We start from the raw sequence: 72,089 nt of genomic DNA, 5'->3' as shown, positions 1-72,089 counted from the left end.
CAATTCAGGTCTGGAGGATCGAACACTACACAAAAATGCAGATGTCACGCTACAAAACACTCCGGAAACTAACAAAGACAAAGACTCACCAAATTCAGGGGCAGCAGAAGCACTCCTGGATCGTCTAAAACAACTGGAAAAAGAAACCCAACTACAACGGGAAATTGGAAGAGATCTCCAAAGAGAGGTGCGACGACGTCGGGAGTTGGAAGAAAAATTACAGCAATTGGAAGCCGATCTCAAATCAAAAGCACCCCGGGCTAATCTTGAGGAAAATTCACGCAAAGAGCAAGACCCGTTCACCAGGGAAATCATCAAAACCAAAATTCCAAAAGACTTCAAGCTCCCGGATATGACCCTGTATGATGGCACCACGGATTCCAACCACCACCTCAGCAACTTCAGAAGTAGAATGGTACCTCACTGACGCCCCAGATGTTGTTCGCTGCAAAGCTTTTCCAACAACTCTCATAAAAACAGCGATCCGATGGTTCGACAACCTACCCCCAAAGTCCATCTCAAGCTTTGATGACTTAGCTAAAAAATTCCTAGCCAGATTCTCCATTCAGAAAGATAAAGCCAAGCACGCCCCCAGTTTATTAGGGATCAAACAAGGAGATCGGGAGAGCCTCCGCAACTACATGGAGAGATTCAACAAAACATGCATGGACATACAAAGTTTACCAACGGAGGCCGCCATTATGGGACTCATCAATGGCCTACGAGAGGGACCTTTCAGCCAATCTATCTCAAAAAAGTACCCGACCTCCTTAGACGAAGTACAGGAACGAGCAGAAAAATACATCAACATAGAAGAAAACGCTCGGTTAGGAGAGACCTCAAAATCAGGGGCCTCCTACCGAGACAGGGACAAGGAATCCAAGAGAAAAGAAGATCGACAAGGGGAGAAAGTCAAAAAATACCATAATTTCACTCCTCTCAGGGCATCCCTGGTCGAGATATACAAAGAAGTCTGCCATACAGAAAAAATCCCCCCAGCACGGCCACTCAAAGGCAAAAGGGGAGGAGGAAATCGGAAGGAATATTGTAAATACCATCGATTCCGAGGACACTCCACAAACGAATGCTTCGACTTAAAAAATATCATAGAAAAATTGGTGAGAGAAAGAAAATTAGATCGATTCTTGGCCACCCGAGATGATGATCAAAAAAAGAGACGAAGGGATGAAGATACCGAACGAATAGAATGATCACCTCGGACACCAGAAAGACATGTCCACATGATACATGGCGGATTCACAGCAGGTGGGATCTCCAAATCCTCTGGCAAAAGATATCTCAAAGAAGTATATCATGTCGAAGGAGAGGAGAAAGCACTCAACATTCCGGCAATTACATTCACTAAAGAGGACGCATCTAGCATCATCACAGGACACGATGATCCCATGGTTATCACCTTCATATTGGCAAACGCCAACCTACACCGCACCTTAATAGACCAAGGGAGTTCTGTCGACATCTTATTCAAAACAGCCTTTGATAAACTCAGCTTGGAAGAAAAAGAACTTAAAGCATATCCAAACAGCCTGTTTGGGCTAGGAGATACCCCGGTTTGACCACTCGGATACATACCACTACATACAACCTTCAGAAAAGGGGACCAATCTAGGACCCTCAAAATAGACTACATCGTAGTCGATGTAAGTTCAGCTTACAACGCTCTCATAGGACAGACAACACTCAACCAACTCGGCGCAATAGTCTCGACCCCACACCTATGTATGAAGTTCCCAACCCCAAAAGGGATAGCCACGATAAAAGTAGACCAGAAGACGGCACGTCACTGTTATAACGAAAGCCTAAACCTCAGAGGCAAAGGAGAAGAGTTCCACACAATCGAGCTGGGCAGAGTTCACCAACGAGAAGAACTTCGTCCCCAGCCAGAAGGCGAGATAGAAAAGATTCAGATCGGGGACACCTCAGAAAAAACAACCAATATCGGCACAATCCTAAAAGGAGATTTAAAAGAATTACTAATACAATTTTTGCGAGATAACGTCGATCTCTTCGCGTGGAAAGCCGCAGACATGCCAGGCATAGACCCTAAGCTAATGTGTCATAAGTTGGCAGTTTATCCAGGATCTCGACCGGTGCAGCAGAGACGAAGAAAACTTGGGCCAGAGCGATCCCAAGCTGTGGACGAGCAAGTACAAGCACTACTGGAAGCCGGATTCATAAGAGAAGTCAAATACCCGCTATGGCTAGCCAACGTTGTCTTGGTGAAAAAATCAAATGGGTAGTGGCGAATGTGCACCGATTACACCGATCTCAACAAGGCTTGTCCAAAAGATCCATACCCACTGCCAAGTATTGACGCTCTAGTAGATGCTTCCTCCAGATACAAATATCTCTCGTTTATGGACGCATACTCAGGGTACAATCAAATCCCCATGTATCCACCAGATCAAGAAAATACCTCGTTCCTAACACCGAAAGCAAACTACTGCTACATCGTGATACCTTTCGGTCTCAAGAACGCAGGAGCTACTTATCAAAGGCTAATGAATAAAGTCTTCTCAGAGCACATCGGAAAGATCATGAAAGTTTATGTGGACGACATGTTGATAAAGACACAAAGCGAAGATACATTATTATCCGACCTGACTCAAGTGTTTTACACTATAAGGAAGCACAACATGCGGCTCAATCCCGCAAAATGCACCTTTCCAGTAGAAGCAGGCAAATTCTTAGGCTTCATGCTCACATAAAGGGGAATTGAAGCAAATCCAGACAAATGTCAAGCCATACTCAACATGAAGAGCCCAACCTGTGTCAAAGAAGTACAACAACTCAACGGGAGGTTAGCCGCCCTATCCCGATTCTTAGCAGGAGCTGCGATAAGATCTCTCCCCTTCTATGCTACTTTAAGAAAGGGAAAACAGTTCGAATGGATGACAGAATGTGAGCAAGCCTTCCAAGACTTCAAGAAGTTCTTAGGATGGCCACCTATCCTATCTCGACCACGAGAAGGGGAACCGCTCATATTATATCTCGCAGTAGGGAACCGGGCAATAGCCTCAGCACTAGTCAGAGAAGACGAAAATGGGTAACAACCTGTCTACTTCATTAGCAAAGCGCTACAGGGATCCGAGCTGAACTACCAGAAAATAGAAAAATTTGCCTATACCCTCATTCTAACATCTCGATGACTCCGCCCGTACTTCCAGGCTTACACCATCAAGGTTCGAACTAACCAGCCCATAAAAGAAATATTGCAGAAAACAGATCTGGCAGGCAGAATTCTACAATGAGCAGTCGAGTTGTCAGAGTTTGACCTCCAATATGAAGCTCGGACGGCCATCAAATCACAGTATCTGGCCGACTTTATCGCAGAATTTACAGATGCCCTTGAAGCCCCCACAGAATGGAATCTTTACGTGGACGGTTCTTCAAATAAAACTGAAAGCGGTACAGGCGTGATAATAGAAAGCGACCAAGGAACCCAAGTTGAGCTCTCCCTCAAGTTCGGGTTCCCGGTCTCAAACAACCAGGCAGAATATGAAGCATTATTAGCTGGTTTGAAGCTGGCTAAAGAGGTCGGAGGTCAAAAACTCAACATTTATAGCGATTCACAAGTGGTCACATCACAAATAACAGGGAGCTACCAAGCCAAAGATCCCACCATGAAAAAATATTTGGATAAAACCAAGGAACAGCTCGGATGAATTGGGGAGTATAAAATCTGCCACATACCCCGCGAACAAAATGCCCGAGCTGATGCACTCTCAAAACTAGCCAGCACCAAACCAGGGGGCAACAATAGGAGCCTCATCCAGGAAATATTGCAAAACCCGTCAATCTCGGAAGAAGAAAAAGTCCTGACTATAACAAGTCAGGACCAAGGATGGATGACCCCTAAAATCAACTACCTCAAAATAGGAATGCTCTCCATAGAAGAAAAGGAGGCAAAGAGGTTAAAAAGGGAGGCACAGTACTACACCATCATAAACAACATCCTGTACAAAAGAGGAATCTCAACACCTTTACTAAAATGCGTGCCGACCTCCAACATTAGGGAAGTGCTAGAAGAAATACACGGTGGCATTTGTGGCAATCATCTCGGACCACGAGCTCTCGCCAAAAAAGTACTTCGGGCGGGATTTTATTGGCCAACTCTACAGAAAGAAGCTACAGAATTTGTAAAGACATGTCCACCATGTCAGAAACATGCCAACTTTCACATCGCCCCACCAGAAGAGCTCATTAGCGTGACCTCGCCTTGGCCGTTTGCAAAATGGGGACTCGATCTTCTCGGCCCCTTCCCACAGGGATCAGGACAAGTTAAATTCCTCATAGTAGGGATAGATTACTTTACAAAGTGGATCGAGGTAGAGCCCCTAGCCAATGCCAGCGCTTAGAGAAGCCGGAAATTCTTATATAGAAATATTGTCACAAGGTTCGGGGTTCCATATTCAATAACCACATATAATGGCACTCAATTCACAGATGCAGGCTTCAGAAAACTAGTAGCTGACTTGAATATAAAGCACCAGTACACCTCCGTTGGACATCCACAAGCCAATGGACAGGCTGAAAGCTGCTAACAAGGTCGTATTGGCCGGATTAAAACGGAGATTACAAGACGCAAAGGGAGCCTGGGCGGAGGAGCTTCCACAAGTCCCATGGGCATATCGAACAACCCACATTCCACCACAAAGGAATCCCCCTTCCGATTAGCATACGGAATAGAGGCGATGATTCCAGTAGAGATTGAGGAAGGGTCGCCTAGAGTAGTTCACTATAATGAGGGAGCAAACTCCCAACTTCAGAAAGAAGAGCTCGACTTGTTACCCGAAATCCAAGAAAGAGCTCGGATCAGGGAAGAAGCTCTAAAGCGCCGAATGGTTTCCAGATATAATCAAAAGGTAGTGCCAAGAAGTTTTGCAGAGAATGATCTCATCCTAATCCGAAATGATATTGGAACAACTTGACCAGGAGAAGGAAAGCTGGCAGCAAACTGGAAAGGACCCTACCGAGTTGTAAAAGTACTTGGAAAGGGCTATTACAGACTGTCTGAACTCGATGGACGAGAGCTTCCCAGGTCATGGCACGCCTGCAACCTAAGAAGGTACTACAGTTAGAAAAGACAAAAGATCTCATCATTTGATGCACTCTTTTTCCTGAAAAGGTTTTTTAATGAGGCACCAAGTTGAGATTCAGACAATCCCATATGTATATATTCGCACTTTTTCCTTTAAATAAAATATATTTTAGATATTCTACAAAGATTTCAAGACACATTAATCTGAAGCACTCATCGTCCGATTATAAAGCAACAGATCGGCAGAAAGTGAAAAACAATTTCACTGCACGATCATGATAAAGACAACCGTCCGATAAAGGTGAAAACGCGATTCACCCAAAGGACGATCTAGAGATGACAACCACTTTCTACAAATCGGCAAAGATGAACACAGAATAATGTAAGAAGTTATCGAAAGTGATCTAAAAAGAACCTAACGAGGTCTTACGGATCGCTAAAATAATAACTTAAGGACTGGTCGAACGTTAAGAAGTCGAACCAAGTCAACCCAAGTTATAAGTAAACCCTGGAAAGAGGTCTGGCCAACCCTATTAAAGAGGATTACTTTAACTTAGAAGGGCCTGACATAACAAAGTCAGTCCAAAACAAAAAGTTATACAAGTAGTCTGATGAGCGGATAATTTATACGCTTTTTGGCATTGTTTTTAGTATGTTTTCAGTAGGATTTAGTTAGTTTATAGTATATTTTTATTAGTTTTTAATTAAAATTCACTTTTCTGGACTTTACTATGAGTTTGTGTGTTTTTCTGTGATTTTAGGTATTTTCTGGCTGAAATTGAGGGACCTGAGCAAAAATCTGATTCAGAGACTGAAAAGGACTGCAGATGTTGTTGGAATCTGACCTCCCTGCACTTGAAGTGGATTTTCTGGAGCTACAGAAGCCCAATTGGCGCGCTCTCAACGGCGTTGGAAAGTAGACATCCTGGGCTTTCCAGCAATATATGATAGTCCATACTTTGCCCAAGATTTGATGGCCCAAACCGGCGTTCAAAGTCACCTTCAGAATTCCCAGCGTTAAACGCCGGAACTGGCACCTAAGTGGGAGTTAAACGCCCAAACTGACACTTTACACGTTTCTTTGTGTACTTCTTACAGCATGAGTCTCTAAACCCCATGGTTGGGGGTGAGGAGCTCTGCTGTATCTTGATGGATTAATGCAATTACTACTGTTTCTATTTCAATCATGCTTGCTTCCGTTCTAAGATATCACTTGTTCTTAACCCGGATGAATGTGATGACCCGTGACACTCATCATATTCTCAACTATGAACGCGTGCCTGACAACCACCTCCGTTCTACTTTAGATTGAGTAGATATCTCTTGGATTCCTTAATCAGAATCTTCGTGGTATAAGCTAGAACTGATGGCGGCATTCAAGAGAATCCGGAAGGTCTAAACCTTGTCTATGGTATTCTGAGTAGGATTCAATGATTGAATGACTGTGATGAGCTTCAAACTCCTGAGGGCAGGGCGTTAGTGACAGACGCAAAAGAATCACTGGATTCTATTCCGACCTGATTGAGAATCGACAGATGGATAGCCGTGCCGTGACAGGGTGCGTTGAACATTTCCACTGAGAGGATGGGAGGTAGCCACTGACAACGGTGAAACCCTTGCATACAGCTTGCCATGGAAGGAGTCTTGCGTGTTTGAGGAAGAAGACAGTAGGAAAGCAGAGATTCAGAAGGCTGAGCATCTCCAAAGCCTCAACCTATTCTCCATTACTGCAAAACAAGTACTTATTTCATGTTCTTTTGCTTTTCACAATCAATCCTGATAATTTCTTATATCTTGACTAAGATCTACAAGATAACCATAGCTTGCTTCAAGCCGACAATCTCCGTGGGATCGACCCTTACTCACGTAAGGTATTACTTGGACGACCCAGTGCACTTGCTGGTTAGTTGTGCGGGATTGCAAAAGTGTGATTGCAATTTCGCCCATCAAGTTTTTGGCGCCGTTGCCGGGGATTGTTTCATGTTTGGACAACTGACGGTTCATCTTGTTGCTTAGATTAGGTAATTTTTTTTCAGAATTTCTTTAAAAATGAATTCTAGAGTTTCATGATGATCTGTTGAAATCTGGCTGGCTGAGAAGCCATGTCTAATCTTATTGGACCGAGGGTTCAACTTATCATCACAAGAGCTTGTTGATTTCTATCAAACTTGCTATTGGAGCAATGATCTGCTGAGGCTTGGCTGGCCATTGGCCATGTCTAGTGTTTTGGACCGAAGCTTTCTTTGAAAGCTTGGCTGGCTGTGAAGCCATGTCTAATTCCTGGACCGGAGTCTTAGACTAGCATTGCAATGATTCCTGGAATTCAAATTAAGAATTCTAAAACCTTTATTTTCTTTTTTTCATATAATTTTTGAAAAAGCACAAAAAAAATTTCAAAATCATAAAAACCAAAAATATTTTATGTTTCTTGTTGAGTCCAGTGTCTCATTTTAAGTTTGGTGTCTTGCATGCATTGTTTATTTGATCTTGGTTCTATTTTCAAGTCAATAGTACAGGGAACTGAAGATTCAGAACATGCAGCAGAGGAATTACACAGAAAAAGCTGGGCGTTCAAAACGCCCAGTGAAGAAGGACAGACTGGCGTTTAAACGCCAGCCAGGGTGCCTGGTTGGGCGTTTAACACCCAAAAAGGTAGTGCATTGGGCGTTAAACGCCAGAATGTGCACCATTCTGGGCGTTTAACGCCAAGATGGCACAAGTGGGAGGATTTTGTTTTCGAATCAATTTTTTTTCAAGTTTTCAAAGTTTTTCAAAATCAAATCTTTTTCAAATCAAATCTTTTCAATCAAATCTTTTTCAAAATCAATTTCTTTCCTTTTTCAAAGATACTTGCTAACAATTAATGATTTGATTGAACAATTCAAGTATGTTGCCTTTTCTGTTGAGAAAGGTTTAATGTTTAAATCATATCTTTTCTTGTTAGGCAAGTCATTAATTTTTAAAATCAAATCTTTTTTTTTAAAAACTATTTTCAAATCATATCTTTTTAAAAAAAAACCATAACTTTTCAATCAAATCTTTTTAATAACATTTTTTTCAAAATAGTTTTCAATCATATCTTTTTAAATTCTAATTTCAAAATCTTTTTCAAAAATTACTTGATTTCTTTCCCACTCTTGGTTTTCGAAAATCAATTAAAGTTTTCCAAAATATTTTTAAAATCTTTCACTTAATTTTCGAAAATTTCTTCCTCTCTACACATCCTTCTATTTATGGAGTACCACTCCTCCTCAATGCACAATTCACACTCTATCTCACTAAGTTCGAATTCTCTACTTCTTCCTTCTATTTTTCTTTTCCTCTGACACCTCAAGGAATCTCTATACTGTGACATAGAGGATTCTATATTTTCTTGTTCTCTTCTCTTTCATATGAGCAGGAACAAAGACAAAGGCATTCTTGTTGAAGCTGACCCTGAACCTGAAAGGACCTTGAAGCGAAAGCTAAGAGAAGCTAAGGCACAACTCTCTGTAGAGGACCTAACAGAAATCTTCAGGGAAGAAGAACCCATGGAAGCCAAAAACAACAACAATGCAAGGAAGGTGCTGGGTGACTTTACTGCACCTACTCCCGACTTCTATGGGAGAAGCATCTCTATCCCTGCCATTGGAGCAAACAACTTTGAGCTTAAGCCTCAATTAGTTTCTCTAATGTAACAGAATTGCAAGTTCCATGTACTTCCATTGGAAGATCCTCATCAGTTCTTAGCTGAGTTCTTGCAAATCTGTGACACTGTCAAGACTAATGGGGTTGACCCTGAGGTCTACAGACTTATACTATTCCCTTTTGCTGTAAGAGACAGAGCTAGAATATGGTTGGACTTACAACCTAAAGACAGCCTGAACTCTTGGGAAAAGCTAGTCAATGCCTTCTTGGCAAAGTTCTTTCCACCTCAAAAATAGAGTAAGCTTAGAGTGGAAGTCCAAACCTTCAGACAGAAGGAAGGTGAATCCCTCTATGAAGCTTGGGAAAGATATAAACAATTAATCAGAAAATGTCCTTCTGACATGCTTTCTGAATGGAGCATCATAGGTATTTTCTATGATGGTCTCTCTGAACTATCCAAGATGTCTTTGGATAGCTCTGCTGGAGGATCTCTTCATCTGAAGAAGACGCCTACAGAAGCTCAAGAACTAATTGAAATGGTTGCAAATAACCAATTCATGTACACTTCTGAAAGGAATCCTGTGAACAATGGGACTAATCAGAAGAAAGGAGTTCTTGAGATTGATACTCTGAATGCCATATTAGCTCAGAACAAAATATTGACTCAGCAAGTCAATTTGATTTCTCAAAGTCTGTCTGGAATGCAAAATGCACCAAGCAGTACTAAGGATGCTTCATCTGAAGAAGAAGCTTATGATCCTGAGAACCCTTCAATGGAAGAGGTGAATTACATGGGAGAACCCTATGGAAACACCTATAATTCTTCATGGAGAAATCACCCAAATCTCTCATGGAAAGATCAACAGAGACCTCAACAAGGTTTCAACAACAATAATGGTGGAAGAAACAGGTTTAGCAATGGCAAGCCTTTTCCATCATCTTCTCAGCAACAGACAGAGAATTCTAAGCAGAACCACTCTGACTTAGCAACCATGGTCTCTGATCTAATCAAAACCACTCAAAGTTTCATGACTGAAACAAGGTCCTCCATTAGGAATTTGGAGGCACAAGTGGGTCAGCTGAGCAAGAAAGTTACTGAACCCCCTCCTAGTACTCTTCCAAGCAATACAGAAGAAAATCCAAAAGGAGAGTGCAAGGCCATCAACATGGCCGAACTTGAAGAGGACGAAGAGGCAGTGAACGCCACTGAGGAAGACCTCAATGGGCGTGCATTGGCCTCCACTGAGTTCCCCAATGAGGAACCATGGGAATCTGAGGCTCAAAATGAGACCATAGAGATTCCATTAGACTTACTTCTGCCTTTCATGAGCTCTGATGAGTATTCTTCCTCTGAAGAGGATGAATATGTCACTGAAGAGCAAATTGCTAAATACCTTAGAGCAATCATGAAGCTAAATGACAAGTTATTTGGTAATGAGACTTGGGAGAATGAACCTCCTTTGCTCACCAAAGAACTGGATGACTTGTCTAGGCAGAAATTACCTCAAAAGAGACAAGATCCTGGGAAGTTTTCAATACCTTGTACCATAGGCACCATGACCTTCAAGAAGGCTCTGTGTGACTTAGGGTCAAGTGTAAACCTCATGCCTCTCTCTGTAATGGAGAAGCTAGGGATCTTTGAGGTACAAGCTGCAAGAATCTCACTAGAGATGGCAGACAATTCAAGAAAACAAGTTTATGGACTTGTAAAGGATGTTTTGGTGAAGATTGAAGACCATTACATCCCTGCTGATTTCATAGTCCTAGAGACTGGGAAGTGCATGGATGAATCCATCATCCTTGGCAGACCCTTCCTAGCCACAGCAAAGGCTGTGATTGATGTTGACAGAGGAGAATTGATCATTCAAGTGAATGAAGAATCCTTTGTGGTTAAGGCTCAAGGATATCCCTCTGTCACCATGGAGAGGAAGCATGAAGAGCTTCTCTCAAAACAGAGTCAAACAGAGCCCCCACAGTCAAACTCTAAGTTTGGTGTTGGGAGGCCACAACCAAACTCTAAGTTGGTGTTGAACCCCCACATTCAAACTCTAAGTTTGGTGTTGGGAGGTTCCAACATTGCTCTGAGTATCTGTGAGGCTCCATGAGAGCCCTCTGTCAAGCTACTGACATTAAAGAAGCGCTTGTTGGGAGGCAACCCAATGTTATATTTTATCTATTTTCTTTTGTTATTTTATGTTTTCTGTAGGTTGATGATCATGAGAAGTCACAAAATCAATTGAAAAAGCAAAAACAGAATGAAAAACAGGAAGAAAAATAGCACACCCTGGAGGAAGAACCTACTGGTGTTTAAACGCCAGTAAGGCTAGCAGATGGGCGTTTAACGCCCAGTCTGGCACCATTCTGGGCGTTTAACGCCAGAAAGGGGCACCAGACTGGCGTTAAACGCCAGAAAAGGGCAAGCACTTGGCGTTAAACGCCAGAATTGGCTCAAAATGCATTTTTGCATGCCATTTGGTGCAGGGATGACTTTTCCTTGACACCTCAGGATCTATGGACCCCACAGGATCCCCACCAACCCCCACCACCCTCTTTCTCTTCACTACTCACATCCTTCATAAAACCCCACCTACCTCACCATTCAAATTCAAACCACTCCCCCTCCCAAACACACCCTAACTACTACTTCTTCCCCCTTTGGCCGAACCACATAGCCTCCTCCATCTCCTCTATTTCTTCTTCTTCTACTCTCTTCTTTCTTCTTTTGCTCGAGGACGAGCAAACCTTTTAAGTTTGGTGTGGTAAAAGCATTGCTTTTTGTTTTTCCATAACCATTTATGGCATCCAAGGCCGGAAAAACCTCTAGAAAGAGGAAAGGGAAGGCAAAAGCTTTCACCTCTGAGTCATGGGAGATGGAGAGATTCATCTCAAGGGTGCATCAAGACCACTTCTATGAAGTTGTGGCCATGAAGAAGGGTCAACTTTGATTAAAGGTTGGACCAAGTCCTCATAAACATTTGTGAAGAGGGCGCTCAATAGAAGAGAAATTCAAGAGGGAAGCTGGTTCAACTGAGAAGGCATGACCTCAAGCCCATCACTAAGAAAAGGATGGAGCAAGCATGAGGAAATTCCTCATCATGAAATCTCTGAGATGCCTCAAGGGATGCACCTTCCTCCACAAAACTACTAGGAGCAAATCAACACCTCCCTAGGAGAATTGAGTTCCAACATGGGACAACTAAGGGTGGAGCACCAAGAACATTCCATCCTCCTCCATGAAATTAGAGAAGATCAAAGAATCATGAGAGAGGAGCAACAAAGGCAAGGAAGAGACATTGAGGAGCTCAAGCACTCCATAAGACCTTCAAGAGGAAGAACAAGCCGCCATCACTAAGGTGGACCCGTTCTTTAATCTCCTTGTTCTTTATTTTTCTGTTTTTCGAAAATTTATGCTTATGTTTGTCCATGTTTGTGTCTTATGATCATTAGTGTCTTAGTGTCTATGCCTTAAAGTTATGAATGTCCTATGAATCCATCACCTTTCTTAAATGAAAACTGTTTTTATCACAAAAGAACAAGAAGTACAGGATTTCGAATTCATCTTTAAAACTAGCTTAATTAGTTTGATGTGGTGACAATACTTTTTGTTTTCTGAATGTATGCTTGAACAGTGCATATGTCTTTTGAATTTGTTGTTCATGAATGTTAAAGTTGTTGGCTCTTGAAAGAATGATGAAAAAGGAGACATGTTACTGAGGATCTGAAAAATCACAAAAATGATTCTTGAAGCAAGAAAAAGCAGTGAATACAAAAAAAAAAGAAGGAGAAAAAAAATAGAAGAGAAAAAGAAGTAAGCAGAAAAAGCCAATAGCCCTTTAAACCAAAAGGCAAGGGTAATAAAAAGGATCCAAGGCTTTGAGCATCAGTGGATAGGAGGGCCTACAGGAATAACATCCTGGCCTAAGCGGCTAAACCAAGCTGTCCCTAACCATGTGCTTGTGGCGTGAAGGTGTCAAGTGAAAACTTGAGACTGAGCGGTTAAAGTCGTGATCCAAGGTAAAAAGAGTGTGCTTAAGAACCCTGGACACCTCTAATTGGGGACTCTAGCAAAGCTGAGTCACAATCTGAAAAGGTTCACCCAATTATGTGTCTGTGGCATGTATGTATCCGGTGGTAATACTGGAAGACAGAGTGCTTTGGGCCACGGCCAAGACTCATAAAGTAGCTGTGTTCAAGAATCATCATACTTAACTAGGAGAATCAATAACACTATCTGGATTCTGAGTTCCTAAAGAAGCCAATCATTCTGAATTTCAAAGAATAAAGTGAGATGCCAAAACTGTTCGGAGACAAAAAGCTACTAGTCCCGCTCATCTAATTTGGAGCTAAGTTTCATTGATAATTTGGAGTCTATAGTATATTCTCTTCTTTTTATCTTGTTTGATTTTCAGTTGCTTGGGGACAAGCAACAATTTAAGTTTGGTGTTGTGATGAGCGGATAACTTATACGCTTTTTGGCATTGTTTTTAGTATGTTTTTAGTAGGATTTAGTTAGTTTATAGTATATTTTTATTAGTTTTTAATTAAAATTTACTTTTCTGGACTTTACTATGAGTTTGTGTGTTTTTCTGTGATTTCAGGTATTTTCTGGCTGAAATTGAGGGACCTGAGCAAAAATCTGATTCAGAGACTGAAAAGGACTGCAGATGCTGTTGGAATCTGACCTCCCTGCACTCGAAGTGGCTTTTCTGGAGCTACAGAAGCCCAATTGGCGCGCTCTCAACGGCGTTGGAAAGTAGACATCTTGGGCTTTCCAGCAATATATAATAGTCCATACTTTGCCCAAGATTTGATGGCCCAAACCGGCGTTCAAAGTCACCTTCAGAATTCCCAGCGTTAAACGCCGGAACTGGCACCTAAGTGGGAGTTAAACGCCCAAACTGACACTTTACATGTTTCTTTGTGTACTTCTTACAGCATGAGTCTCTAAACCCCATGGTTGGGGGTGAGGAGCTCTGCTGTATCTTGATGGATTAATGCAATTACTACTGTTTCTATTTCAATCATGCTTGCTTCCGTTCTAAGATATCACTTGTTCTTAACCCGGATGAATGTGATGACCCGTGACACTCATCATATTCTCAACTATGAATGCGTGCCTGACAACCACCTCCGTTCTACTTTAGATTGAGTAGATATCTCTTGGATTCCTTAATCAGAATCTTCGTGGTATAAGCTAGAACTGATGGCGGCATTCAAGAGAATCCGGAAGGTCTAAACCTTGTCTGTGGTATTCTGAGTAGGATTCAATGATTGAATGACTGTGACGAGCTTCAAACTCCTGAGGGCAGGGCGTTAGTGACAGACACAAAAGAATCACTGGATTCTATTCCGGCCTGATTGAGAACCGACAGATGGATAGTCGTGCCGTGACAGGGTGCGTTGAACATTTCCACTGAGAAGATGGGAGGTAGCCACTGACAACGGTGAAACCCTTGCATACAGCTTGCCATGGAAGGAGTCTTGCGTGTTTGAGGAAGAAGACAGTAGGAAAGCAGAGATTCAGAAGGCCGAGCATCTCCAAAGCCTCAACCTATTCTCCATTACTGCAAAACAAGTACTTATTTCATGTTCTTTTGCTTTTCACAATCAATCCTGATAATTTCTGATATCCTGACTAAGATCTACAAGATAACCATAGCTTGCTTCAAGCCGACAATCTCCGTGGGATCGACCCTTACTCACGTAAGGTATTACTTGGACGACCCAGTGCACTTGCTGGTTAGTTGTGCGGGATTGCAAAAGTGTGATTGCAATTTCGCCCATCATAGTCCCTGAAAGAGATCTAACAAAGATCCAAGAAAGAGGACTACAAAAAATAACTTAAAGGAGACCGACATAACCAGGTCGGACTCCTACCACTAAAAAGTTATACAAGTAGTCCCTGAAAGAGATCTGACAAAGATCCAAGAAAGAGGACTACAAAAAAAATAACTTAAAGGAGACCGACATAACCAAGTCGGACTCCTACCACTAAAAGGTTCAAAGTAATCCCTGAAAAGAGATCTGACAAAGATCCAAGAAAGAGGATTACAAAAATAACTTAAAGAGATCGACCTAACGAAATCAATCTCCTACAGAATGAAAAGATTATAAAAGTAATCCCTGAAAGAGACCTGACAAAGGTCCAAAAAAGAGGATTACAGAAATAACATAAAGGGGGACCAGCGCAAAAGAACCACCAAGAAACAAGTTGGACCCATAAGTCACAACCTCAAAGGATCCAAGCTACAAACAATAAAATAAAGCAATCCGAGGAGGTCGAAGATACAAGATTTCAAACATCAGTAGAAAACTGAAAAGATGCCAAGTCAAAAAACTACCTCTGTTACTCTACAAAAGTTATAAGGCCCGGAAGGCCACCAAAACCTACCGTGAAGGGATAGCGAGCTACCTTTTGTTTTTCAAAATAAAAAGTTGCTAAACACGCAACTAGGAATGTCAGCAATTAAATAAAAGTTTTAAAAAGCCCACAAGCCGGGCCAACTACATATCCAGAAAGAGATCAGCAAACATCAGGAGCCTTCTTGGCAGCATCAGGGCAAGGAGAAGGAGGACGAGTCTGAATTGGCACAGCGTCCACAGTCCCATCCTCCCGGTTCAGAATCTGGCAATTCGAGTCAGGCGCAACCGGAGGAGCAGAAGAAGTCGACACTTTGGCAGAGGACGCAGGGGGAGGAGCAACCTCATCATCATCATCCTCATCATCAGGGACAATCTTGCCATCCCCACAATTTATCCAGGTTAAAGGAGTGAATCGGCCTCGGGAGCAATGACTCGAACTTGCTCCTTCAAGTTCTCGTAAGCAGCAGTCACGCTGCCAACAAGATGACTTTGGAGCTCAGAATAATCTTCCCGGACATTGTTGAGCTCCCCCCTCAGGCGCATCACCTCCCGATAAGATGTAACATAACTCTCCTTATGTATCATGGCTATATCCTCAGCCAACCTCAAAGAAGCTGCCAGAGATTGAGAACTCGCCTTCTCGTTCTCTAAATCCTTGTCCAGCTTGGCTACCTTTATTTCAAGTTCCCCCTTTAAATCCCTCATCCGATCAAACTCCTGCTTCGCCTCCTCCATGAACGCTTTAGTAGCGTGGAGAGGGAGATTCTGAGCAGTCTGATATATGGTAGCCGCCATATACGCCATCTTTACGTGATTTCGGGCCATAAATTTCAAGTGACGGAGGATGGACACGTCGTCCATGGAAAGGGCACCATAGGGACCGATATGCTGATCCACAAATTCAATGGCATTAAAATCAGGAGCATCGAGGTTGAAGGGCTCAGCTGTTTTTTGTTTTTTATTGGGAGGAGCAACAGATGGAGCGGCAGAAGTAGGATGAGGATCCACCAATCGGACTCGGGGTGTAGGGATCACCTTCTTCACCCCAGGGGAACTCGGCACGGATGGCTTCTCGCGCACTTGGGAGGACCCCTCCCCAGCCGCCTTGGCCGCAATATTTCTGGCAGCAGTCGCCCTCTGCGCCCTCTTAAAAGCTTTCATGGATTCATTGTTCTTCATTGCCTCTACAAATAAAACAGAAATCAAGCTACAAGTCGGGCAAGTCGGAAAGACAGCTACAAGCAACATAAACAGATAATAAAGGAAACACAAGATACCCAGTTCAATTTGAAGAAGAGTAGGATTGGTTAGAAATTTCTTTGTGTCAAGATGGGGAGGTTGACCCAGCGTTCTTCCAAGATAGTCACAAAAGCTCGCTCAGCCTCATCTAACATTTCCCACAAATATCTGGAGACCCTCACATCTTTTTGCCATTCCAAAGGAAAAGCAGGTTCGTCATTTTCATCTAGAAAAAAGGGCCGAGCTCCTTCAACAGCTCAGACCTTGAAAAAGTAGTTTTTAAAATCACGGAATGACTCGTCAAACATGGAAAAGACCTTCTTTCCTTGGGTAGAACGAAAGGAGACCCAAGCCGACTTCTTTTTTACCACACCAGGCTTAGTCAAGACAAACAGATAGAAAAAGAGAGATTGGGAAGCAGGAATACCAAAACTATTGCACAATAATTGAAAATTTTTTATGAAACCCCAGGAATTGGGGTGAAGTTGAGAGGGGGCAACATTACAGGACCATAACAAGTCGGTTTCAAAGTGAGTAAAAGGAAGGGTAATACCAGCGGACCGAAGAAAAAATCATAAACATAAAAGAAAGGGTGATCATCAACAACCCGAGTAGAAAAGTAGACTCTCTCATCAGAAGAGGGAGGAATAAGCTCGTAGTTCTTCTCATCACTGGATTTACTACAAACACTATGAAACTGCCTAAGCTGCACACAAAACTTAGAATCAACCAGAGAGACACACATAAGAACCATCGAGTCCACCCAATCGGCTATACCCTCAGGAACCTGGGAAGGCATCTCTACAACGTTATTTCGGGAAGACATGAGGCCAACTAAATCCTACAAAAGAAAAGAAGAAAGGATTACTCAAAAACATCTCGACGGGCGAATACACAGAAAAGGAAAAACCCCAAGACTCAAACTAAAAGTCCCGGGGCATCCTTTGGAGGCAGTAACAAAGCAAGGAGAAAGACAAAACACAAACAAAATAGAAAGTCATATTCCTACAGTCTGTCAGCAAGAAACAAACATACCAGGCAAAAAGAGTCAAAGATGCAACCTTTTTTCAGAATCAAACAAAATTATCATTCCAAAGCTTCAAAATCAAAAGCATTTCACAACATGCAAAAGCCCTAAAGGTATCAAGCAACGGGAAAAGTGAAAAAGACCATGCAAAAGATGAAGAAATTACGAGACGCACAGTGATCAGGCATAGCAAAAAGCAGAAAAGATCCAAACTTTTCCCAACCAAGATAAAAACTTTCTCAAAACAGACACAAAAATGGCGTAGAGGGAGGAAGAAAGAAGAACCAAACCTGGGAAAACGAGAGAAAGCTGCGAAAAAAAGCAGAGGAGCGGAAGGTAAAATCCAGAATCACCCCTTCTACCACGAAAAAGTGAAGTCACAAAGCAACGTCGCTAGACTGAAATGCGAAAACTATAGGCGGAAGCTTTAGAAAAGTCAAAAGGAAAAAGTTGAAAGTGAGAAAGTAAAGGGAGAAGTTACGAAGAAGAAGTGAAGAAGAGAAACCGTTTCTGATCGAGAAATTCAAAATAAAAACCAAGAGAAAATGAGGGCAATTAATGCCAATTAAATGCGGATATTAAAACCGCTTGCGTTCCCAAAAAAGCGCTGATATAAAGCGCGCACTTTAGAGAAAAACGTTCTACATTCAAAAGCTGCTACAAAAAGGCGACAAAGCTTGATTCGGTTTCACTAGAGAAGACCGAAGTCAAGGACTCGACCTCGACAAAGAAGACCGAGCTCAAGCAGGGGCACTGTTCATACCCTGAGTCGAGCTATCCGACCTGGGATGATCGACGACAAAGCGACCGACCTCTTCAGGTCAAGCGGACCGACTTCTTCATAAAGAACTCGGCCGAGTCAACAAGAGAGCCTAATAAAGGGCCCGGATAGAGGAACACGACTCAAATCCTAAGGCAGCCTGGTGCACGAAATTGCAATAACACTTTTGCAATCCCGCACAACTAACCAGCAAGTGCACTGGGTCGTCCAAGTAATACCTTGCGTGAGCAAGGGTCGATCCCACGGAGATTGTCGGCTTGAAGCAAGCTATGGTTACCTTGTAATCTTAGTCAGAATATCAGAATTATCAGGATTGATTGTAAAAAGCAAAGAACATGAAAAAGGTACTTGTTTTGCAGTAATGGAGAATAGGCTGAGGCTTTGGAGATGCTCCATCTTCCGAATCTCTGCTTTTCCTACTGTCATCTTCATCAAACACGCAAGGCTCCTTCCAGGGCAAGCTGTATGTAGGGTTTCACCGTTGTCAAGGCTACCACCATCCCTCATGAAAATACGTCCCTGATGCTCTGTCACAGCATAGGCTAATCATCTGTCGGTTCTCAATCAGCCGGAAGAGAATCCAGTGATTCTTTTGCGTCTGTCACTACGCCCCGCCTTCAGGAGTTTGAAGCACGTCACAGTCATTCAATCATTGAGTCCTACTCAGAATACCACAGACAAGGTTTAGACCTTCCGAACTCTCTTGAATGCCGCCATCAGTTCTAGCTTATACCACGAATTCCGATTAAAGAATCCAAGAGATATCTACTTAATCTAAGGTAGAACAGAGGTGGTTGTCAGGCACATGTTCATAGTTGAGATGATGATGAGTGTCACAGATCATCACATTCATCCGGGTTAGGAGCAAGTGATATCTTAGAATGGAAGCAAGCATGATTGAATAAGAAACAGTAGTAATTGCATTAATCCATCAAAACACAGCAGAGCTCCTCACCCCCAACCATGGGGTTTAGAGACTCATGCCGTGGAAGGTACACAAGAACCGTGTAAAAAATGTCATGAGGTCATAGGGTACGGATACAATGTCAAAAGATCCTATAAATAGTAAACTAGTATCCTAAGGTTTACAGAAATGAGTAAATGACAGAAAAATCCACTTCCGGGCCCACTTGGTGTGTGCTTGGGCTGAGCAATGAAGTAATTCGTGTAGAGACCTTTTCTGGAGTTAAACGCCAGCTTTCATGCCAGTTTGGGCGTTTAACTCCAAGTTTTATGCCAGTTCCGGCGTTTAACGCTGGAATTTCTGATGCTGATTTGCTACGCCGGTTTGGGCCATCAAATCTTGGGCAAAGTATAGACTATCATATATTGCTGGAAAGCCCAGGATGTCTACTTTCCAATGCCGTTGAGAGCGCGCCAATTGGGCTTCTGTAGCTCCAGAAAATCCACTTCGAGTGCAGGGAGGTCAGAATCCAACAGCATCTGCAGTCCTTTTCAATCTCTGGATCAGATTTTTGCTCAGAACCTTCAATTTCAGCCAGAAAATACCTGAAATCACAGAAAAACACACAAACTCATAGTAAAGTCCAGAAAAGTGAATTTTAACTAAAAACTAATAAAAATATACTAAAAACTAACTAAAAGATACTAAAAACATACCAAAAACTTTTTAGATTGGGTGAACATAGCTAGTGTATGAGACTTGGCTGTGGCCCAAAGCACTCTGTCTTCCAGTATTACCACCGGATACATACATGCCACAGACACATAATTGGGTGAACCTTTTTAGATTGTGACTCAGCTTTGCTAAAGTCCCCAATTAGAGGTGTCCAGGGTTCTTAAGCACACTCTTTTTGCCTTGGTTCACAACTTTATTTCTCTCTTTTTTTTTCTTTTTTTTTTCGAAAAAAAAATTTTTTTTTTCACTGCTTTTTCTTGCTTCAAGAATCAATTTTGATGATTTTTCAGATCCTCAATAACAGTTCTCTTTCTCCTCATTCTTTCAAGAGCCAACAAATTTAACATTCTCAAAACATCAAATTCAAAAGACATATGCACTGTTCAAGCATTCATTCAGAAAACAAAAAAGTATTGTCACCACATCAAACTAATTCAACTAGTTTCAAGGATAAATTTCGAAATCCTGTACTTCTTGTTCTTTTGTGATTAAAGCATTTTTCTTTTAAGAGAGGTGATGGATTCATAAGACATTCATAGCTTTAAGGCATAAACTTTAATTTTATTAATTATGAATTAAGAACAAGACTCAGAAAATAAATATAAGATGAAACTAAAAATAGAAAAACAAAACAAAAAACGAAAAAAAATAGGCTCCTAATAATAGAGGTTTTCACAGAGTTAGGACTCAACAACCTTGATTTTGAGAAGTGGATGCTCCCTCAGCTTGAGAGGAGAGCTTTTGGCGTTTCATCTCTTGGATTTCACGCCCCTGCTTCTCTTGTTCCTTCAGCAATTTGCAGAGCATGCAGTTTTGATTCTGCTGTTCTTCCTTCAGTTGCTCCATAGTTTCTTGCAACTTGGTAATAGATGCTTCTAGGCTGGTCCAGTAGTCAATTCTTGGGAATTCAGGGAGGAATTCCTGCGCCCTCCTTTTGATAGAGTTGTCTTGCTGATGAGCGGATAATTTGTATGCTTTTTGGCATTGTTTTTAGTATGTTTTTAGTATCTTTTAGTTAGTTTTTAGTATATTTTTATTAGTTTTTAATTAAAATTCACTTTTCTGGACTTTACTATGAGTTTGTGTGTTTTTCTGATTTGGTATTTTCTGACTGAAATTGAGGGTCCTGAGCAAAAATCTGATCCAGAGACTGAAAAGGACTGCAGATGCTGTTGGATTCTGACCTCCCTGCACTCAAAGTGGATTTTCTGGAGCTACAGAAGCCCAATTGGCGCGCTCTCAACGGCATTGGAAAGTAGACATCCTGGGCTTTCCAGCAATATATAATAGTCTATACTTTGTCCAAGATTTGATGGCCCAACCCGCGTAGCAATCCGCCTCAGAAATTCCAGCGTTAAACGCCGGAACTGGAATAAAAGTTGGAGTTAAACGCCCAAACTGGCATGAGAACTGGCGTTTAACTCCAGAAAAGGTCTCTACACGAATTTCCTTCATTGCTCAGCCCAAGCACACACCAAGTGGGCCAGGAAGTGGATTTTTCTGTCATTTACTCATTTCTGTAAACCTTAGGATACTAGTTTACTACTTATAGGACCTTTTTACATTGTAATCAGAACCTTATGACCTCATAACATTTTGTACACGTTCTTTCCACAGTATGAGCCTCTAAACCCCATGGTTTGGGGGTGAGGAGCTCTGCTGTGTCTTGATGGATTAATGCAATTACTACTGTTTCTTATTCAATCATGCTTGCTTCCATTCTAAGATAACACTTGTTCTTAATCCGATGAATGTGATGATCCGTGACAATCATCATCATTCTCAACCATGAACACGTGCCTGACAACCACCTCTGTTCTATCTTAGATTGAGTAGTTATCTCTTGGGTTCTTTAATCGGAATCTTCGTGGTATAGGCAGACCTGATGGCAGCATTCAAGAGAACCGGAAGGTCTAAACCTTGTCTGTGGTATTCTGAGTAGGATTCAATGATTGAATGACTGGACGTGCTTCAAACCTGTAACCTACTGGCGTTAGTGACAGACACAAAAGAGTGATTCTATTCCGGTAGGGGAGGGAACCAAACCGGTGATTGGCAGCACTGTGACAGAGTGTGTGCATTAGCTTTCACTACGCGGATGGGAGGTAGCTGCTGACAACAGTGAGACCCTACACGAGCTTGCCATGGAAGGAGACATGCGTGTTTGATGAAGAAGATAGTAGGAAAGCAGAGATTCGGAAGATGGAGCATCTCCAAACCTCAACCCATTCTCCATTACTGCAGTACAAGTAACCATTACATGTTCTTTTGCTTCTTACAATCAATCCTGATAATTTCTGATATCCTGACTAAGATTTACAAGATAACCACAGCTTGCTTCAAGCCGACAATCTCCGTGGGATCGACCCTTGCTCACCAAGGTATTACTGGACGACCCAGTGCACTTGCTGGTTAGTTGTGCGGGATTGCAAAAGTGTTATTGCAATTTCGTGCACCAAGTTTTTGGCGCCGTTGCCGGGGATTGTTCGGGTTTGGACAACTGACGGTTTATTTTGTTGCTTAGATTAGGATTGTTCTATTTTTGTTGGTTTAGAGTCTTTTAGTTGAAGTCTAGTTTCATATTTTAAGTTTGGTGTCTTTTTGCATGCTTTTGTTTTTTTCTCTTCTAGTTTTCGAAATTGCATGTTCTTAGTCCCTTTTGATTCATAAAATTCTAAGTTTGGTGTCCTCTTTGTTTTTCCTTTAAAATTTTCGAAAAATTTAGTGTTTGATTTTCTAAAAATTTTAAGTTTGGTGTCTTTTGTGTTTTCTCTTTCCTCTTTTTAAAAATCAAATCTCTTTCATAAAAATTTTTCAATCATATCTTCTTAATTGCTGTTTTCAAAATCTTTTTTTTACTAATTGATTCAGTTCTCAATTTGCTTTGATCTTATTTTATTTTTAATTTTCGAATTTTTTTTTTTTCCTCTTATTTTATTTATTATATTTTGATTTTTTCGGTTATTTCAAAAAAATAATAAAAAAAATAAAAAAAAAATAAACAAAATTTATCTCTTTGCAATCATTCTCATTCCCTTTTGTCCATTATGGACTTAAGTGGAATTAATCAGTCCAAGAGGACTCTGGGGTCTTATGCTAACCCCATTACAGCTGCATATGGAGTAGCATCTGTATACCTCCCATCAAAGCAAGCAGCTTTGAGCTAAATCCTCAACTCATTATCATAGTGCAGCAAAATTGCCAGTATTCCGGTCTTCCACAGGAAGAACCTACTGAGTTTCTGGCACAGTTTTTACAAATTGCTGACACAGTACATGATAAAGAGGTAGATCAGATGTCTATAGACTATTACTGTTTCCATTTGCTGTAAAAGATCAAGCTAAAGGTGGTTAAATAACCAACCTACACAAGCATAAAGACATTGAAACAGTTATCAGACAAATTCCTGAATCTTTTTACCCTCCAAAAAGGATGACACAGCTAAGGCTGGACATCCAAGGCTTTAAACAAGAGGATAATGAATCCCTTATAATGCCTGGGAGAGGTATAGAGGTATGCTAAGAAAATGTCCCTCTGAAATGTTTTCAGAGTGGGTACAGTTAGACATCTTCTACTATGGGCTCACAGAAAAGCTCAGATGTCTTTAGACCACTCAGCTGGTGGATCTATACACATGAGGAGACAATTGAAGAAGCTCAAGAGCTTATAGACACTGTTGCTAGAAACCAATACTTATATTCTAGCAAGGAATTCGTTCCACAGAAGAGGTCATGCAGTAGTCACTGATCCTGTCCTCAAGAACAGATGAATGAGCTTAATCACAATTGCTCCTGATGACAGAACAGTTAGCAGAATTTAAAGAAATGCTCCATGATACTAAGGTTGCTAACAAGAGCATAGAACTCAGTTGAATCAAGCAAAACAGCAAATATCTAAACAATAACAGAAGAATGTCAGCAGTTCAACTGAGGAGTGGGAAAACACTGAATGCCACTGCTCAAAAGAGCAAGAAGTCAATTAAGGAACAGTTGACGAGGATGACCAAGCCACTGTTCAAATCCCTCTGAGGACAGTAAGAGCCCCAGAGGAATATTATTGGCGTTAAAACGCCAGAAAGGGAAGGAAAGTTGGCGTTAAACCCATTCCTTGCCCAATACTGCGTTCAAACGCCAGAACAGGAGGAAAGCTGGCGTTAAACGCCCATTCCCTGCCCAGTTCTGGCGTTCAAACGCCAAAAAAGGGAGAAGTTGGCGTTTAACGCCCAAACTTCATCCACTCCTGGCGTTCAAACGCCCCAGGAGAATCAGACACCTGAGAGTGCTGACAGTAATCCCTCTAACAAGGCTTCTTCACCACTTCTGTAAGGAATAAACCTGCAGCATCTAAGGTTGAAGAATATCAAGCCAGATGCCTTATCCAGAAACTCCGCAAAGCGAACAGGATAAACAATTTGCCCGCTTTGCAGACTATTTAAGGACTCTTGAAATAAAGATTCCTTTTGCAGAGGCACTTGAGCAAATACCTTCTTATGCTAAGTTCATGAAAGAGATCTTAAGTCATAAGAAGGATTGGAGAGAAACTGAAAAAGTGTTTCTCACTGAAGAATGCAGTGCAGTCATTCTAAAAGCTTACCAGAAAAGCTTCAAGATCCTGGAAGCTTTCTGATACCATGCACATTGGAAGGCACTTACACCAAGGTAGCCTTATGTGATCTTGGAGCAAGTATTAATTTAATACCTGCATCCACTATCAGAAAGCTTGGGTTGATTGGAGAGGGTCAAACCAACCAGGATATGCCTCCAACTTGCTGATGGCTCCATTAAACACCCATCAGGCATAATAGAGGACATGATTGTCAAGGTTGGGCCATTTGCCGTTCCAACTGACTTTGTGGTGCTGGAAATGGAGGAGCACAAAAGTGCAACTCTCATTCTAGGAAGACCTTTCCTAGCAACTGACGAACTCTCATTGTGTACAAAAGGGGAAGTAACCTTGAGAGTCAATGAGGATGAGTTCAGTTGAATGCTGTAAAGCAATGCAGCATCCAGACACACCAGAGGACTGCATGGACGCTGACATTATTGACTCTCTGGTAGAGAGATCAATATGGCTGAAAGCCTAGAATCAGAGCTTAAGGACATCTTCAAAGATGCTCCAACTGATCAGGAGAGCCAGAGGAGGCAAAGGAATTTTCGAAAATTCCTCAGGAGGATAAGCCTCCTAAGCCTGAACTCAAACCATTACCACCATCCCTGAAATATGCATTTCTGGGAGAGGGTGACACTTTTCCAGTGATTATAAGCTCTGCCTTAAATTCACAGGAAGAGGAAGCACTGATTAAAGTGCTAAGGACACAAGACAGCTCTTGGATGGTCCATAAGTGATCTCAAGGGCATTAGTCCAGCCAGATGCATGCACAAGATCCTATTGGAGGATAATGCCAAACCAGTGTTCAACCACAGAGGAGGCTAAATCCTGCCATGAAGGAGGTGGTGCAGAAAGAGGTCACTAAATTACTGGAGGCTGGGATTATTATCCTATTTCTGATAGCCCCTGGGTGAGCCCTGTCCAAGTTGTTCCCAAAAGGGAGGCATGACAGTGGTACATAATGAAAAAATGAACTGGTTCCTACAAGAACAGTCACAGGGTGGCGCATGTGTATTGACTACAGAAGACTCAATACAGCCACCAAAGGATCATTTTCCTTTACCATTCATAGACCAAATGCTAGAAAGACTAGCTGGCCATGACTATTACTGCTTTTTGGATGGCTACTCAGGCTACAACCAAATTGCAGTAGATCCTCAAGACCAAGAGAAAACAGCATTCACATGCCCTTCTGGCGTGTTTGCCTATAGGAGAATGCCTTTTGGTCTGTGCAATGCACCTGCAACCTTTCAGAGGTGCATGCTCTCTATCTTCTCAGATATGGTAGAGAAATTTCTGGAAGTCTTCATGGATGACTTTTCAGTATATGGAGACTCATTTAGCTCCTGTCTTAACCACCTATCACTTGTCCTGAAAAGATGCCAAGAGACTAACCTGGTTTTAAACTGGGAGAAATGTCACTTTATGGTGACTGAAGGAATTGTCCTTGGGCACAAAATTTCAAGCAGGGGAATAGAGGTGGATAAGGCAAAGGTGGAGGTAATTGAAAAATTACCACCACCTGCCAATGTTAAGGCAATCAGAAGCTTTCTGGGCATGCAGGATTCTACAGAAGGTTTATTAAGGACTTTTCGAAAATTGCTAAACCTCTGAGTAACCTGTTAGCTGCTGACACACCATTTGTGTTTGACACACAGTGTTTGCAGGCATTTGAAACCCTGAAAGCTAAACTGGTCACAGCACCAGTCATCTCTGCACCAGATTGGGCATTACCATTTGAATTAATGTGTGATGCCAGTGATCATGCCATTGGTGCAGTGTTGGGACAGAGGCATAACAAACTTCTGCATGTCATTTATTATGCTAGCCGTGTTCTAAATGATGCACAGAAGAATTACAACCACAGAAAAGAGTTACTTGCAGTGGTCTATGCCATTGACAAGTTTAGATCCTACTTAGTGGGATCAAGGTGATTGTGTACACTGACCATGCTGCTCTTAAATACTTACTCACAAAGCAGGATTCAAAACCCAGGCTTATCAGATGGTGTTGCTTCTGCAAGAGTTTGATATAGAAATAAGAGACAGAAAGGGACAGAGAACCAAGTAGCTGATCATCTGTCCAGAATAGAGCCAGTAGCTGGGGCGTCCCTCCCTTCTACTGAGATCTCTGAGACTTTCCCAGATGAGCAACTCTTTGCCATTCAGGAAGCTCCATGGTTTGCAGATATTGCAAACTATAAAGCTGTGAGGTTCATACCCAAAGAGTACAGTTATGTGCAGAGAAAGAAATTAATTTCAGATGCCAAGTACTACCTTTGGATGAACCATATCTCTTTAAGAGATGTGCTGACGAAGTGATCCGCAGGTGTGTACCCAGAGAGGAAGCACGAAGGATCCTATGGCACTGCCATGGATCACAGTATGGAGGACATTTTGGAAGTGAGCGAACAGCCACTAAAGTTCTCCAGTGCGGCTTCTACTGGCCTACTCTCTATAAAGATTCCCGAGAGTTTGTGCGTACTGTGACAGTTGCCAAAGAGCTGGTAACCTGCCTCACGGATACGCCATGCCTCAACAAGGGATATTAGAGATAGAGCTGTTTGATGTATGGGGAATTGACTTCATGGGGCCATTCCCACCATCATACTCAAACACCTACATTCTGGTGGCAGTGGACTATGTATCTAAGTGGGTAGAAGCAATTGCTACACCCACTAATGATACCAAGACCGTGCTGAAATTCCTCCAGAAGAACATTTTCAGCAGGTTTGGCATCCCCAGAGTGCTAATCAGTGATGGGGGCACTCATTTCTGCAATAAACAGCTATACTCTGCTATGGTTAGATATGGAATCAGCCATAAAGTGGCAACTCCGTATCATCCACAGACAAATGGGCAAGCTGAAGTCTCTAACAGAGAGCTAAAAAGAATCCTGGAACGGACTGTAATGTCCCGAAGAAAGGATTGGGCAAAGAGCTTGGATGATGCTCTGTGGGCATACAGAACAGCATTCAAGACTCCTATAGGGACCTCCCCATACCAACTGGTGTATGGGAAGGCCTGTCATTTGCCAGTGGAACTGGAACATAAAGCCTACTGGGCAACCAATTCCTGAACATGGATGCACAGTTAGCTGGTGAAAAAAGATTGCTCCAGCTAAATGAGCTAGAGGAGTTCAGACTCAATGCCTTTGAAAATGCTAAGATCTATAAGGAAAAGGCAAAGAAGTGGCATGACAAGAGATTGTCACCAGAGTCTTTGAGCCAGGACAAAAAGTTCTGCTCTTCAACTCTAGGCTCAGACTGTTTCCAGGAAAACTCAAATCCCGTTGGAGGGGTCCATATGTGATTACAGGAGTGTCACCATATGGATATGTTGAGCTTCAGGATATTGATTCTGACAGGAAGTTCATTGTTAATGGACAGAGAATCAAGCATTATCTTGAAGGAAATTTTGAGCAGGAATGCTCAAAACTGAGGCTTGAGTGATTCTCAGCAGAAGTCCAGCTAAAGACAGTAAAGAAGCGCTTACTGGGAGGCAACCCAGTCATTAGGAAGGTATATGATTAGTTCTTACAGAGGCAAGTATCAAAAATGAAGGAATTCACAGAGTTACAGAAGGATTCAGCTCAAAAAGCAGAGAAAATGAGCTTACTAGGCGAAAAAACGCCAGTAAAGGGCATTTTGGGCGTTAAACGCCAGAATGGGTACCATTCTGGGCGTTTAACGCCAGGAATGGTGCCATTTTGGGCGTTAAACGCCAGAATGGGCACCATTCTGGGCGTTTAACGCCAGGTGTGCAGCATCACTGGGCGTTCAGAAAAACGCCCAGTGAGGAAGGTTTTCTGGCGTTTAACGCCAGCCAGGGTACCTGGCTGGGCGTTAAACGCCCAAAAAGGGTGCCAAGTGGGCCTTAAACGCCAGAATGGGTACCATTCTGGGCGTTTAACGCCAGAAAGGTGGGGGGACCACAACTTTGTTTTCAAATCAGATTTTTTCAAACTTTCCTTTTCTCACCCATACTTTTCTACAAAATCACACTTCAATCATTCATCATTCACTTTCAAATCTTCAAAAATCAAAAACCATTCTTCAAATCTATTTCAAAATAATCTCAAATCTTCTTCAAAAACTCACCCTTTTCTCAAATATTTTTCATATCTTTTCAAATTTCTTTTCAAATCTCTCTTTTGTTTTCGAAATTCTCCTCCCCCCACTCTATAAATGAACGTTCCTCACCCCTCCTTCCTCACACCATTCGAATTTTCTCCCCCTCTCTCTCTCTCTATTATCTTCTTTCTTTTCTTTTTGCTTGAGGACAAGCAAAACCTCTAAGTTTGGTGTGCTTTTCCGTGATCACTAAGCCAAGATTCATCAATATCATGGCTCCCAAGGGAAAACAAACCAACTCAAGAGGAAAGAAAGAGACTAATCCAAAGAATCTTTGGAATGAAGAGAAGTTCTTAACCAAAGAACATGAAGACCATTATCACAAAATAATGGGTCTGAGGTCAGTGTTCCCGGAAGTTAAATTTGATCTGAAAGAAGATGAATATCCGGAGATCCAAGAGCAAATTCGAAACAGAGGTTGGGAAATTCTGACCAATCCTGAGACAAAGGTTGGAAGGAACATGGTTCAGGAATTTTATTCAAATCTGTGGCTAACAGATAAGCAAAGAATGACTGGAACCGCTTACCATACCCACAGAACAATGGTCAGAGGGAAAGTTATATACTTCCATCTGGACAAAATAAGAGAAATCTTCAAGTTACCTCAACTGCAAGATGATCCTGATTCCTTTAATAGGAGGATGGTGAGAGTAGATAAGGGGTTGGATCAAGTTCTAGAGGACATATGTCTCCCTGAAACTAAGTGGATAACCAATTCTAAGGGTGTCCCAAACCAACTCAAGAGGGGAGACCTCAAACCAATTGCAAGAGGTTGGCTAGACTTTATTGGGCGTTCCATATTGCCCACTAGCAACCGTTCTGAGGTCACCATCAAGAGAGCAGTGATGATTCACTGCATTATGCTTGGAAAAGCAGTGGAGGTGCATCATGTGATTGCTTGTGAAATCTACACAATTGCAAATAAGAATTCCACTGAAGCCAAATTGGCCTACCCAAGCTTGATCTCCTTGCTCTGTAAAGAGGCTGGGGTAAAGATGGAAGTAGATGAGTTCATACCCATTGAACATCCAATCACCAAGAAGTCAATGGAAGGACAAGTGCAAGACAACTCTATCAAGAGGAGGGCGCGTGAGTTCCTCCCTGAATTCCCTGAAATTGGCTACTGGGCCAGCCTAGAAGCATCCATCAACAAGCTGCAAGAGACTATGGAGCAACTGAAGGAAGAACAGCAAATCAGAACTGCATGATCTGCAAATTGCTGAAGGAACAAGAGAAGCAGGGGCGTGAAATCAAAGAACTGAAGCGCCAAAAGCTCTCCTCTCAAGCTGAGAGAGCATCCACTTCTCAAAATCAAGGTTGTTGAGTCCTAACTCTGTGAAACCTCTATCATTAGGAGCCTCTGTTTTTCGTTTTTTTTTATTTTTTTTCCTTTATTTTTAGTCTCATCTTATATCTATATTTGAGTCTTGTTCTTAATTAATAAAATTAATAAAGTTTATGCCTTAAAGCTATGAATGTCCTATGAATCCATCACCTCTCTTAAAAGAAAAATGCTTTAATCACAAAAGAACAAGAAGTACAGGGTTTCGAAATTTATCTCTGAAACTAGTTGAATTAGCTTGATGTGGTGACAATACTTTTTGTTTTCTGAATGAATGCTTGAACAGTGCATATGTCTTTTGAATTTGTTGTTTTGAGAATGTTAAAATTGTTGGCTCTTGAAAGAATGAGGAGAAAGAGAACTATTATTGAGGATCTGAAAAATCATCAAATTGATTCTTGAAGCAAGAAAAAGCAATAATCAAAAAAAAAAATTCGAAAAAAAAAAAGAGAGAAGGAAATAAAGTTGTGATCCAAGGCAACAAGAGTGTGCTTAAGAACCCTGGACACCTCTAATTGGGGACTTTAGCAAAGCTGAGTCACAATCTAAGAAGGTTCACCCAATTATGTGTCTGTGGCATGTATGTATCCGGTGGTAATACTGGAAGACAGAGTGCTTTGGGCCACAGCCAAGACTCATACACTAGCTATGTTCAAGAATCAATATACTTAACTAGGAGAATCAATAACACTATCTGAGTTCTAAGTTCTTATAGATGCCAATCATTCTGAACTTCAAAGGATAGAGTGAGATGCCAAAACTGTTCGGAGGCAAAAAGCTACTAGTCCCGCTCATCTAATTGGAACTATGTTTCTTTGATATTTTGGAGTCTATAGTATATTCTCTTCTTTTATCCTATTTTGATTTTCAGTTGCTTGGGGACAAGCAACAATTTAAGTTTGGTGTTGTGATGAGCGGATAATTTGTATGCTTTTTGGCATTGTTTTTAGTATGTTTTTAGTATCTTTTAGTTAGTTTTTAGTATATTTTTTATTAGTTTTTAATTAAAATTCACTTTTCTGGACTTTACTATGAGTTTGTGTGTTTTTCTGTGATTTCAGGTATTTTCTGACTGAAATTGAGGGTCCTGAGCAAAAATCTGATCCAGAGACTGAAAAGGACTGCAGATGCTGTTGGATTCTGACCTCCCTGCACTCAAAGTGGATTTTCTGGAGCTACAGAAGCCCAATTGGCGCGCTCTCAACGGCATTGGAAAGTAGACATCCTGGGCTTTCCAGCAATATATAATAGTCCATACTTTGTCCAAGATTTGATGGCCCAAACCCGCGTAGCAATCCGGCCTCAGAAATTCCAGCGTTAAACGCCGGAACTGGAATAAAAGTTGGAGTTAAACGCCCAAACTGGCATGAGAACTGGCGTTTAACTCCAGAAAAGGTCTCTACACGAATTTCCTTCATTGCTCAGCCCAAGCACACACCAAGTGGGCCAGGAAGTGGATTTTTCTGTCATTTACTCATTTCTGTAAACCTTAGGATACTAGTTTACTACTTATAGGACCTTTTTACATTGTAATCAGAACCTTATGACCTCATAACATTTTGTACACGTTCTTTCCACAGTATGAGCCTCTAAACCCCATGGTTGGGGGTGAGGAGCTCTGCTGTGTCTTGATGGATTAATGCAATTACTACTGTTTCTTATTCAATCATGCTTGCTTCCATTCTAAGATAACACTTGTTCTTAATCCGGATGAATGTGATGATCCGTGACAATCATCATCATTCTCAACCATGAACACGTGCCTGACAACCACCTCTGTTCTATCTTAGATTGAGTAGTTATCTCTTGGGTTCTTTAATCGGAATCTTCGTGGTATAGGCAGGACCTGATGGCAGCATTCAAGAGAATCCGGAAGGTCTAAACCTTGTCTGTGGTATTCTGAGTAGGATTCAATGATTGAATGACTGTGACGTGCTTCAAACCTGTAACCTACTGGGCGTTAGTGACAGACGCAAAAGAGTGATTCTATTCCGGTAGGGGAGGGAACCAAACCGGTGATTGGCAGCACTGTGACAGAGTGTGTGCATTAGCTTTCACTGCGCGGATGGGAGGTAGCTGCTGACAACAGTGAGACCCTACACGAGCTTGCCATGGAAGGAGACATGCGTGTTTGATGAAGAAGATAGTAGGAAAGCAGAGATTCGGAAGATGGAGCATCTCCAAACCTCAACCCATTCTCCATTACTGCAGTACAAGTAACCATTACATGTTCTTTTGCTTCTTACAATCAATCCTGATAATTTCTGATATCCTGACTAAGATTTACAAGATAACCACAGCTTGCTTCAAGCCGACAATCTCCGTGGGATCGACCCTTGCTCACGCAAGGTATTACTTGGACGACCCAGTGCACTTGCTGGTTAGTTGTGCGGGATTGCAAAAGTGTTATTGCAATTTCGTGCACCACTTGCACTTGTCCCTCTATTGACTTCTTGGTGATTGGATGTTCAATGGGTATGAACTCATCTACTCCCATCTTCACCCCAGCCTCTTTACAGAGTAAGGAGATCAAGCTTGGGTAAGCCAATTTGGCTTCAGTGGAATTCTTATTTGCAATTGTGTAGATCTCACAAGCAATCACATGATGCACCTCCACTTCTCTTCCAAGCATAATGCAATGAATCATCACTGCTCTCTTGATGGTGACCTCAGAACGGTTGCTAGTGGGCAATATGGAACGCCCAATAAAGTCTAGCCAACCTCTTACAATTGGTTTGAGGTCTCCCCTCTTGAGTTGGTTTGGGACACCCTTTGAATTGGTTATCCACTTAGTTCCAGGGAGGCATATGTCCTCTAGAACTTGATCCAACCCTTTATCTACTCTCACCATTCTCCTATTAAAGGAGTCAGGATCATCTTGCAGTTGAGGCAATTTGAAGATTTCTCTTATTTTGTCCAGATGGAAGTACATAACTTTCCCTCTGACCATGGTTCTATAAGTATGGTAAGCGGTTCCAGTCATTCTCTGCTTATCTGTCAGCCACAGATTTGAGTAGAATTCCTGAACCATGTTCCTTCCAACCTTTGTCTCAGGATTGGTTAGAACTTCCCATCCTCTGTTTCGAATTTGCTCTTGGATCCCCGGATATTCATCTTCTTTCAGATCAAATTTCACTTCCGGGATCACTGACCTCAGACCCATTATTTTGTGATAATGGTCTTCATGTTCTTTGGTTAAGAACTTCTCTTGATTCCAAAGATTCTTTGGACTATTCTCTTTCTTGCCTCTTAAATTGGTTTGTTTTCCCTTAGGGGCCATGATATTGATAAATCTTGGCTTAGTGATCACGGAAAAGCACACCAAACTTAGAGGTTTGCTTGTCCTCAAGCAAAAGAAAAGAAAGAAGAGAGAGAGAGAGAGGAAGAGGAAATTCGAATGGTGTGGGCAAAGGGGGTTCCAACGTGAATTTATAAGGGTGGGGAGAAGAGATTTCGAAAAAAATAAAAATTAGAAAGGAGATTTGAGAAGATATGGAAAGAAATTGAGAAAAGGGTGAGTTTTTGAAGAAGATTTGGGATTAATTTGAAATAGATTTGAAGAATGGTTTTGATTTGTGAAGATTTGAAAGTGAATGATGAAAGGTTGAAGTGCATTTATGTAGAAAAGTATGGTTAAAAGAGGAAAGTTTGAAAAAATTTGAGTTGAAAAAAAAATGTGGTCCCCCCACCTTTCTGGCGTTAAACGCCCAGAATGGCACCCATTCTGGCGTTTAACGCCCATTTGCTACCCCTTTTGGGCGTTTAACGCCCAGCCAGGTGCCCTGGCTGGCGTTAAACGCCAGAAATCCTTTGTCACTGGGCGTTTTTCAGAACACCCAGGATGCTGCACACCTGGCGTTAAACGCCCAGAATGGTACCCATTCTGGCGTTTAACGCCCAAAATGCCCCTTACTGGCGTTTTTTCGCCAGTAAGCTCATTTTCTCTGCTTTTTGAGCTGAATCCTTCTGTAACTCTGTGAATTCCTTCATTTTTGATACTTGCCTCTGTAAGAACTAATCATATACCCTCCTAATGACTGGGTTGCCTCCCAGCAAGCGCTTCTTTACTGTCTTTAGCTGGACTTCTGCTAAGAATCACTCAAGTCTCAGTTTTGAGCATTCCTGCTCAAAATTTCCTTCAAGATAGTGCTTGATTCTCTGTCCATTAACAATGAACTTCTTGTCAGAATCAATATCCTGAAGCTCAACATATCCATATGGTGACACTCCTGTAATCACATACGGACCCCTCCACCGGGATTTGAGTTTTCCTGGAAACAATTTGAGCCTAGAGTTGAAGAGCAGAACTTTTTGTCCTGGCTCAAAGACTCTGGTTGACAATCTCTTGTCATGCCACTTCTTTGCCTTCTCCTTATAAATTTTTGCATTTTCAAAGGCATTGAGTCTGAACTCCTCTAGCTCATTTAGTTGGAGCAGTCTTTTCTCACCAACTAACTGAGCATCCATGTTTAGGAATCTGGTTGCCCAATAGGCTTTATGTTCCAGTTCCACAGGCAAATGACAGGCCTTCCCATACACCAGTTGGTATGGAGAGGTTCCTATAGGAGTCTTGAATGCTGTTCTGTATGCCCACAGAGCATCATCCAAGCTCTTTGCCCAATCCTTTCTTCGGGCCATCACAGTCCGTTCTAGGATTCTTTTTAGTTCTCTGTTAGAGACTTCTGCTTGCCCATTTGTCTGTGGATGATACGGAGTTGCCACTTTATGGCTAATTCCATGTCTAACCATAGCAGAGTGTAGCAGTCTATTGCAGAAATGAGTGCCCCCATCACTGATTAGTACTTTGGGAACACCAAACCTGCTGAAGATGTGTTTCTGGAGGAATTTCAGCACGGTCTTGGTATCATTAGTGGGTGTAGCAATTGCTTCTACCCACTTAGATACATAGTCCACTGCCACCAGAATGTAAGTGTTTGAGTATGATGGTGGGAATGGCCCCATGAAGTCAATTCCCCATACATCAAACAATTCTATCTCTAATATCCCTTGTTGAGGCATGGCATATCCGTGAGGCAGGTTACCAGCTCTTTGGCAACTGTCACAGTTACGCACAAACTCTCGGGAATCTTTATAGAGAGTAGGCCAGTAGAAGCCACACTGGAGGACTTTAGTGGCTGTTCGCTCACTTCCAAAATGTCCTCCATAATGTGATCCATGGCAATGCCATAAGATCTTTTGTGCTTCTTCTCTGGGTACACATCTGCGGATCACTCCGTCAGCACATCTCTTAAAGAGATATGGTTCATCCCAGAGGTAGTACTTTGCATCTGAAATTAATTTCTTTCTTTGCACATTGCTGTACTCCTTGGGTATGAACCTCACAGCTTTATAATTTGCAATATCTGCAAACCATGGAGCTTCCTGAATGGCAAAGAGTTGCTCATCTGGGAAAGTCTCAGAGATCTCAGTAGAAGGGAGGGACGCCCCAGCTACTGGTTCTATTCGGGACAGATGATCAGCCACTTGGTTTTCTGTCCCTTTTCTGTCTCTTATTTCTATATCAAACTCTTGCAGAAGCAACACCCATCTGATAAGCCTGGGTTTTGAATCCTGCTTTGTGAGTAAGTATTTAAGAGCAGCATGGTCAGTGTACACAATCACCTTTGATCCCACTAGGTAGGAAATAAATTTGTCAATGGCATAAACCACTGCAAGTAACTCTTTCTCTGTGGTTGTGTAGTTCTTTTGTGCGTCATTTAGAACACGGCTAGCATAATAAATGACGTGCAAAAGCTTGTTATGCCTCTGTCCCAACACTGCACCAATGGCATGATCACTGGGATCACACATTAATTCAAATGGCAATGTCCAATCTGGTGCAGAGATAACTGGTGCTGTGACCAGCTTAGCTTTCAGGGTCTCAAATGCCTGCAGGCACTCATTATCAAAGATAAATGGAGTGTCAGCAGCTAGCAGATTACTTAGAGGTTTGGCAATTTTTGAAAAATCCTTTATAAACCTTCTGTAGAATCCTGCATGCCCAAGAAAGCTTCTGATTGCCTTAACATTGGCAGGTGGTGGTAATTTTTCAATTACCTCTACCTTTGCCTTATCCACCTCTATTCCCCTGCTTGAAATTTTGTGCCCAAGGACAATTCCTTCAGTCACCATAAAGTGACATTTCTCCCAGTTTAAAACCAGGTTAGTCTCTTGGCATCTTTTCAGGACAAGTGATAGGTGGTTCAGACAGGAGCTGAATGAGTCTCCATATACTGAAAAGTCATCCATGAAGACTTCCAGAAATTTCTCTACCATGTCTGAGAAGATAGAGAGCATGCACCTCTGAAAGGTTGCAGGTGCATTGCACAGACCAAAAGGCATTCTCCTATAGGCAAACACGCCAGAAAGGCAGGTAAATGCTGTTTTCTCTTGGTCCTGGGGATCTACTGCAATTTGGTTGTAGCCTGAATAGCCATCCAAAAAGCAGTAATAGTCATGACCAGCTAGTCTTTCTAGCATTTGGTCTATGAATGGTAAAGGAAAATGATCCTTTCTGGTGGCTGTATTGAGCCTTCTGTAGTCAATACACATACGCCACCCTGTGACTGTCCTTGTAGGAACCAGTTCATTTTTTTCATTATGAACCACTGTCATGCCTCCCTTTTTGGGAACAACTTGGACAGGGCTCACCCAGGGCTATCAGAAATAGGATAAATAATCCCAGCCTCTAGTAATTTAGTGACCTCTTTCTGCACCACCTCCTTCATGGCTGGATTTAGCCGCCTCTGTGGTTGGACCACTGGTTTGGCATTATCCTCCAATAGGATCTTGTGCATGCATCTAGCTGGGCTAATGCCCTTAAGATCACTTATGGACCACCCAAGAGCTGTCTTGTGCGTCCTTAGCACTTGAATCAGTGCTTCCTCTTCCTGTGGATCTAAAGCAGAGCTTATAATCACTGGAAAAGTGTCACCCTCTCCTAGAAATGCATATTTCAGAGATGGTGGTAGAGGTTTGAGTTCAGGTTTGGGAGGTTTATCCTCCTCCTGAGGAATTTTCGAAAATTCCTTTACTTCCTCTAGTTCTTCTTGATCAGGTTGAGCATATTTGAAGATGTCCTCAAGCTCTGATTCTAGGCTTTCAGTCATATTGATCTCTTCTACCAGAGAGTCAATAATGTCAGCGCCCATGCAGTCATCTGGTGTGTCTGAATGCTGCATTGCTTTCACAGCATTCAACTTGAACTCATCCTCATTGACTCTCAGGGTTACTTCCTCTTTTTTGTACATCAATGAGAGTTCGTCCAGTTGCTAGGAATGGTCTTCCTAGAATGAGAGTTGCACTTTTGTGCTCCTCCATTTCCAGCACCACAAAGTCAGTGGGAAAGGCAAATGGCCCAACCTTGACAATCATGTCCTCTATTATGCCTGATGGGTGTTTAATGGAGCCATCAGCAAGTTGGAGGCATATCCTGGTTGGTTTGACTTCTCCAGCCAACCCAAGCTTTCTGATAGTGGATGCAGGTATTAGATTGATGCTTGCTCCAAGATCACATAGGGCTGTCTTGGTGCAAGCGCCTTCTAATGTGCATGGTATTATAAAGCTTCCAGGATCTTGAAGCTTTTCTGGTAAGCTTTTTAGTATGACTGCACTGCATTCTTCAGTGAGAAACACTTTTTCAGTTTCTCTCCAATCCTTCTTATGACTTAAGATCTCTTTCATGAACTTAGCATAAGAAGGTATTTGCTCAAGTGCCTCTGCAAACGGAATCTTTATTTCAAGAGTCCTTAGATAGTCTGCAAAGCGGGCAAATTGCTTATCCTGTTCCGCTTTGCGGAGTTTCTGAGGATAAGGCATCTTGGCTTGATATTCCTCAACCTTAGATGCTGCAGGTTTATTCCTTACAGAAGTGGTTGAAGAAGCCTTGTTAGAGGGATAATTATCAGCACTCTCAGATGCCTGATCCTTCTTGGGCGTTTGAACACCAGGAATGGGTGAAGATTGGGCGTTAAACGCCAACTTCTCCCCCTTTTCTGGCGTTTGAACGCCAGAACTGGGCAAGGAATGGGCGTTTAACGCCAACTTTCCTTCCCTTTCTGGCGTTTGAACGCCAATAATATTCCTCTCTGGGCTCTTATTGTCCTCAGAGGGATTTTGAACAGTGGTTTGGTTATCCTCTGTCAATTGTTCTTTGTTTGGCTTCTTGCTCCTTTGAGCAGTGGTGTTCAGTGTTTTCCCACTCCTTAGTTGAACTGCTTGACATCCTTCTGTTATCTGTTTAGATATTTGCTGTTTTGCTTGATTCAACTGCAGTTCTATGTTCTTGTTAGCAACTTTAGTATCATGGAGCATTTCTTTAAATTCTGCTAACTGTTCTGTCATCAGGAGCAATTGTTGATTAAGCTCATTCATCTGTTCTTGAGGATTAGGATCAGTGACTAATGCCATGACCTCCTCTTTTGGAACGAACTCATTGCTAGAATATAAGTATTGGTTTCTAGCAACAGTGTCTATAAGCTCTTGAGCTTCTTCAATTGTCTTCCTCATGTGTATAGATCCACCAGCTGAGTGGTCTAAAGACATCTGAGCTTTTTCTGTGAGCCCATAGTAGAAGATGTCTAACTGTACCCACTCTGAAAACATTTCAGAGGGGCATTTTCTAAGCATACCTCTATACCTCTCCCAGGCATTATAAAGGGATTCATTATCCTCTTGTTTAAAGCCTTGGATGTCCAGCCTTAGCTGTGTCATCCTCTTTGGAGGGTAGAAATGATTCAGGAATTTGTCTGATAACTGTTTCCATGTCTTTATGCTTGCTGTAGGTTGGTTATTCAACCACCTTTTAGCTTGATCTTTTACAGCAAATGGAAACAGTAATAGTCTGTAGACATCCTGATCTACCTCTTTATCATGTACTGTGTCAGCAATTTGTAAGAACTGTGCTAGAAACTCAGTAGGTTCTTCCTGTGGAAGACCAGAATACTGGCAATTTTGCTGCACTATGATAATGAGTTGAGGGTTTAGCTCAAAGCTGCTTGCTTTGATGGGAGGTATACAGATGCTACTCCCATATGCAGCTGTAATGGGGTTAGCATATGATCCCAGAGTCCTCTTGGACTGATTAATTCCACTTGAGTCCATAATGGACAAAAGGGAAATGATAATAATTGCAAAGAGATAAATTTTGTTTTTTTTTTTATATAACCGAAAAAATAAAAATAAAATAAAACAAAAGGAAAATAAAACAAAAAATTCGAAAATCAAAAAGAAAAATAAGATCAAAGCAAATTGAGAACTGAATCAATTAGTTAATTAAAAAGATTTTGAAAACAGCAATTAAAAAGATATGATTGAAAAATTTTTATGAAAAAGATTTGATTTTTGAAAAGAGGAAAGAGAAAAACACAAAAAGACACCAAACTTAAAATTTTTAGAAAATCAAACACTAATTTTCGAAAATTTTAAAGGAAAACACAAAGAGGACACCAAACTTAGAAATTTTATGAATCAAAAAGGGACTAAGAACATGCAAAATCGAAAATTTTAAAAGAAAAACAAAAGCATGCAATTGACACCAAACTTAGAATATGAAACTAGACTCAACTAAAAAGACTCTAAACCAACAAAAATAAAACAGTCCTAATCTAAGCAACAAGATAAGCCGTCAGTTATCCAAACTCGAACAATCCCCGGCAACGGCGCCAAAAACTTGGTGCACGAAATTGCAATAACACTTTTGCAATCCCGCACAACTAACCAGCAAGTGCACTGGGTCGTCCAAGTAATACCTTGCGTGAGCAAGGGTCGATCCCACGGAGATTGTCGGCTTGAAGCAAGCTATGGTTACCTTGTAAGTCTTAGTCAGGATATCAGAAATTATCAGGATTGATTGTAAAAAGCAAAAGAACATGAAAAAGGTACTTGTTTTGCAGTAATGGAGAATAGGCTGAGGCTTTGGAGATGCTCCATCTTCCGAATCTCTGCTTTCCTACTGTCATCTTCATCAAACACGCAAGGCTCCTTCCAGGGCAAGCTGTATGTAGGGTTTCACCGTTGTCAATGGCTACCTCCCATCCTCTCAGTGAAAATACGTCCCTGATGCTCTGTCACAGCATAGGCTAATCATCTGTCGGTTCTCAATCAGGCCGGAATAGAATCCAGTGATTCTTTTGCGTCTGTCACTAACGCCCCGCCTTCAGGAGTTTGAAGCACGTCACAGTCATTCAATCATTGAGTCCTACTCAGAATACCACAGACAAGGTTTAGACCTTCCGAACTCTCTTGAATGCCGCCATCAGTTCTAGCTTATACCACGAAGATTCCGATTAAAGAATCCAAGAGATATCTACTTAATCTAAGGTAGAACAGAGGTGGTTGTCAGGCACATGTTCATAGTTGAGAATGATGATGAGTGTCACAGATCATCACATTCATCCGGGTTAGGAGCAAGTGATATCTTAGAATGGAAGCAAGCATGATTGAATAAGAAACAGTAGTAATTGCATTAATCCATCAAAACACAGCAGAGCTCCTCACCCCCAACCATGGGGTTTAGAGACTCATGCCGTGGAAGGTACACAAGAAACGTGTAAAAAATGTCATGAGGTCATAGGGTACGGATACAATGTCAAAAGATCCTATAAATAGTAAACTAGTATCCTAAGGTTTACAGAAATGAGTAAATGACAGAAAAATCCACTTCCGGGCCCACTTGGTATGTGCTTGGGCTGAGCAATGAAGTAATTTCGTGTAGAGACCTTTTCTGGAGTTAAACGCCAGCTTTCATGCCAGTTTGGGCGTTTAACTCCAAGTTTTATGCCAGTTCCGGCGTTTAACGCTGGAATTTCTGATGCTGATTTGCTACGCCGGTTTGGGCCATCAAATCTTGGGCAAAGTATAGACTATCATATATTGCTGGAAAGCCCAGGATGTCTACTTTCCAATTCCGTTGAGAGCGCGCCAATTGGGCTTCTGTAGCTCCAGAAAATCCACTTCGAGTGCAGGGAGGTCAGAATCCAACAGCATCTGCAGTCCTTTTCAATCTCTGGATCAGATTTTTGCTCAGAACCTTCAATTTCAGCCAGAAAATACCTGAAATCACAGAAAAACACACAAACTCATAGTAAAGTCCAGAAAAGTGAATTTTAACTAAAAACTAATAAAAATATACTAAAAACTAACTAAAAGATACTAAAAACATACTAAAAACAATGCCAAAAAGCGTATAAATTATCCGCTCATCACAGCCCAAGCCTAAAGAGATAAAGGCGGTTCCGTTGAAGATACGCTGACCTCAACTCAAAGATAAAAGATAAGATAAGATAACTAACTTATCTTATCCAAAAGGTCACATCTCACCATTATAAATACACTAGAGCACCCAGGTATAACTCATACTCTGATTCTACTCAATACCTGCTTAATACCCTTGCTAACTTAAGCATCGGAGTCCCTTGCAGGTACCCCCCACCCTCCGGGAACAAAGGAATCAGCACCACCACCAAGTCCAACAAGTCGGACACAACAGCTCTGGCCGTCTCCCACCAGCCGGACACGTTAACACCGACCAGTACAGAAGATCTCGTCCGAGATCGACCTCCAGTTTCAAGTAACCCTCGGAACACTTCCCAAAAGAAAGCCTAACAAATTGGGAGGAGGTAGTGAGCAAGTTTTTGGCAAGGTTTTACCCCCCTCAAAGGATCAATAGGCTGAGAACTGAAGTGCAGACGTTCAGACAGCAAGATAGGGAGACACTTTATGAAGCTTGGGAAAGGTTCAAAGATCTAACAAGGAGATGCCCACCAAAGATATTTAATGAGTGGGTCCAACTTCACATCTTCTATGAAAGTCTTTCCTATGAGTCAAAGAAGGCTGTGGATCATTCATCAGGAGGCTCTTTGAACAAGAAGGAAACCATTGAAGAAGCCATATATGTCATCGAAACAGTTGCTGAGAATGACTACTTCTATGTCTCTGAAAGAAGTAACACTAGAGGAGTAATGGAGCTGAACCACATGGATGCACTATTAGCCCAAAACAAGATGATCACCAAGCAGCTAGCAGATCTTACCAAGAAGGTGGAAGAGAACCAAGTTGTAGCAGCCATCACCTCATCACCAACTCAAGAAGGAGTAAACATAGGAGAAGAAGGTGACTGGGAGCAAGCCAACTATGTGGGAAACTCACCTAGACAAGTCCATGATCCATACTCCAAAACTTACAACTCTGGATGAAGAAATCACCCCAACTTTGGATGGGAAAATCAACAAGACCAAGGCCAAGATCAAAGACGTCCAAATCCCAGCAACACAGCTCAATAACATGCCACACCTAGACCATATCAACACTCACATAACAACCCCTCTCAACACCTATACTAAAGCCAACCTAACCATTCTCATTCCTCCAATCTCAACTCACAATCACCTTCTGATGACAGACTCTTAAGGATTGAGAACTTACTTGAGAACATATGCAAAGAGATCCAAGACAGTAAAGCATTCCGAGAGAAAGTGCAGTCCAATATGCAGAATCAAGATGCTGCCATCAAGAAACTAGAGACACAAATTGGGTACCTATTCAAGCAGATTCCCAGCCACAACCTTTGCAGCGATACTCACTCAAACCAGAGGGAGGAGTGTCAAGCTATCACCCTCAAGAGTGGGAAGGAACTGAAGGAATCCTCCTAGAAACCACAAGAAGAGGGCTCGAATGAAAAAGAAGAAAAACAAGATGGAGCTCAAGCTTCCATTTCAAGTTTGCAAAAAGAAGAAGGAATGCTGAAGCTAGACGCCCCAAGAGTCCCATACCCTCCGCAGTTGAGGAAGAAGGGGGATGACAACCAATTCTTGAGATTTTTGGAAATCTTCAAGAAACTACAAATCAACATACCCTTTGCTGAAGCAATAGAACAAATGCCACTCTACGCCAAGTTTTTAAAGGAGCTAATGACTAAGAAGAGAAGCTGGAAGAACAACGAGACTGTGATTTTAACCAAAGAATGTAGTGCTATCATTCAGCATAAATTGTCCCAGAAATTGAAAGATCCTGGGAGCTTCCAGATCCCTTGTATTATAGGGGAAATCACAGTAGAGAAGGCTCTATGTGACTTAGGAGCTAGCATCAACTTGATGTCAGTAGCTATGATGAGGAAGATGAAGATCGAGGAGGCTAAACCAACAAAAATGGCCTTACAACTGGCAGACCGATCGTTCAAGTTCCCTCATGGCGTAGTAGAAGATTTGCTGGTGAAAGTGGGAGATTTCATATTCCCGACAGATTTTGTAGTGCTGGACATGCAGGAGGAAGCCAAGGCCTCCATCATCCTGGGAAGGCCATTCTTAGCCACTGCTGGAGCTGTCATTGATGTCCAAAAAGGTGATCTCACCCTGAGATTACACAATGAAAAGATGACAATCAATGTGTTCAAGGCCATGAGTTACCCACCAGAACAATTAGGGGAATGTATGAGGTTGGACTCACTTGAAGAGGAAGTGCAGGAGAGTTTTGAAGAGGAAGAACCTGAAGAGTTAACAGAGGAAGAGTCAACATCTAATAAAGATGTTGCAACAACAGAGATTCGCATACAAGGTGCACAAAAGGAAGAGAATGAAAAGATAGAGGCACCCAAACTTGAACTCAAAGCACTGCCACCCACTCTCAAATATGCATACTTGGGAAAGAATGAAAGTTACCCAGTAATCATAAACTCATCTCTCAGCCAAGATCAAGAGGATGAATACTCCAAGTATTGCGAAAGCATAAGGATGCCATTGGATGGACCCTCGCAGACCTGAAAGGAATCAGTTCAGCCATATGCATGCATAAGATACTGTTGGAAGATGATGCCAAACCATCCATTCAATCCCAAAGGAGGCTTAACCCAATCATGAAGGAAGTGGCACAGAAAGAAGTTATGAAATTATGGTAGGGAGGAGTAATCTACTCGATCTCAGACGGCCCCTGGGTCAGTCCTGTTCATGTCGTACCCAAAAAAGGAGGAATCACTGTAGTCCCCAATGAGAGGAACGAACTAATTCCTACAAGGACCGTCACAGGATGGCGGATGTGCATAGACTACCGGAAACTAAATGAGGCTACACGAAAGGATCATTTCCCCCTCCCATTCATGGATCAGATGTTGGAAAGACTCGCAGGACATGCATATTATTGTTTTCTTGACGGCTATTCAGGATATAACCAATAGTGGTTGATCCCAGAGACCAAGAGAAAACCTTATTTACTTGTCCATATGGAGTGTTTGCCTACAGGCGCATGCCATTTGGGCTATGTAATGCACCTGCGACTTTCCAACGTTGCATGCTTTCTATCTTCTCAGATATGATAGAGAAATTCATTGAAGTCTTTATGGATGATTTCTCGGTGTTCGGAGATTCCTTTACTAACTGCCTGAATCACCTAGCCTTGGTATTGAAAAGGTGCCAAGAGACCAATCTGGTCTTGAACTGGGAGAAATATCACTTTATGGTGACAGGAGGAATAGTCCTTGGCCATAATGTTTCTAACCAAGGCATTGAGGTGGACAGGGCTAAGGTGGAACTTATTGAAAAACTTCCTCCACCTAGTGATGTCAAGGCAATTAGAAGTTTTTTAGGACATGCTGGCTTTTACAGAAGGTTTATTAAAGATTTTTCAAAGATAGCCAAGCCATTGAGCAATCTCCTTATATCCGACACACCATTTATCTTCGATGAAACATGCATGCTAGCATTCGAGAATTTAAAAAAGAGATTGTCCTCTGCTCCAATCATTTCTCCACCTGATTAGAACTTACCCTTTGAATTGATGTGTGATGCATCTGATTTTGCAGTTGGAGCAGTGTTAGGGCAGAGGAAAGACAACTTAGTCCATGTGATATACCATGCTAGCAAAGTCCTCAATGATGCTCAAAGAAACTATACCACTACTGAAAAGGAGTTGCTAGCAATAGTTTTTGCATGTGACAAGTTCAGATCATACCTCATTGGTGCTAAAGTGATTGTTTTCACAGATCACACAGCACTTAAATATTTGTTTGCCAAATAAGAATCAAAACCAAGACTAATAAGATGGATCTTATTGTTGCAGGAATTCAATATTAAAATCAGAGATAAGAAAGGAGTGGAGAACAAGGTAGCAGATCACCTATCCAGAATCCGTCATGAGGAAGGTGGAACACATGATACAAGTGTGAACGAGCTCTTCCCTGATGAGCAATTGATGACAATTCACAAAGCACCATGGTTTGCAGACATTGCCAACTTCAAGGCAACCGGGGCCTTACCTCCAGGGATCAATAAACATCAAAAAAGAAAGCTCATAAATGATGCAAAATATTTTATCTGGGATGAGCCATATCTCTTCAAGAAGTGTTCAGATGGAATCCTTAGAAGATGTGTCTCGGAAGAAGAAGGACGAGAGGTCCTATGGAATTGCCACGGCTCATGCTATGGAGGCCATTTTGGAGGGGACAGAACTGCAGCAAAGGTATTACAAAGCGGATTCTTTTGGCCCACCCTTTTCAAGGATGCCAAAGAACTAGTAAAGAGCTGCAATAAATGCCAAAGATCTGGAAACTTGCCCAAAAGAAATGAGATGCCACAAAATTTCATTTTGGAACTGGAACTGTTTGATGTGTGGGGAATCAACTTCATGGGACCATTCCCAACCTCATATTCAAACAAGTACATCTTGGTAGCAGTGGATTACATTTCCAAGTGGGTAGAGGCTATTGCCACTCCAACGAATGATAACAAGATGGTCATAAACTTCCTCAGAAAAAATATCTTTAGCCGTTTTGGAGTCCCCCGAGCACTCATCAGTGATGGAGGGAGTCATTTTTGTAACAGACCACTAGAAGCTCTCCTCCTACGATACGGGGTAAACACAAGGTTGCCACACCTTACCATCCCCAAACAAGTGGGCAAACTGAGATATCTAACAGAAAGCTAAAAAGGATTTTGGAAAAGATTGTGGGTGCATCAAGAAAGGATTGGGTGAAGAAGCTGGATGATGCTCTTTGGGCGTACCGAACAGCCTTCAAAACACCAATTGGAATATCCCCATATCAACTGGTGTATGGGAAAGCTTGTCATTTACCACTGGAGCTGGAACACAAAGCTCTCTGGGCTCTCAAGATACTAAATTTTGACAGCATTGCGGCTGGTGCAAAGAGGATCTTGCAGCTGCAAGAGATGGAGGAATTTAGATCACAAGCCTATGAAAATGCCAAGATTTATAAAGAAAAGGCAAAGAGAAGACATGACCTGCATCTTGCACCTAGGAGTTTCGAAAAGGGGCAACAAGTACTCCTCTACAATTCCAAATTGAGACTGTTCCCAGGAAAACTCAAATCAAGGTGGTCCGGACCTTTTCTTGTCACAAAAGTCTCACCATATGGGCACATAGATATCATGGATGAAAGTTCAGAGAGGACTTTCACTGTGAACGGACAAAGGCTGAAGCATTATATGGGCAACATGGGGAAAAACCCCAGGGTAAAATATCACCTCAAGTAATGGAGGAGTCGTCGAGCTAGCGACGCTAAAAGAGCGCTCTGTTGGGAGGCAACCCAACCTGAGGTAGTTTCGTTTTCATTTTCATTTCAATAAAGATCACAAGTGTTTCCCCGGTATTGCGAGGAGCTAAGTTTGGTGTTCCACACCAAAACAATCCAAGAGTAAAAGTGTAATTCTAAGTTTGGTGTTCCACCAAAGATATTAATTAGAATCACACTAGCAAAACACATTGCTAGCTCCAACCAATTAGGGGAACCGCTTAGCTGTAGTTTAGTCTTTAGTTAATAATGGTTTTGCTAACAACATGATATGAGGTTCTCTACATGTATGCAAACTTTTGTACTGGGCAAGGAATTAAGTTTGGTGTTCACACACCAAATTTAGTTCAGAAGTTCACAAGTATACATGCAAGCTAACTATTCATCAAGTGTTTCGGGAACAAGCAACTTCCAATATCTTTGCAGGAACCTTATGAGGAAATGGTGCACCTTCATCCAAGAAAGTGAAGTAGCGAAGACTATGGATGATCACAAAGAGGACAAGCAAGGAGGAGAGCATGGGCAGCCACATGAGTAAAAGGTGGTGGAGTTCCTTCTTTGGTCCATCTTTTTCTATGCTTTAAATAAGGAAGATCTTGTATGAAATAGAACATGCTTCCATGATAGTTTGAACTCTTTTTAATTCTGTCTTTAAGTTTCTCACAGCTTAGGTCTATGTTTGCTAGTCTAAAATGCCACTACATCTTTTCCTTACTTAATTGTATGCTTGTCCCTTTTAATCAAATGAAAAGAGAATGAGTGTTTTATAAAGGACCAGAGTGGAGTTCATACTATGGAGTAAGTTCTTAAGTTTGTGGTGTAATCATAAGTTAGCTAAGTGGGCTCACCAACAAGGTGGGAAGACAACTATCTGTCCTGAATCCTATGCTTTGAACACACCCCATGAGGCTAACTAAATAACAAGATCCTAATAAGAAAAAGGGAAAGAACAATCAAAGTTGAAAGAATAAAAGAAAAATAGCAAGAAAAAAGGCTAGGCACCAACGGGTTGAGTCTTGAGGGATGTGTCTGTGGTGTTCTTGTACCAAGGATCTGCTTGGATTACTAAGCTCTCAGGGGTGCTTTATCACCTGGTAACTTGGGTTAACTAACCCGGGATTATCAGCTGAAAGTCCACTATCAAGAGCAATCTTTGCTACAGAACATTTAGTAGCCCAAAGAGGTGCTGGACACCAAGACCTCAAGGAAAGAAAATAAACAAACCATGTGCCTGTGATGTGTATGTATGGGGGAGAGACTTGAGGAAGTAAGTCTTTAGGGGTGTTTCAACACCTAGCACCTTGAACCAACTGGTTCGGGAGTGTTGGCTGAAAGCTTATTCTAAAGAGTGGCCCCCTTACAAAGCATTTAGCTTAAGAACACAAATAAGCCCTGAAATGACAACAAAAGGATCAATGAATAAAAGTCTCATGGGATGCAATCAAGTAAGTATTCTAGGACATGATAAAGGTCTGAAAGCAAGTGAAGGAATGAACCTAAGTTGCTATGCATGAAACCACCATAAAACCAGGGAAATGACTTCCACAAGAATGACTCATTTCTCTTGGAATTCCATTCATCATTCTCTTATTCCAGTACTTGCTTAGGGACAAGCAAGCTTTAAGTTTGGTGTTGTGATGCCAAGGCATTTCGGCCAGTTTCACTGACCTTTCTTCACTATTTTTAGGGTAGTTTCATGCATTTTCTTAAGAAATAAGCTAGTTTTGGGTGGATATTCACTTACATCTTAATTCAAGCATACATTGTGCACTTTACATGATTTCATGAGAATTTTGCATGAATTATATGACAAATTGGATGATGCATGACTCATGACTTGTACTAGAACTTTGATGCACTTTGTTGCTTGATTTCAGGACAAAAGAAGCAAAGAAGAACCATGTTAGCAGCCACGTTAGTTTAACTAACGTGACGTCTAACGTGGAATGGGAGCTAGCTTGCAAAGTTAGTGAGAAAGGTAATCACCAATAACGCCCTCGAAGCCATCACAGCCCACGTTAAGAGTCACGTTAACTAAGTTAACGTGAACTCTAACGTGGAAGAAGACAACAAGGCCAACGTTAGTGACACTCTCCTTTGTCACTAACGTTGGACCAAGCTCATAATTGGCCACGTTAGTTGCCACGTTAACTTAGTTAACGTGGACTCTAACGTTAAGAAGCAAAAGAGAAGCCAACGTTAGTGACATTCACCTTTGTCACTAACGTTGGCCAAGCCTCCATAAGCCACGTTAACTCCCACGTTAACTTAGCTAACGTGGAAGCTAACGTGGAGAGAGCAATTGATCGACAACGTTAGTGACACTTACCTTTGTCACTAACGTTGGGATGAACACCTAAGAGCCACCATGAGCAACGTTAACTCCCACGTTAACTTTGTTAACGTGGAAGCTAACGTGGATAAAGAGATGGTGAGCCAACGTTAATGACACTCACCTTTGTCACTAACTTTGGAGATGGCTAGCATTACTACGATAGAAGCCACGTTAACCTAGTTAACGTGGACTCTAACGTGGGAAGTAGGGGCACATTGGAACGTTACTGACAAAGGTAAGTGTCACTAACGTTCTTGAAGGATTGGCATCACTACGTTAGAAGCCACGTTAACCTATTTAACGTGAACTCTAACATAGGGAGAGGGGGTGACTCACCACGTTATGGGGAAAGGTAAGTCCCAATAACGTGTGCGAAGGACCAAGAGGCAACGTTAGTGGTCACGTTAGTGCCACTAACGTTGAAGTCAACGTGATCATATTTGGGTGAGAAACGTTAGTGAAAAAGGTGAGTGTCACTAACGTTCTCGAACCCACACTTTCACTTGACGTTGACACCACTAACGTCCTAAGCCAAAGTCCCTGCCTACTTCACATTTTCTCTCTGCAAGCAAAGCTAAGCCCAATAAAGAGGATAACTGCTTCAAACTCAAGATCCAAGAGGCCCACACCCAAGATTTGAAGAACCAACTAGAAGATCAGAAGAGTAGTATATATAGGAGTAGCTTTGAATTAGAAAGGGGTTGGTGGGAACTTTAGGAAGCCTTGGGCTTTCTCTGCAACTTCTAGTTTTACTTTCATGATGTATTCTCCATCTTTGTTTTCAATTTTCAGAGCTATGAACAACTAAACCCCTTTCATTGGGTTAGGGAGCTCTGCTGCAATTTGATGGATCAATATTAGTTTTCATTCTTCTTCTTTCTTTTCTCTTGATTTTATTAGAAAGCTTTCAATCTTCATCCAATTGGGTAGTTATCTTGGAAAAGAAACTATTCATATTTGGATCTCTTCGGAACCTTGGAAGAGGAATGAAGAGATCATACTAGAAATGCTTTCTCATGCTGGATCAAATTGGGTTTGGACGGATATGTGATTATAATCCTACCAATACTTGATTTGGGAATGCATGTGGTATAATCAGTGACTAGACTTCATCTCTTCTCATGAGCAATTGACCAAGGAATTGGCTATCGATCAAGATCTGAGAGATTGGATTACCAAGGAATTGGAATTCGATCATTTAAGATTGCCAAGGAGATCAATGAATGCATTGATTGAGGAAGAGATGAAAATGAATTTGATCCAGAGAATGCAACATCTCCTAAGCCCAATGAACTCCCCATTTCTGATCTTACCCATTTTCTTTAATTTCTGCCATTTACTTTTATGAGCATATCCCCCATTCCCATTTAAGATTCTGCCATTTACCTTCTGCCATTTACATTCAGCTCTTTATTTCTAGCATTTACTTATTCTGCTATTTACCTTTCTGCAATTTAATGTTCTGCAATTCTCAAGTCAAATTCTGGTTCGCTCAACTAAAACATTCCTCTAATTAAAGTTGCTTGATCAAATCAATCTCTATGGGATTCGACCTCACTCTATAGTGAGTTTTTACTTGACGACAATTCGGTACACTTGCCGAAGGGAGATTTGTTACTAGACATATTTTCCATGCATCAGTAGTGAATGCCATCTCCAACGTTAGTGACAAAGGTGAGTGTCACTAACGTTGGCTCATCAATCTTAGCTCCACGTTAACTTTCACGTTAGTGGTCTTAACGTGACCACTAACGTGGGCAATGCTAATTTGATCCAACGTTAGTGACAAAGGTGAGTGTCACTAACGTTGGCATTGTTCCTCTCTTCCACGTTAGAGTTCACGTTAACTAAGTTAACGTGACTCTTAACGTGGCTCATTGCCAAATTTTGGAGTGTTAGTGGTATTCACGTTTACCACTAACATTGGAGCTTTCTTTGTCTCCACGTTAATACCACGTTAACCTAGTTAACGTGTCAATTAACGTGGGCTTATGATGGCTTCGTAGGCGTTATTGGCGATCACTTTTCTCATTAACGTTGCAAGCTCTTATCCATTCCACGTTAGTGGTCACGTTAACTAGGTTAACGTGGCTACTAATGTGGTTCTTCCTTGCTTCCTTTGTCCTGAAATCAAGCAAATAAAGAGCATCAAAGCTCTAGTCAAAGTCATGAGATTATGCATTATTAATTTGTCATTCAATTCTTGCAAAATCCTCATGAAATCATGTGAAATTCACAATAGTTGCTTGAATCAAGGTGTGAGTGTATTTTCATCCAAAACTTGCCTTATTCTCTAAGAAAATACATGAAACTACCTTAAAACAGTAAAGAAAAGGTCAGTGAAACTGGCCTAGATGTTCTGGCATCATAACACCAAACTTAAAGCTTGCTTGTCCCTAAGCAAGTACTGAAACATAGGAAGAATGGATGAAAGAACAAGAAAATAATATAGAAGTAGAATTCCTGGTTTATGGGGTTTCATGCATAGCAACTTAGGTTCTTTCCTTTACTAGGTTTCAAGCCTTTATCAAGTCCTTGGTCACTCTCTTGATTGCATCCTTTGAGACTTTTTAATTGTTGATCCTTCCCCCCTTTTTTTCAAGATTTATTGCATTCTTCTTTTGGCTAAGTGCTCTGTAAGAGGGCAACTCTTTATGATAAGCTTTCAGTCAGCACTCCCGAACCAGTTGGTTCAAGGTGCTAGGTGTTAAGACACCCCTAAGGACTTACTCCCTCAAGTCTCTCTCCCGCATATATACACACCACAGGCACATGGTTTGTTACTTTTCTTTCTTGAGACCTTGGTGTCCAGCACCTCTTTGGGTTACTAAGTGTTCTGTAGCAAAGGTCACTCTTGATAGTGGACTTTCAGCTGATAATCCCAGATTAGTTAATCTAAGTTACCAAGTGATGATGCACCCCTAAGAGCTTATTCATCCAAGCATATCCGTTGCACATGAACACCACAGACACATGCCTCAATCTTAAAACCCTTGGTGCCTAGCATTGTTTCTTATTGTGTTTCTTTCCTTTCCAACTTTTATTGCTCTTTCTCTTTTCTTATTAGGATCTTATTATCTAGTTAGTCTCATAGGATGTGTTTCAAGCATAGGATTCAGGATAGATAGTTGCCTTCTTTCCTTGTTGGTGAACCAACTTAGCTAACTAATCACCCTACCACAAATATTCAAAACTCACTTCACAAAATAACTCCACTCTTGTTCTTTTTATAACATTTTCTTTTTTATTAACTTAAAGGACAAGCATACAAGTAAGGGAGGTGGAAATGCAGAAAGGACATTAGACTAGTAAACATAAACCTAAGCAATGAAAATTCTAAAAACAGAATTGAAACTCTTAAGCTACCATGGAAACATGTTCTATTTCATACATGATTTTCCTTATTTAAAGCTGTGAATTGGATAGAACTAGGAAGGAACTCCACCACCTTTCACTTATTGGAATGCTCATGTTCCTTTGTCTTGGGATCCTCCTTGATTGCTTGAGTCCTCATTCCCTTTGTGTTTCCCTATCAACTTTTTCCAGAAACCAGCATCCTCCATCTTCTTCTTTAATGCTTCCTTTTGCTGTTTCACCTTCCCCTCTTCTTGCTCTGTTAAGTCCTTGTGGACTGCCTCATAACTTGGGATGGCAGGGTGCAAGTTATGCATATGCCCAGTCATATAGTTTAACTTGGCCTGATTGTTTATGCTAAATTCTTCTCGATGCAGTTGCTTTCCTTCATTGAGCACACTGAATTCGTTGAAGGCTTTCATCTAAGCTATCTAGCATTGGTTGAGTTCTTGAAGGCGTTTGTCCTAGCTTTCTTGCCTTTCGAACACTTGATTGATGACTTGGGTGAGCTGGGAGTAATGCTCCTGTTGCAACTCCATTTGCTGTTTCTGCCACTCTCTTTGTTGATCCATCCAACTAGAGAGTAGTTCTTCTTAACGATCCATCCTTTGAGATTGAACATGCAGTTGTTATTCTTGTCCCTCCGTATATCTTCTTCCCAGATCTTCAATGGCTTCTTATATATGGAACAAATTTATGTTGGTAGGATCATATTGCTCTTCTTGCTGGTGCCCTATTTGTTGGGGTTCCTCTTTGTGAGGTTTTTCTTGGTGAGGCTCTTCTTGGTGAGTTCGTTTCTCTATCTGAGGTCTTCTTTGTTGTTGAGTGGGTGTCACATAGTTTATGCGTTGGAGTGTGACTAACCTCCTAGGATTTACCCATTGTGGATTGTTGTCTTTGAACACTACCTTAGCTTTCATGCATAGCCTCAGGATGGTGCTGGGGTACCAAAGCCTTGCACCCGGATCATTCTTCTCGGCTGAATCTTAGATCCCTTCAGCTATAATTTCATGCACATTGATGCTTCCACCCTTTACTAAGCAATGTACCATGGTGGCTCTAGCAATATTGACCTCAGAATTGTTTGCGGCTGGAAGGATAGACCTCCTTACTAGCTCAAACCATCCCTTGGCTTCTGGGATAAGGTCTCCTCTCCTAATGAACCTCGGCCTCTTGTCCGAATATCTTTCCCAATCAGACCTTATAACACACATATCATTCATAATTTCTTCAAGTTCATCTTCATCTGGAGTATTGCTTATTCTTGCTTGATAACTAAGTTCATTGAAATGTGGTGATTTCAGCTGAAGAGTCCTTGTTATAGCATTGGGACTAAAGTCCACCTCTGTTCCTCTTACGTAACTTTTGAAGGTGGGGGCCCTAGTACTGTCTTCTCTGGCCGCATTTGCATAGAACTCCTTGATGAGGTTTGCATTTATCTTTGTCTCTAGGTTGGTGAGCTTTTGCCAACCCCTCTGTGCAATTTTCTCTCTGATCTGTGGGCACTCATCCTCGTTGAATTAGAATGTCAATTCTGGCAAGATCTTCTTATTTTTGATCTGTTCATATTGAAACTCATGGAAAGCAGTCTTAAATCTCCCGGCATCAGAGGGAGGTTGCTCCATAGGCTCCTTCCCTCTTTGTCTCTTGGAGCTTGATGATGCCATGCAAGATGGTTGATGTGTTTGTTACTCACAAGATGGCTGGGAACATGTGTATGGAACTTTTGGTGGGGGATGAAATATGTGTGTCCGAAAGAATGAAGGGAGATGAATGAGAACAAGAAGTGTGTACGGAGAGGTTGTAAAATGGGGATCATTTATATAGAGGAATGATGGGTGTTTGAAAGGTGTGGATTGATAGTGTTGTTTTGTGATGGACGGTTGGGGCTTAACCTTGGATGAGAACAAGGATCACCCCTTTTATGAGGGTCTTGGTTCGGTCTCCAAGGCTACCTAACTCCCAATGTTGCATGGCAACACTTTCCAAGATACTCCCCTTGGAGACAAGTGTATAAGTTCCTTGGTATAGTGGCTGATCTCTCTTCCTTGATTGTCCTATCAAGTACCATCAATGCCCTTTTTGATTTCCTATATAAGACTAAAAGGAATACAAACGATTAATTGAAATTTTTGGTAGGAAGACTTAAGGTGTGAGCTAGCTACAAAAAAAAAATCTTTTTCTTTTGTTTTTAATTAACTAAATGCTTTTCATGAATGCAAATCAATCAAGCACTAAATTTTCCATGCATGCAACGTTGGTACACCAAACTTGTTTGTGATCATATGGTGCAACAAGATTCGAAAATAATCTCACATCATGACGTGTGTTCAAGCCCTCTCGGTGTGCCTTGAACACCAAACTTATCATGTACTATATGCCGCATGTAAGAGGGTCTTATATTGTTTGTCAAAATTGATTTAGAATTCATGAAGTTTGCCTTATTACTACTATTAGAGATTAAAGAGAGAGAGGGTATAGAACATAGGTTGCCACCCATGAAGCGCTTCTTTAGCGTCATTAGCTTGACGTTTGGTCCTTGTCAAGGTGGTTGGTAGTGCTTAAAATATTCCCCCTTTGCAGTGAACATGTTTCCATTGGCTTTGTTGAGAAGTTCCACATGTTCCAAAGATAAGATTTTGTTGATGGTGTATACTGGAGGCAGCTGAGATGGAATAGTGGGGAGGTGATGTGGCATAGATGGAAAGTATGTAGAGACCACTTCATCTCCTGGCGAGAAATCTTCTGTAGGAATTTTCTTGTTTTTCCATCCCCTTGGGATCTTTTTTCTTGTGTCCTTTGATGTCAACTTATTCCTTGTGGTTTCCTCTTTGAGAATGGTTTTGTTGCCTATCTCATATGACTCTGGTGGGTCTGGTTCCTTTTGGATTACACTTGGCTGTTTCTCCTTCTGATCACATTGGTTGTTAACCATAGGAGTCATGAAGTGTGGTGCTTGTGCTCCCTTGTTTAGCTCTTCCATCAGCTTTTTTGTTTGCTTTTCCTCTGACTTTTTGTTATCATAATTTGCTTCTTGTGAGGTGTTAAAAACATTGAAGGTGAGCTGCTCATCATGTATTCTCAGTACTAGCTCTCCTCGCTCCACATCTATGAGTGCTCTGGCTGTGGCTAAGAATGGCCTTCCCAGAATGATGGGGTAAATAGGATTCTCATCCATTTCCAGGACGACAAAGTCTGTGGGGAGGAAGTAGTTCCCAACCTTCACTAACACATTCTCAACCACTCCTATTGCCTGTTTTTGAGTTTTGTCAGCCAATTTGATGATTACATCTGTGGGTGTTAGCTCATTGATTTGAAACTTTTTCATGAGGGATAGAGGCATTAGGTTGATACTTGCTCCCAAGTCACAGAGCCCCTTATCAATCATTATTTCTCCTATAGCACAGGGAATGTGAAAACTCCCTGGATCCTTCTTCTTTGTGGGTGGCTCTGTTTGAATGAGAGCACTGCAATCCCTGTTCATCTTTATCGTTTGTCCACCCTTCAATGAACTCTTTCTGGCTAGTAGCTCCTTTATATACTTGATGTAGGAAGGCATTTACTGGAGGGCCTCAATGAATGGTATATTTACATCAAGAGATGCAAACATGTCGAGAAACCTTGAATACATTCTCCCTGCTACACCACCCTTAAGCCTTTGGGGAAAGGGTGCATATGGGTTCAGTATCTCCCTTTTCTTCAGCTCTTCCTTGAGTGTGAGTTGGGGTGTATGATTTCTTTCTTCATGATTTCCTTTTGGATTATCTTGGAGGTGTTCTACTTCCTCCACACTCCTCTCATCACTTGTGGTGATCATCTTACATTCTTCCCACCTTACTTTCTTTGTTTCTCCTCTTGGATTCTTCTCCGTGTCGCTTGAAAATCCATCAGTGGGTTTGGGAATTTGTTGAGATAGATACCCTACTTGGGACTCCAGTCTCTTGATGTTTTCTCCTTGGTTTTTGATATTGGCTCGCACTTCTTCCTTAAATACCTTATTGTCTTGGACTTCTCTATATATATATCTTCAAGTAAAGTCTCAATCTTTGAAAGTCTATCCTCCGTTAGTGATGGTGGATTGAGATTAGGTGGTTGAGAAGGGTGGTTAGGTGAGTGTTAATAGGATCTCTGTGAGGTATGTTGGTGAGTTGCATTATTGTTGGAATTGAGGTTGTGGTGTCTCTGGTCTTGGCCTTGGTCTTGTTGATTCCCCCATCCAAAGTTGGGGTGATTTCTCCATCCAGAGTTGTAAGTTTTGGAGTATGGATCATGAATTTGTCTAGGTGAGTTTTCAACATAGTTGGCTTGTTCCCAGTCACCTTCTTCTCCTATATTCACTCCTTCTTGAGCTGGTGATGAAGTGATGACTGCTGCAACTTGGTTTTTCTCCACCTTCTTGGTAAGATCTGCTAGCTGCTTGGTGATCATCTTATTTTGAGCTAACAATGCATCCATGTGGTTCAGCTCCATTACTCCTCGAGTATTGCTTCTTTCAGAGGCATAGAAGTAGTCATTCTCAGCTACTGTTTCAATAACATCTATGGCTTCTTCAATGGTTTTCTTCTTGTTTAGAGAGCCCCCTGAGAAATGGTCTACAGCCTTCTTTGACTCATAAGAAAGACCTTTATAGAAAATGTGAAGTTGAACCCATTCATTGAATATATCTGGTGGGCATCTTCTTGTTAAGTTCTTGAACCTCTCCCATGCCTCATAGAGAGTCTCACCATCTTGTTGCCTGAAAGTTTACACCTCAGCTCTTAGCCTGTTAATTCTTTGAGGAGGGTAAAATCTTGCCAAAAATTTGTTCACCACATCTTCCCTATTTGTTAAGCTCTCCTTTGGGAAGGATTCAAGCCACTTGGATGCCTTGTCCCTGAGTGAAAAAGGGAACAAAAGCAGCCTATAGACATCCGGGTGGACTCCATTAGACTTCACAGTGTCACAAATTCTCAAGAAGGTGGTTAGATGTTGATTGGGGTCTTCTTGGGCACTTCCTCCAAATGAGCAATTATTTTGAACAAGGGTGATGAGCTGGGGTTTTAATTCAAAGTTGTTGGCATGTATGGTGGGCTTTTGGATGCTACTTCCACAGTTTCCTGGGTTTGGATTAATGTAAGAGCCTAGAACTCTCCTCTCTTGCCCAGCATGATTTGCAGGGCCTTCTCTAGCATGGTTGTGAGCTTCTCCTTCATGATTGTTTTCCAAGTTCTCCTCCATGTTGGTTTCAAAGTACTCTTCCTCTTCCTCAGCACCAACAACTCCTTTCCCTCTTGCTTTCCTCCTTAGTCTCCGGAGGGTCCTTTCAGGTTCTGAATCAAAGGAAGTTGAAGCTCCCCCTCTTCTCCCTGTCATACAACTAACAAGGCACACAGCAAGAGATAAAATGAAGAAATTATTCTTGTTAGAGTGATTGTTAGTGTGAGTGGTGCAAATTATCAAATAGTTAGTGGGTTAGTGAGCAGAATTATAGATAATAACAAAGAAAGAGAGAAAATAGAGAGGGTATAGGAGATAAGAAAGAAACTAAATGAACTGGAGATAAATGACTGAATAAGGTAAACAAACAAAGGAAAAATGATCAATCTAGTGAACTTCCAACTTAATCATTGTTGATACAAAATCAATCCCCGGCAACGGCGCCATAAACTTGATGCATGAAAACTTGTCTCTCAACAAATTTCCCTTCGGCAAGTATACCGAAATATCGTCAAGTAAAAACTCACAATAAAGTGAGGTCGAATCCCACAAGGATTGATTGGTCAAGCAACTTTAGTTAGAAGAGTATGCTAGTTGAGCTAAACAGAATGTAGTTTGAGAATTGCAGAAAATTAAATGGTGGAAAAGTAAATGGTAGAAAATAAAGTGCAGAATCTTAGATGGGGATTTGGGGGAATGAGCATGGAAATAAATGACAGAAAGTAAAGAGAATGGGTAAGATCAGAAATGGGAATTCATTGGGCTCAGGAGATGTTGTATTCTCTTGATCAAATTCATTTTCATCTCTTCCTCAATCAAAGCATCTATTGATCTCCTTGGCAATCTTAGGTGATTGGATTCCAATTCCTTGGCAACCCAATCTCTCTAAGCTTGAACAATTGCACAATTCCTTAATTTAATTACTCATGGGAAGAGATGAAGTATGGTGACTGATTATACCACATGTATTTCCAAATCAAAGTGTTGGGAGGATTACATGTCACTATATCCGCCCAGACCCCAATTTGGTCCAACATGAGAAAGCATTTCTAGCATGATCTCCTCATCCTTTTTCCAAGGCTCAGAGGAGATCTAATTATGGAGAGTTTCTTTTCCAAGACAACTAACCAATTGAATTAAGATCGTAAGCTTTCTAGTAAATCAAAAGAGAAGAAAGAAGAAGAAGAATGAAAACTATAATTGATCCATCAAATTACAACAGAGCTCCCTAACCCAATGAAGGGGGTTTAGTTGTTCATAGCTCTTGAAATGAAAAATGGCAGAAAAGAATACATTCTTAGCTAAAAGTGCAAAAAAGTAAATATACAGAGGGTAGTTCTCCAAAGTGCCAAGCTTCTCTATAGTTCAAAATTACTCCTATATATACTACTTCTCTTGATCTTCTAGTAAGTTCTTCAAGTCTTGGATGTGGGCCTTAGATCTTGAATTGAAGCAGTTACAATCTTTAGTGGGCTCAGCTTGCAGAGAAGTATGAATTAGGCATGGGCGTTAGTGAAGTTAACGTTAAGTGACATTGTGGGTTCGAGGACATTAGTGGCAATCACCTTTTTCACTAACGTTCCAACCCCATATAGCCCACGTTAACTCCAACGTTAGTGGCACTAACGTGACCACTAACGTGACCACTAACATTGCCTTATGAACCTTCGCAAGCGTTATTGAGACTCACTTTTCCCAATAACGTTGCCTTGTGCCCCTTGTCCTCACGTTAGAGTTCACGTTAGTGTAACTAACGTGGCTCTTAACGTGGGCATGCCTTATCTTCGAGAGCATTAGTGACATTTACCTTTGTCACTAACACTCCAAGTGCCCCTACTCTCCACGTTAGACCTCACGTTAACTAAGTTAACGTGGTAGTGAATGCCATCTCCAACGTTAGTGACAAATGTGAGTGTCACTAATGTTGGCTCATCAATCTTAGCTCCACGTTAACTTTCACGTTAGTGGTCTTAACGTGACCACTAACGTGGGCAATGCTAATTTGATCCAACGTTAGTGACAAAGGTGAGTATCACTAACGTTGGCATTGTTCTTCTCTTCCACGTTAGAGTTCACGTTAACTAAGTTAACGTGACTCTTAACGTGGCTCATTGCCAAATTTTGGAGCGTTAGTGGTGTTCACGTTTACCACTAATGTTGGAGCTTTCTTTGTCTCCATATTAACTACCACGTTAACCTAGTTAACGTGGCAATTAACATGGGCTCATGATGGCTTCGCAAGCATTATTGGCGATCACTTTTCTCATTAACGTTGCAAGCTCTTTCCCATTCCACGTTAGTGGTCACGTTAACTAGGTTAATGTGGCTACTAACGTGGTTCTTCCTTGCTTCCTTTGTCCTGAAATCAAGCAAATAAAGTGCATCAAAGCTCTAGTCAAAGTCATGAGATTATGCATTATCAATTTGTCATTCAAGTCTTGCAAAATCCTCATGAAATCATGTGAAATTCACAATAGTTGCTTGAATCAAGGTGTGAGTGCATTTTCATCCAAAACTTGCCTTATTCTCTAAGAAAATGCATGAAACTACCTTAAAACAGTAAAGAAAAGGTCAGTGAAACTGGCCTAGATGCCCTGGCATCAACTGGAGAATCTTGGACAGTACGGAACAAAGCCGCACCCATATGAGCCATCCAAAAACTACTGCTGGTGATAAAATCTAGGTGGTGAAGGATAGACACATCATCCATAGGAAGTCGGCCATAAGGAGCAATTTGGTTATCAACAAACCCCACGGCATCAAAATCAGGGGCATCCAAGTCATAAGGATCAACAGTCTTCTGTTTTTTAGGAGGAGGACCAGCAGTAGGAGAAGAGGCAGCACCAGAGGTTAGCTGGAGAGGATCAGAGGAAACCACACGAACTTGGGGAGTTGGAATGATCTTCCTCGGTCCTGAAGTACCCGAGGTCGGCTTCTTAGGAGGAACTTGAGAAGATCCTTTCCCAGAAGCCCTCGCCGAGATGTTCTGAGCAACTGTTGCTTTCTTGGCCCGTTTAAAGGCCTTCATGGATTCTGTGGTCTTCACCATCTCTGAAAAAGAAAGCTCAAAATCAAGTTGCAAGTAAGAAAGGGATAAATTGACAAAAAAACAAACAAACAAACAAAGAAAAGCTAAAATGTAGTCGGCAACTACCCAATTTAGCCCGAATAAGGGAGGGATCTCCTATAAACTTTTTCATGTCGAGATGGGGAGGCTCTCCCCAATTTTCCTCTAACATATGTACAAAAGCATGCTCAACCTTATCCAGACTTTCCCAAGAATACCTAGCCACTACCACATTCTTTTGCCAGCACAAAGGGAAGGTGGGTTCATTATTTTTGTCCAAAAAGAAGGGTCGAGCTCCCTCAACAGCTCGAACCTTGAAATAGTAGTTCTTAAAATCCCTAAAGGACTCGTCATACATGGAGAACACTTTCTTTTCCTGGGTAGCTCAGAAAGAAATCCAGGAAGCTTTCTTCTTAGCTACCCCAGACTTCGTCAAAACAAAAAGATAAAGAAAGAAAGTTTGGGTAAGTCGGATATCTAGTTCTTGACACAATAATTGGAAGATTTTTATGAAACCCCACGAGTTCGGATCATCAAAAAAACTACAACCTTTTTTCTACCAACAGATCAAAGTTACAACCTTTCTATACCATCGACTGAAACAAAAAGAGACAAGAACAGTGACAAGATAAAAATCCCTAAAGAAGGAATAACCACAAGAAAAGCGCACATCACAGCAACGATCAAGCACAAGATGCAATCTTTCACAAAAAGATTCAAAAGCAAGGACTCAAGCAAAAATACGCGGCTAAGTCAAAGCAGACAGAAAAGAACGACTGTCGAAAGGTAAAAAGAAGAAAAACCAACCTGCAGAAGAAAAGATGATAACTGCTTGAAGATGAGGGAATGACGCGCTGAACAATCACTGTCAATAGAAGGCCTGGGGGCAAGAGAACGAAGCACCACAAACGAGCAAAAAGACGAAGAGAAAGGAGAGAAAGAAACTATGAAATGACACTTTGAAATTCAAAAATAAAAGGTAAAAGAGGGAAGGATGGAAACGGCAAAGATGAGTTAATGGGCTTTAAAACCCTCGCACGTTTCCAAGAAAAGCGCAACACGTGCTACAATTAAAAAGGGAAGAGAAATGCTTCACATTTAAAGAGCCTCGACAGGGCATTGACCTAAAGCAAGATGCTCGAACTCGACTTCCTCAAAGGGTCGACGTCTAAAGACACGACCTTAAAGGAAAGATCGAGCTCAAGCAGGAGCACTGTTCATATCCAAGGTCGAGCTATGTAACCCGGGTTGACTGAAGACAAAGCGACCGACCTCCTCAGGACAGGTTCCCCGACCTCTTCATAAAGAGCTCGGCCAAATCACCATAGAGGCCCAAAAGTAGGCCCACACAAAAGGACACAGACCAATCTAATGGCGGCAAGAGCCTAAAAAGATAAGGCGGTTCTCTTAAAAAGATAAGATGACTTCACTCAAAGATAAGATAAGATAACTATCTTATCTCCATAAAGGTCACTCCACACTACTATAAATACACTGGAGTACCCAGGTATAACTCATACTCTGATTCTACTAAAAACCTGCCTAAAGCATGTGCTAACTTAAGTATCGGAGTCTCTTGCAGGTACCACCACCCTCCGGTGATCAAGGGTCAACAGCTCTACCAAATCTAACAAGTCGGACACGAAAGCTCCGGCCACCACCGCAGATCTCGTCCGAGATCGACCTACAGTTTCAGGTAACCCTCGGAACACTTAGTAATTAACAAAAGTTAGGAATTTAAAGTAACTTGGGGGTGAAGTAAGAGGCAAAATGCTGAGTTATACGAAGGAGATATGGATGTTAAATGAAGTTATGATGCCATGGCTTTGATGAATGATTATATAATGATTATGAATATTGAATGACTTATGAATTGATGATATCTGAGATACGAGTTTCCCTGGGTAACAGAACCTGGCTTGCCACTTGTTCCAAGTTGAAACTCGACACTCTGTTGCCCTACGTCGTAAGGGTGATCGGGCACGTATAAATTCCTAGGAATGGATATCCCTCATTGAGTGATTTATGAATGAATGATTAAATGATGAATGAATGTGAAATCTATGCATATACTCATGGGGATGCGCGACGAGGGACAATCTAAGGTTTTTGGACTTGTCGGGTTGGCTGGATAATTGACAGATGAGCCTCATCAGCAATAGGACAGGCATGCATCATATGCATCTTGTTTGTTTGTGTGATGTGCATTACTTGGGATTGCCTAACTGAATCATGCTAATCGTTATAATAGCTATCTGTACTATTTGCTTTCCACTTGTGCGTGAACTTATTTGGTTGTTTGTCTCTACTGAATCATTGAATGATGGGGGCGCGGAGGAAAGGGTGGATTGGTTAGGAGCTAGGTTTAAAGTAAGTAAGTTTAGTATACTTAGGTCACCTACCCCTTTTTATGGCCTCTGCTAGAGTTTAAGTTTTGTAACTGTATGTTGGAGCTCTACGATTGCCTCTGGCATTTCCAGGACCTTATATATTATATGTGTGGCACATTTACCATGCTGAGAACCTTCGATTCTCATCCCATATTATCTTGTTGTTTTCAGATATAGGTCGAGAGGCTCCTCGCTAGGCGTCTAGATTTTCTGAAGCCGAGTAGTCCCTGGATTGTATTTTGGGTTCTCATTTTGTATATATATGTATATGTACTTAGCTTTCCCTCCAAGAAATTAGATTATTTTGTTCCTCATAGAGGTTACCGGAGAGTTAGGGACTTGTTTCTGTATTTTGGGTATTTGGGATACTTATGTATATATATGTAAATATTCTCCGGCTAGCCTTGGCTTCGCAGGCTGAGTTAGGAGCTAGTTTCAATGTATTCTTGACTCTCTTTTCATTCTTTAGCTTATTTATATCTTAAACCTTTAGGTTTCTTAGCACGCAAGTAATTCTATTTTCTGAGTGTTGCGCTTTTTATTTTGCGATTTTACTTTACCCATTTTCAAGACTCTTAGTATATTATATCTTTCCACTATTAAATGTAAATATTTTCTGGTTAGAAGTCCGTAATACCACACTACCTCTGTTCTACGACTTAAACGTAAAACTCGGTGTAGTAGGGTGTTACATAATAACATTATGGGAATATAAATTTTTTAAAATTACGGTTTATTTTGTTCTGACAGTATAGATTATGCATGACACAAAAGATTTATAAAATCAAACTACTTTTACAGAAAAAAAAAATCGTAGGTTGACAAAAGTCTCTGGCTAAGAAGACGAATGTATTTATAGATAAAAAACCAAATAATAAGATTTTTAGTTATTATTTTTATATGAAAAATTTAATTTTTTATTAATAATTAATTTAACATTCGTTATCTAAAATTTGAAATAATTTAACGTGTATATTTTTACATTTAATTAGGTGTTAAGTCTGTTGCACAAATAAAAATAATTAATTTTTATACTTGTTATTTAAAAATAATATTTTTTCTCTCTATATATATAAATATAATTAGATATTAGTATAAAAAAATTATACAATAGTTATAAAATTAACTCAAAATTAATTTTTTTAAAACAATTGAATCTTGATTCTAACTTTTAATTATAACATTAATATTCTCTCCAAATTATATGTAATAAATATTTGAAAAAAAAATGAAAATATAGATTAAAAAGATAAGCAGTGAAAATTTAAAACTAAATAAAAAACTAAAAAAATATGTATATAATAATAATAATATTTTTTATTTGAATTATTATATTTTGTTTTCTATAGAACAGAAAGGTAGAAAAAATAGAGAATGGGAGAAAAGAGAGAAAGATAAAGATGAAAAATGAGAGTGAGAGTTTGTTAATATTGGAAGAAAAAAATTTATTTTAATTATAATAAAAAAATATCGGATAACATATTTTGATTTGTCAAATTACTAATATAAAATATAAATTATATATAGAGTAAAAATGGTAGAGAGGTAGATGAGAGAATTTAGGAAAGGAGTTTATTAATTTTGGAAAAAAATATTTTCGCTCAATTTTAATAAGAGAGTGTCATTTGACACATTTGATTATTAAATTAGATAGTAATATATGATACATAATATAGGTATATTTCAATTTCAAATTTGATATTTCAATTTTAATTTTAATGCAATTAAAGAATATCATGTTATACATTTTGATTGTCAAATTAGTAATAAGTCATTGATATTAATATTAATAATGATATATAAAATAGATAGAGTGGTTGAAGGAATGAGAGAGATAGAAAAAGGAAGATGGAAGAGGGGAGAACTCTTTAATTTTGGAGGAAAAGATTTGATTTCAATTGCAATGAATGAGTAACATGTGGCACATTTTGATTGTAAAATTAGTATGGAGGAGGGAATAATTCTTTAATTTTGAAGGAAAAGGTTTAATTTCAATTACAATGAAGGAGTGACATGTGGCACATTTTGGTTGTAAAATTAATAAGGAGGAGAGGAGAATTTCTTAATTTTGGAAGAAAAGATTTAATTCTAATTGCAATAAGAAAGTGATATGTGGCACATTTTTGTTGTAAAATTAGAATATATAAAAGATTAAAAGCGCTAAAAAGAAAAGAAAGTGATGAACCAAGTGAAGTGCAACATTGAGAAGAGAAGAAAGTGGTGAGAAATGCGATTGATCAGCGAGAAACGACGATGACTTGGGTTCTTGATTAGTGCTAGAACCACTTTACACACTGATAGGGGTGGGTTTGGCTGCGTTGTTATATTTGGCCGTGTCATGGATACGTTGAGTACTTCATCTGTATCATATGTATCATATTATAAAACATATAAATTATATAACGATTGATTTTGGTTGATAATTTTAGATACAAATAGTATTTTTGGTTTAATTTTGAAATATTGAATAGTGTAAAATGTTTTATATAATTATTTAATTATATCTGTTTTTTTAAATGACAATTCATGTATTCAATATATATAAAGATATTAACGTGACATTACGTAATTAGATGTACATGTGACGTTAGTTTGAATTGACTTTTAAAAAAAGATGTTTATTTTTTTCTCTTTTAAAATAAATTTTTAATACAAAAAATTATTTTATATTTGGATAAATTTTTTAAAAAAACTTAAATATTAAAATAAATTTTTGTTATTATTTTTTAATTGTTTTTTTAAAATAAGTTATTGATGTTTTTTTAAAAAATAAATAATTTATTTTTCTTAATAAAAATACTTTTTTTGAAAATATGTATCTAAATGTATTTAAATAAATACTTTATTTTTGAAAAGTTTTTGAGAAACAATACTTTTACACTTACACAAATTAATTTAAGTCAATACTAAAATAATTTTATATTGATAGTACAATAAATTAAATTCTAAAAATAATTTGTTATAATAGTCAGAAGCGAATTTAGGGAGATCAATATATTCTATGGCCCATGAATTTTTGAAACTTAAAATATATATTATACAATATTTAAAACTTTTAACAATATATCTACTAGTTTAGTAGTTAAAGGATGTATTTTATACCTCAAACATGAGTTCAAGTCCTATTTCATATATTTTAAATTTATTTTATTCAATAATCTTTTTGTTGTTCTTTCTAATTTTTTTTTTTGTAATTCTTCCATTTATTATCATATAAAAGTACTTAATTTTTATAATAATTTTTAATTGAATATAATAAAAAAATATATACACAAAATAAAGTTAGATAAAATTTTATTTTTTATGATATTAAAATCAGTATATATTAAGTAAATTATTTATTAATATAAATATACCTTATATATTATATTTACTAATTTATTTTAAATACATATATTAAAAGTATTAGTGTAACAACTCTAATTTTTGTACTAATACGAATTTTTCTTAAAATAATATTTTAAAGCGATTAATTTTATTTTGACGAGTTGACTTCGAACCCCGAAATAAAATAAATGGTAATATAATTTTATTATTATGTTATTTATTTATTTTACTTGCTCTAATTATAAAGAAACCTAGATAATAATATTAATATTATTATTATTATCAAGTTTGATTTTTACCAATAAAAATTAATTATTGTTATTTTTTGATGAGCTTAAAATTGCTAACGCTTCATCAAATATCTTTTATTCCTAAATTACTAATGTCATTTATATTAATATCTCATATACATTTAACTTTATATATTATTATTATTATTATTATTATTATTATTCCGGTATTATCTATATTATTATTACTACTATTATTATTACTATATTATTAATTATTTTTAGGAAATAAAAAGAAACAAAAGCCACGTCGTGGCTTATATATGCATTGCGCATATATATATATATATATATATATGAGATTGAAATATGTTTATAAGCCTAGTCTAGACATATATATATATATATGTCTAGACTAGGCTTATAAACATATTTCAATCTCATATATATATATATATATATATATATATATATATATATATATATATATATATATATATATATATATATATACACATTGAAGCTTTCAACAGCTCGGTCAGAAAGCTTCTCCAGAGCTTTGAGTATTTCGATTTCGTACGAAGGTAGGGTTTTGATAAATTTTCACCGACTAAATGATATTTGGTAAGTGAATTGATGTTTGGATTGAGTGTTATTGAGATTTGATTGCATTTCATGTTGAATTTTGTTGATATATTGATATTTTGATGAGGTTGTGTTTCAGTCAGCTCGAGAATGGATAAAATTTTAAATTAATATTTTGATAAAAAATAAAACAGGTTTTTGGTCTCGTTGGAGGACAAGAAATTAGTTTAAAAAATTTATTTTGAAGGATGTCATTTTATTTTTATAAAAAAGACTGAGGTTATGTTTATAATTCTAAACTATGTTTTGAAAGAAAAATGCTATTTTGAGTTTTTATTCAAAATTACTCTCTATATTAAAATAAATTATTTTCATCAAAGATAAATTATATTGTGAAATGATACAAAGGAGAAGAGGAATAACGAAAAGTAAAGAAAAGAAAGATAATTAAAGGAATCTCTGTCATAGAAGAGCAGAGAATAAAGATTAAAGAATATATTAACTAAAAGGATCTCTGCCATAGGAGTGCAGAGAACAAAGATTAAAGAAATATATTAATTAATGAAATGACTGCTACAGGAGAGCAGATGTGACATTGTTTGGGCCTTAGTGCCAAATGTAAAGTGAGGACGCCCACACACTGAGAACTATTTTTCAGATGTACGCTTATTGATTTGGAAAGTCACACTGTATGCGGCCTAGCCATACGACTTAAAGTCACACTGTATGCAGCCTAGCCGTACAACTTATAAGCACACTGTATGCATATGGAAAACCATATTTGGGACTCGTGCCCGGGTAATGTCGGGAGTGGGTAGGCAACCGACACATGAGCTCATGGCCTGCGTTAGGAATAGACATGAATCATCCTTGTTGCGCATATGTATTTTATTTGACACTGAAATTGTTTGTGATTGTCTTCTTGTGTTTATACATTCCTTAATGTTATTCTGAATGGTGGTGACTAGATATTTCTTTGTGACACTTGCATATTTCATTGTGAATTACTTAAACTGTGGTAACCCTGACTAAACTAACCACATCGACCTTACTAAGAACCCCCCAATTCTTATCCCTTTTCTTCCTCCCCTTCAGATGGAGACCAGAGTTATATTTTACGAGATGGACCCTCCCTATATATACGAGGATATTGTACAGCATAGGTTTTATGTAGTAGCTGCGGAGATTAGGACTCGTATGTACATTCTACGTGATCATCCCGTCCATCACCCGATTGACACTCCACAGTTTAACCCCGACATGCCCTATGAGTTCTTATTGTAGTGGCTCCACCCAAATACTCCATTTCACCCATTTCATGATGGGCCGGTGCCTCACCAGCATCCCGATCAGCCTGAGGATCAGGCGGACCCTGAGCCTGAGCACATGGAGGAGCATTTTCCAGAGCCTGTACCGGAGGAGGACATCCCACTGAAGCAGATCTTAGTATCTTCATCCGAGCCATCTTCTGAGGAGCCGCTCACCGTCTCTATTAGTGGACCGGCGAATGCGGTCAGACCAGTAGCACGAGTGCCAGTACCCCTCCTGAGATTATAGAGATTTCCGATGACGAGGACGAGGATCTTGAGGAGTGTTCTGATGTGGTTGTGATCTCCTATGACGATGAGAGTTAAGGCCTGGGAGCTACGTTTGTGCCTTTTGATAGTTTTTTTGGTGTTAGCCTAGTTTTTGTGTTAATCTCTCACTTTTGATTAGACTCACTGAGAGAGTAGGGTGTACATAGTTGACTAGGCTAGTTCGGGTGCTAGCTTAGGAATTTTCTGTACGGACCAGGGCCCGGAGTGTTGGTTTGTACTTAGTAGGATTTCTGAAGGGTTGTATGCTAACCCAGGATATATATATATATATATATATATATATATACACACACGACAGTACTTGTATGCGTATGTATGGTCTATGCTATGTGTTGTGATTATATATAATGCCGGCTTGTGTATTTTTAATTAGCTGTCCTCGCAAGTTTTCTTATAATAGTCTTTCCAAAAATTCGATAGTAGGCTAACCTGATTACAGGCTTAATAATAAATAGTAAAAGTTTCATGTGAACAAGTTGGTGATACTTGATTTCTGATATGATCATGACTTACTGAAAATTGGGTCGTTACAATTGGAGAAACAAATTTAAATTATTTATGCTATATCTTTTATAATAAGAATAAAAATTATAAATTTATGCAAAAAAATTTTGATATAAATGAATTTTTTAAAATTAATTTAGTTAAAAATAATATTAAAATATATAATTATTTTTTATTAAATTTTTTAATTTTAATATGGCACATTTAATATTTTGCTTTTGACCTCTTTTTATAAGATTTTGGATTCGCCACTAGTTATAGTTGTGTATTAAATTATTTTAAAATTATTAAGACAATCACATGAAATAAAATGGCTTTAGAAGACCTCACAATATTTTAATTTTTAAGATATTTTTATGTTTTATTTTATTTTATTTTATTTTAAATAAAATACTTTATTTGTCTCTTTTAATTATAAAAATTATAAATATTTAATTTAAATTAGGGATAAGTATGATTTTGGTCCCCAATGTAAAGGCTGAAAATTTATTTCGTTCATCACCTTTTTTTTGCTCCAAAATGGTCCCCAAGGTTTCAGTTTGTTTTAAAATCGTCATTCGAACGAAAATACCCCTCCCTCCCTCCCCTCTTCTTCCTCAACACCCATCTTCTTCCTCAACATTAACCAACAGCAGCAGAAGCAGATCCACAAATACAGAAACAAAAACATGCAACAATGGATAACAACAAGCTCAACCAGAAGCAGAAGAATAGCAACAACAACAACCAGATACAGAAGAAGAACAACAACAACCATGGATCTTGTATATAATTAACCATTAACAGAATCTAAGCTAATTCTATCAAATCTAAGTTAATTCAACAACAACAATAACAATTCAGCAGCAACTTTCAGCAATTCAATAACCTAAAATCAACTAACAAAAATTTAAAATCAAAAAAATGATAACCTGAATTATGAAAATAGAAAACAGAAAAGAGGAGACAGGGGGAGGCAGTGGTGGAGCACAGGCGGTCTGGGCATGACAGGAAGGGGCTGGAGGGAGGGGAACGGACGGTAGTAAGCTCTGATTCCTTCTGTGACAGGGATTGAGGGAGGGGAAGCAGGGATGCTCGCTGGCGGTGGTGAAGTAGGGGAGGCTGCGGCGGGCGGTGGTGCGGCAGGTATGGCAGAAGAAGAAGAAGAAGAAGAAGAAGAAGAAGAGGCGGCAGTGGGCGGATAGTGGCGGTGCGGCGGTGAGCTCGTCCCTCTTCTCTCCCCCTCCACCCTCCCCCCACCTTTCTCGGCCCCCCTCCCCCCTTTCTTTCTTTCTCGGCCCCCCCTCTCCCACCCCGCTTCTGTATCCCCTTTCTTTCTTTTTTTTATTTTATATTTTTTATTTTATAATTTTTTTAATAAAGGATAATTTGGTAATAAAAAATATAATTGGTAAAAAGGATGATTTTAAAACAAACTGAAATCTTGGGAACCATTTTGGAGCGAAAAAGCCAAGGGACGAAATAAATTTTCAGCCCCTACGTTGGGGACCAAAATCATACTTATCCCTTTAAATTACAAATTTTAGGTATTTATTTGTTTTTTTATCTTTGTTTTTAGTTTTTGAATTTAGTTTTAATACGTTAATAATATAAAATATTTTATATAATTATATAAATATATTTTTTTCCAATGATTATTTAAATAGTTAATATAAACATAATTATTTTTATCTATTCTATTATATAAAAATCGGATGTCTGTACTTAATGATGGAGCTGCGTGGCATGCTCCGGAGAGTGTTTCCTGATTTAATTATTTTAACTCAATCAATACAATTTATTATCATGATTTAATTATATCAGCTATTTGATTTGATTAGATATTTAAATATTAATATAATCTACTTAATATACTAAAATTGGGTTTTCCCCCAACTAATAAGGGTGACGTGTCACTCTCTCGTGAGTCCGTTTTCCCTCCAAAACGAATAAAATTTTTCATCTATTCTAAATTATTTATTATAATTATATTATTATATTATATTTAATATTTAATGAATAATATATAATTATACTAATTTAAGAACATATCTTCATTATAATTATATCAAATCAATATTTAGTGCACTATTAAACTACTTATCAATTATAATGCGTAATTACTGTACATAATAACAAATTGCCTTAATAGTAATTAATTTACATATTTATTTTTATTTTTCTAAGGTCTATAAATAGTGTTTTTCTGTCGTACATACATCTAAATTTGAGAGTCAGCTCATAATTTTATATTTAGTATTTTTTTTACTACTTCATAGAATAAGAATGTATTCTTCATTTTTTATTGAAGTTGATCCTTTTAAGGTATAATTTAAAATTTTTTTATAATATTTTTCATATACTCATTCTATTATATTATTCTTTTAATAATTTATTAATTGTTGTTACTCTAAGTTGTTCTTATCGTCTAATGTTCCAGTTCAATTGTCTTTTACCACAATCGTTTACAATGCATCACATCTATAAAATACCCCATCGAGTTGTCTTCACTGATTCAGATTCCAACTACATGGATGTAAGCGTTCAAAGAAGGGGCAATAATTTCTACTTTACCGAATGATTGTTGGATCTACTCACCTATTATGACCAACCTAATGGAATATGGTTAAAGGAGGATGAGTAAATTATTATAATTTTAATTATTCGATTAAAGTTGTAATATCAGTTGTGATATTTTAATTATTAATACATTATTAAACTACTTATCAATAATTTTAATTATCTAACATTTGTAATTTATTTTTATAATTTAAATAATTAAAATTAAGTAGATCGTTATTAAACTATTTATCAATAATTTTAATTATCTAACATTTATAATTTACTCATCCTCCTTTTTTATCAAATTATTATAATTATTCGGTTGCATAATTTCTCATTAGATTCACCATCCTAAATTGGTCAATTTGGTTCAAATTTAGATTTTTTTTTTAATTGCTCTTATTGCAGCAAGTGTCCTCAGATTTTTATTGTGAGCTGCAAAATGAATGTCCAAACTCTCAATACTTTTGTCATCCTTTTCGTTGTGTTTTTAACTCTGTTAATGTACTATTAATTTTAAATTTGTACGAATTTTAAATGTTGATACTTACGATATTATTTCAGTTGGTTGTCGTTACGAGAATGACTTTATACTATACGTGACTAAAGACTAGAATAGATTCAAT

The 72,089-nt window shown here is 39.8% G+C and overlaps 1 protein-coding gene and 2 non-coding genes across 3 annotated transcripts; 2 read left to right on the top strand and 1 right to left on the bottom strand.

The window, feature by feature from the left end:
* Positions 1 to 8,988: 8,988 nt before the first annotated feature.
* On the bottom strand, positions 8,989 to 9,096 carry LOC130958234 (small nucleolar RNA R71). The gene has a single exon (XR_009077366.1). It is a non-coding gene; the product is annotated as a small nucleolar RNA R71 (small nucleolar RNA).
* Positions 9,097 to 42,557: 33,461 nt separating this feature from the next.
* LOC130957313 (uncharacterized) lies at positions 42,558 to 43,577 on the top strand. The gene has a single exon (XM_057884184.1). It carries the CDS (start codon positions 42,558 to 42,560, stop codon positions 43,575 to 43,577), a length of 1,020 nt encoding a protein of 339 aa, XP_057740167.1.
* A 13,105-nt stretch (positions 43,578 to 56,682) lies between these two features.
* On the top strand, positions 56,683 to 56,789 carry LOC130959413 (small nucleolar RNA R71). Its single transcript, XR_009078494.1, has one exon. It is a non-coding gene; the product is annotated as a small nucleolar RNA R71 (small nucleolar RNA).
* Positions 56,790 to 72,089: the final 15,300 nt, after the last annotated feature.

This window comes from Arachis stenosperma, chromosome 10, assembly GCF_014773155.1.
Source record: "Arachis stenosperma cultivar V10309 chromosome 10, arast.V10309.gnm1.PFL2, whole genome shotgun sequence".
Classification (NCBI taxonomy): domain Eukaryota; kingdom Viridiplantae; phylum Streptophyta; class Magnoliopsida; order Fabales; family Fabaceae; genus Arachis; species Arachis stenosperma.
Note: the sequence above shows the minus strand (reverse complement) of the source record. Positions and strands in the feature narration are given on the sequence as shown.

Coding starts and splice junctions, on each gene's coding strand:
- LOC130957313 (XM_057884184.1), top strand. CDS start 42,558: ATGCTGAAGCTAGACGCCCCAAGAGTCCCATACCCTCCGCAGTTGAGG.